Source organism: Primulina tabacum, chromosome 17 (genome assembly GCF_025594145.1).
Source record: "Primulina tabacum isolate GXHZ01 chromosome 17, ASM2559414v2, whole genome shotgun sequence".
Lineage (NCBI taxonomy): Eukaryota > Viridiplantae > Streptophyta > Magnoliopsida > Lamiales > Gesneriaceae > Primulina > Primulina tabacum.
In genome coordinates, this window is record NC_134566.1 from 25,665,307 (window position 1) to 25,737,395 (window position 72,089).

General features: G+C 36.7%; 4 protein-coding genes and 1 pseudogene across 6 annotated transcripts; 2 read left to right on the forward strand and 3 right to left on the reverse strand.

Annotated features, from left to right (window-relative positions):
- The first annotated feature begins 10,597 nt into the window (after window positions 1-10,597).
- Window positions 10,598-11,089, forward strand: LOC142530607 (uncharacterized). Its single transcript, XM_075636431.1, has one exon. It carries the CDS (start codon window positions 10,598-10,600, stop codon window positions 11,087-11,089), a length of 492 nt encoding a protein of 163 aa, XP_075492546.1.
- Window positions 11,090-31,925: 20,836 nt separating this feature from the next.
- Window positions 31,926-33,707, forward strand: LOC142531963 (UDP-glucuronate 4-epimerase 3-like). The gene has a single exon (XM_075638247.1). The coding sequence runs from the start codon at window positions 32,235-32,237 to the stop codon at window positions 33,540-33,542; it is 1,308 nt and encodes a 435-aa protein (XP_075494362.1). The 5' UTR covers window positions 31,926-32,234; the 3' UTR covers window positions 33,543-33,707.
- Window positions 33,708-34,200: 493 nt separating this feature from the next.
- Window positions 34,201-41,572, reverse strand: LOC142530786 (uncharacterized). Of its 3 annotated transcripts, XM_075636617.1 has the most exons (10): window positions 41,436-41,540; window positions 39,619-39,834; window positions 37,321-37,392; window positions 37,078-37,212; window positions 36,296-36,443; window positions 35,803-35,892; window positions 35,155-35,209; window positions 34,932-35,054; window positions 34,652-34,708; window positions 34,201-34,555 (listed from the first exon to the last, which is right to left on the reverse strand). In XM_075636617.1, exons 2-10 carry the CDS (start codon window positions 39,750-39,752, stop codon window positions 34,431-34,433), a joined length of 939 nt encoding a protein of 312 aa, XP_075492732.1. In that variant the 5' UTR covers window positions 39,753-39,834; window positions 41,436-41,540; the 3' UTR covers window positions 34,201-34,430. The 3 variants fall into 3 exon arrangements, with proteins under 3 accessions (XP_075492732.1, XP_075492733.1, XP_075492734.1); XM_075636618.1 differs by lacking the exon at window positions 39,619-39,834 and having other exon boundaries at window positions 41,436-41,572; XM_075636619.1 differs by lacking the exons at window positions 39,619-39,834; window positions 41,436-41,540 and adding an exon at window positions 41,406-41,424.
- A 2,175-nt stretch (window positions 41,573-43,747) lies between these two features.
- Window positions 43,748-48,547, reverse strand: LOC142530608 (pentatricopeptide repeat-containing protein At2g45350, chloroplastic-like; annotated as a pseudogene).
- Window positions 48,548-52,872: 4,325 nt separating this feature from the next.
- Window positions 52,873-56,595, reverse strand: LOC142530609 (uncharacterized). Its single transcript, XM_075636432.1, has 4 exons — window positions 55,461-56,595; window positions 55,185-55,409; window positions 54,552-54,683; window positions 52,873-54,416 (listed from the first exon to the last, which is right to left on the reverse strand). The coding sequence occupies exons 1-4, from the start codon at window positions 56,593-56,595 to the stop codon at window positions 52,873-52,875; spliced, it is 3,036 nt and encodes a 1,011-aa protein (XP_075492547.1).
- Between the last annotated feature and the right edge of the window lie 15,494 nt (window positions 56,596-72,089).

Consider the following 72,089-nt stretch of genomic DNA (forward strand, 5'->3'; position numbering starts at 1 on the left):
ATACAAATTCCATTATCCACTTGATTTTACAAAAAATTACACATCCATATCTTTACCTCATGCATTAAAAGCTGATGGACTTCGCATGGGAAGTGTGTGCATGATAAGTGCAAGAATTCCACTTAATTTATACGAGAATCCATGTGAATTATGTTAGTTTCGAACAAAATTTATGCTTGGTACTTGTTGTTTTTGTGTCGTGCAGGAGATTAACAACTATTGGATGATTGATGAAAATTAGAGATGTTTTTTATCGTGAAATGTTGGTGGACAAGCCTCGTAGCGCTAAGGCTTCAAAGGTGGAAAAGAAGCGTCAAGGCACCACACTGTAGCACTGCAACACCGAGGAAAAGAAGCGCCAAGGCACTGCACTGCAGCGTTGCAACACCTGGATATTCGAACCACAAGCGCCGCAGCGCCAGAATCACCGAACAACAAGCGCCTAGGCACTAACTAACAGGCCTCGCGGAACTAAGCCTCGACCCTACGGGTGCCTAGGCGCTGAACCACAAGATCTGCGGTGCTAACACATTCGAAGACTCGAGAACTGGGCTTATTTTGATGGGCTCGAAGGAAGTATAAAAGGAAGAATAGGGTTTTTGGAAAGGGGCTGCCGTTTTTGGAGGGAAAAACTGTGAAAGACGAAGAGCACACACTATAAGAAGAAGATCTAGAACACAAGGATTGATCGCATGACGAAGAACACCAAATCTGGGGACAGAGACACCACTTCAGATTTGTTATATAGCCTTTCGCTCTTTTTGATTTCGTGTGTTAAGATGTCTAAATCTTCAAACATGCTTTGTTTTGTTTAGATTTAGCTATGAACTAACGTTTCCATTCTATATGATGATGTAGCTTTGTTGACACGATAATTTTGACTCAGTTATTTATATGATTGAATTTATGTTGGTTTAATTGTGTTTCCTAGTTCTTATCGATTTCAATTTATTGACCATCAATTGTTTGTTATCTTATTAATTCTACAACTCGGGAGACAGACTAGAATTATGGATCATAAGAGACACATCGTTAAATTTTTATATTATTCGGAAGACGTATAAATTTAGTGAGGCCTAGGTAAAATCATCGTTTGCATATATCATTTGAACTTAGGTTTTTATTAGGAATGTATTCAAGTTTGAATGATACACTTTATTCGTCACCTGTGAAAGTGAGAATAAATAAATTAAGTGTTCTTGGCTATTACATGACTGGGATTCATGAATATAAAGACATTTGGGAATAGTTATCATGGAAACTAAGTGAAATCACTTCTCTAGATATTTTTTCTCATTGATATTTCTCAATTCGGTGATTCAATTAATATTTATTTGCAGCCAATTCATTTTTAGTACACCAAATCTGTCCATTGATCTTTCTAGATAAAGTCGCGACTATTTTAATTACAAGCACTTATATATTTTTATATATAGAAATAGATTGCCCGTGGGAACAATACTTTACTATCTTGTATTAAAACTTGATAACCGTGCGTTTGCAAGCAGAAAATATGCAACAAATTTTTGGTGCCGTTGACGGGTGGTGTCAAATTTAAAATTTATATCAGTATTGTTACCAATTAGTCTACATTTTAGTTTAGAGTTATTTTTGTTTTATTATAATCACTAATTTGTTCCTTTTCTTTGTTTGACAGTGCATGCGAAGAACTCAAAGTCCTGACTTGTTTATCTTTGATCCTGAGATCGAAAGTGTAGTGCCCAAAAACTAGTACACATAAACTCTATGCATGATCGAATTAATTAATTAATTAATTTAATAATCTAAGTAATGCATTTTATGTGTTAAATTATTTTAAATGTATATATATTTTATTATGCAATTTAAGATGTTTTCACGAGTTTTAGTTTTCAGACGAATATTCGATGTCGAACCGAGAAAAGAGACCGGAGACGATTAAGATGTTAAAAAATTTAAATTATATTTTTATTTTAAGATAGGAAAATAGTATTTTTGAAGGATTTATAAATCTTAGCATTTTTAGTGCTAAATTTAATTTATCGAGTGAAATAGAAATGTTAAATATTTTAATTTGCAAAATTCGAAAATAAGATATTTAAATACGCTGACTCGAAATTAAACATTGTAGTAATTATTTTAATGACTTAATTAATTAAACTAGATAGTATTTAATTAAGGGTAGAATTTTAAAATTTTAAGACCCTTAATTTTAAAGTTGGAAGGCAAAATTATTAATTTAAATTGTAAGGACTTAATTAGCAAATTTAATTACCATTATCCCATTTAAATACAAGAGTCCTACCTTATCCTATACATAAAACCCACACACACAAACCATAACCCCACGCACACACACATTGAGCATGCACACACACACACAACAAAACTCAACTCTCGGCCATCTTCTTCACTAGGGAAAGGCTTGAAATGTTTTTTATTCCTTCCACCATCAGCCTAGCCGAACACTCCTACAATAATCCTTGAATAATTTATCCACTTTCAAGCAAGAAAAACGCAGCACAACGCCATCCGTTCTTCCCCATGTCGATATTCGATAATTCATGTGTTTTAACGCAAAGACATGTCCAAACCCTTCTTTAACACATCGATCTTGTTATATTATGTATTTTGATGTAAATCATGCATGAAAGTTCATCGGTTATATGCAAACTTGGGTTCAAAACAATTCGAAACCGTTTCCAAAAATTTGAAGCATGGAACTCACATTTCTTCCAAAAATTATGGTGTGTACTTCGGCTGGATTCCCTGGGACGGGCTGGGGCTGCTGCTAGGTTCAGGGCTAAGTCCTAGGTGGTTGCTTGTGCGGTTCAGTGCATGGCATGTTTAGGGGCTCGTGGCTATGGTTTGGGACGTGTCTTAGGGTTCTAGGGTGAGCCTAGATGGGCTGGTTCATGGGTTGGTTGGCTGGCTGGAACCAAAAACATGCAGATGTGCACAAATTGAGTCACGCGAGGGAACTGTCACGGTTTTGGTTTGTTTGAGGCTTGGGCTAGAAAGACTGGACCAAGGTCTGATGGGATGCCTAAGGGTTGAGTCTAGGGTCCGGTCGTGATAAGCGTATATGTGTCATACCGCACCTAAAGGAGGCTGCTTCGTGGATAGGCTGTTGTTCACTTTTTCTTGGGTCTTGGTCATGGTTAGGGGCTGTTTTAGGGTCTTGGACAACAGGGTAGGTGTTAGAGATTTTTCTCAAAATCATGTTTTTACGTATACATGAACATGAAAAACAATATGCGGAAGCTTAAATCGAGTGTTACTTCCGGCCATTGAAAATTTTGATTTCTCTGATTTTCTTCTCGGTTGATGCCTTCTAAGCACTCCACTCTCTCAATAGATGGTGTAAATTTTTCTTATGAGGTGTGTGCTTAGGGACCTCAATCGCTATATTTATAGGCGTTTCTCATAGCATCGATGAGTGTATCGGGAGCCGAGATTCAGAAGGAGAATCGTGTACGCATCTAAATTTTTTTGGCTGTAGCCAATATCAATTTGTACACGCTACTTCTTTTAATATGTGTCACGTTTTTCTTACATTCTCCCAGTTGACACATATATCTCATTTATCATAGGAGAAAACAAAATACATGAATCATGGCGATAAGTCATCTTAAAACGAATATTATCTTCCATGTATTACAATGCATTATGTCTCTCAAATCTGTATAACATAATGAATAAACCCAATGTTTATTCGAGGTCCAACTTTATTGATATTTATCAAATCAATGAATGTATACACAACAAATATGAGAGGGTTGTGAATTAATGTGATCTTTCTCAAAAACTATGTCATTTGAATAATCACTCCCACTAATCAAATCATTCTCAAGAAATTTTGCATTTCTTGATTCCACAATTCTAGTGTTGTGATATGGACAATAGAATCTATACCCTTTGGATTTTTCAGCATACCCAATGAAATATCCACTTATAGTTCTTGGGTCCAGTTTCTTTTCATGTAGGTTGTGAACTCTTATTTCAGAAGGACAACCCCAAATGCGTATATGTTGCAAACTCGGTTTTCAACCTTTAAATAACTCAAATGACGTCTTTGGGACAACCTTAGTTGGAACTCGGTTTAATATATACACAGCTGTCTTAAGAGCTTCAGTCCACAAGGATTTAGGAAGTTTGGAGCTACTAAACATGCTCCTCACCATGTCCAATAATTTTCGGTTTCTCCTCTCAGCTACGCCATTCTGGTCAGGAGAACCAGGCATAGTATATTGGGCAACAATCCCATGTTCTTGGAGAAACTTCGCAAACGGACCAGGTGCTTGTCCATTCTCAGTGTATCTACCGTAATATTCTCCATCTCTATCAGTTCTCATGATATTAATATGTTTTCAACATTGCTTCTCCACTTCAGTCTTAAAAACCTTAAAGGCTTCAAGTGCTTCGTTTTTATTATGAAGCATGTAGATATACATGTATCGTGAGTAATCATCAATGAAAGAGATGAAGTATTTCGGACTTTGCATGTCCATATCTAGACAACAAATATCTGAATGTATGATTTCTAATATTTCCCTACTCCTCTTGGCACCCTTTTTAGATTATTGGTCTGCTTTCCCTTAATGCAGTCCACACAAGTCTCAAAATCAGTAAAATCTAAAGTAATAAGTGCTCCATCATTCACTAATCTTTTAATCCTCTCTATGGAGATATGTCCCAATCTCCTGTGCCACAATATAGAGGAATCTTCATTTATAACATATCTTTTAATAACTCCTTGAACATGCATAGTGGTGTTATTATTTTGTAAAGAAATAGAAAAAAGACCATCAACCATTATACCATTTCCAATAAGATTTGATTTATAAAACAAATTTATTGATTTATCCAAAAACTGAAAGGAATAACCAAGAGGTACAAGTTTTGATACTGAAATTAAATTCCTAGAAAAACTAAGAACATAAAATGTCTTTTCCAATTTTAAAATATAACCACTATTCAACACTAGGCAGCAAGTCCCAATAGTCTCCACATGCGAAGACATCTTGTTTCCTGAATAGATGATTCGCTCATTTTCTATTGACTTCCTTAGGTTTTGTATACCCTGCAAGGTATTTGTAACATGGATTGTAGAACCAGAATCAATCCACCATGTGTTATAAATCATATCAACCATATTAGATTCATAACAGACAAATGAAGTAGGAATACCTTTCTTTTCAAGCCAGTCCTTAAATTTATTGCAATCCTTCTTAATGTGTCCCGTCTTTTTACAGAAGAATCACTTGGATTCTTTCTTGATGTCAGGTTGGGGTGGAATTATTCCTTTTCCTTTATCCTTGACTTTGGCTTGCTTTTCATACTTTCCTTGTGTGGTCATAAAGACATTATCATTTGTTTCCATCAACAACCTTCCTTCCTCTTGAACACACATGGTCATTAATTCATTAATCGATCATTTATCCTTATGTGTATTGTAGGAAATTTTGAAGGGTCCATATTGCTGTAGAAGAGTGCATAAAATATAGTGCACAAGAAAAGTCTCAGACATTTCCACTTCAAGTGTCTTGAGCCGAGCCGCTATGTCCCGCATTTTCATGATGTGCTCTCGCAAACCTCTCACACTAGTGAGCCTTAATGAAGAGAATTACATAATTAGGGTGTTAGCAAGTGCTTTGTCCGAAGACTGAAATTGTTCATCAATATCCTTCAGTAACTCTCTGACATTATTATGCTGATCGACAGAACCACGCATACCAGCAGAGATTTTGGTCTTTATGAACATTACGCAAAGTCGATTAGATCGCTCCCATTTTTCATAAAGATCAACATCATCCGGAATGCTGTTTTCAGTAATAGCAGATGGTTCGTCTTTCCGTATAGCATAATCAATATTCATCCATCTCAATTGAAGAAGAATTCTTTCTTTCCATATTTTATAGTTATCGCCCTTTAGTTCGGGAATGTCATATTTCATATCAGAAAAACTTGCAGGTTGCATAACTGCACAAAATATCATATGCTTAAAATTTTGAGACAATATCATGTTTTACCAATATAAATCATGTTTTTTTTTAAATCTAATGACATAAAATTTGCTTGTGGGCTAAAATTTTAATTCAATAAGATTTTCTGTAACTTTATGATAAATCTATCAAAATATATTTTCATTAACTCCTGTGGGTAAATTAAGAAAAATATAATTTGATGTTTTAACCTAATTATTTATATAAATATAATAAAAATTCATGTGGGGTAAAATCTATTATGTTTATATAATTAATTACAATTGATGTCCATTATGTGATCCAAATCCACTTAATGCAAAATTTTTCATAATTAAGGATGTTGTGGCTATTCCTCAATTATTTAAAATTATACGGTTCACCGGACAAAATTTGGCTTTACTTTAATACTTTATATAATAATTATTTAGTAACATAATCAACATTTTCCAAGAGTGCTCCCAGAAAAGATAGGTAGTGCTAAGACACTTTAAATACCTAACTCCTAGTCAGAGAAACAATCCTCAGGGAGACCAGTGGCTAGTCAAAGCAGTTTAAATCGATCTATGAAGAACTCCCTCGGATCATGTTTTCTCATGTCACCTTATAATTATTATTTACTTTAATTATTCACATTTATGTGAATTTTTATAAGCCAAAATTTTTCTTTAAATAACTTTATATTCACATTTTTACTTAATATAAACAAATACGTTCCCCATCAGTTTTTCTCTTCAATCAAAGTAGCTATAAAGTGAGGATCATATTTATGTGAAAATGTGGGCTCCTTATCAGTTTTTCTCTTTTATCAGTAATGTAAAGTGATGATTATTTGTTCATTTGTGAATATCTGAAATATTTTATTTTGTAATATTATATTCACATCTTACTTGATATGTTCATTTCAAATTATAAACAACTTAATATAATTTAATATGAACATAATGTGAATATTGATGTACCAATTATTTTTCAATATTATTTTCATTTTAAATTTCAAAAATAAATGCAAGTATAATATTAAATTTGCATGTACACATCAAACACTTATCCATAATATTTGACATTTTATCTAACATACAAAAATAGTTTCTAAACATGTATTAAAAATTACGTCGAACTTGAAATTATTTTAATGTGTACAAATTATTTAACCAAATGTTATATGTACACCGAATTATACATATAACTTAATAACACATTAATCATTATTTATTTATTTATTATTAATTTTATTTAAATAATAAATAAAAAACGACAATTGATATCAAATTTCAAATTAGTGTGAGTCCCGCGTAATTAATTGTGAGTCCCACATTAATTAATTAATTTTTTAAAAAAAATTAATTAATCAATTACCGACACTTTTGACAAATTGAAATGTGTTGCATGTTCAAATTGACGTATGCAGTCTTTCACATTCAATGCAGTGCATGTGTTATGATTGATTAATATAATCATTTCGTTCATGAATTGCCACAATCCTTCTTCAATCTTTTCTGAATATTTAGCTCCAAATTTTTACTCTCATTTCGTAAAAATTTCAGAAAGCAAATCTAAATTTTATTTTTGAGATTTCAAAGAAGAACTTCAAGGTGCAACCGAGAACAAAATTCTCAGGTAAATTTTTTAATATCATTATGTCCGATCTATAAATTTTAAGTTTCGTACGTAAAACTTAAAATTCTTTTCCCAAAATTTCATGATATGAAAACAAATATTTTCAGGGCAGAGGTATCACGGCTCTGATACCAAATGTTAGAGATTTTTCTCAAAATCATGTTTTTACGTATACATGAACATGAAAAACAATATGCGGAAGCTTAAATCGAGTGTTACTTCCGGCCATTGAAATTTTGATTTCTCTGATTTTCTTCTCGGTTGATGCCTTCTAAGCACTCCACTCTCTCAATAGATGGTGTAAATTTTTCTTATGAGGTGTGTGCTTAGGGACCTCAATCGCTCTATTTATAGGCGTTTCTCATATCATTGATGAGTGTATCGAGAGCCGAGATTCAGAAGGAGAATCGTGTACGCATCTAAATTTTCTTGGCAGTCGCCAATATCAATTTGTACACGCTACTTCTTTTAATATGTGTCACGTTTTTCTTACAGTAGGATGTTGGCTAAGTATGGTTCGAGTCTCAAGTCGTTCGGTAAGTCGTAAGCTATTTTATTTAATCTGGGAATCGTACGCGTCCAAGTGCATCTTTGGGACAATGTTTGTTTGGTTAATTTATGAGGCGGGCATTCCAATGAAGTCCACGATGTTTGTAAATATGTATCACGTGCTAAATAATTATTTTTGAGCTATGCGATTGGTCTTGTGGCCAAATTATGTTACTAGTTTGGAAGCCGGAGAACGTGTCCGGGGACCTCTCCAACCTCTTCGGAGGATTATGTTATGTTAGGGAGCGGACCTCCAGTCCAAGGGCTGTGGTGATTCCTGGTGGCCCAGTATTGCGATTTAGTTTGATCAAACGATTTTTGTGTTTGAATCACTTGTATTGAACAAAACCGTATGCAAAATTATTTATGTTTACGATTATGCATGACAAGTAAGAAAATATGATTTTATGATTTTTATGAAGATGTTTATGCAGGAAAGTTGCGTTATACATATTTATAATTATAATATTTTATGTACAAGCTAAGTTAATATTGCATGGATTTTTATCACGTATTACTTGTTATTTATGGTTTATGCATGTTGAGTCTTTAGGTTTACTAGACTTGATCGATGTAGATGATGTAGTCAAGGAGGCTGGAGGTGGTGACCAATGAGCAGACTCGATCCAGTGGCAGTGTAAACCCGATGACCTTGTCACTTAAATTATATTATTACGCGTGTTTTTAAACTATTTATGCTGACTTTTTATTTATTAGTATTGATGCCTAGTATATTAAATTTATGGTTTTTGTTAGACTATTTTTAAATTAAATTAATATTTTATGTATTTTTAGGATTAATTAAATGTTGGCAATTTATTATTAATTTTGAATGTGTGGTGATTCGTTATTTTAAATTTAAGAGCTATTTTGATAAATAATTATTTAATAAGAAAACTTTAAATTTTTCCGCAAATATTAAAGTATTAGTATTTTAAGATACGGTTCATCACAGAAAGAACTACATGAAGATTAAGAAAAGCGAGAAGAGAAGATATCCAATCAATGGCCGAAAACAGAGAAGATGCCAGACGAAACCCGCCAGAAGCTATACCTATTAGAGATCATTTCAGACTAGTGATCAAGGCACATTATTCTGGCATTGCTCGAGGGACAATAAATGCAAACAATTTCGAGCTGAAGCCTGCACTGATAAATATGGTTCAACAGAACTAGTTTGCGGGAACTGCCACTGCAGATCCTCACGTCCATTTGAAGGCTTTCCTAGAGATTACAGACACGGTAAAGATTAATAATGTATATGCTAATATTATTAGACTGTGTTTGTTTTCGTTTTGTTTCAAGGACCAAGCAAGATGATGGCTCCAATTGCTTCCCTTGGGGAGTATCACGACATGGCATGAGCTGGCGATAAATTTCCTTGCTAAGTATTTTCCCCCTGCGAAGTCTGCACAGTTGAAGATTGAGATCAATACTTTTAGGCAGACTGACTTTGAAAAGTTGTATGAGGCGTGGGAAATGTATGAGGAGTTGCTGAGGAGGTGCAAAAACCATGGTTTTGAAGACTGGGTACAAATTGAATTCTTCTACAATGGTCTGAATGTGCAAACGACGGGAACTGTTGATGCAGCCGCTAGTGGTACAATATTTGCGAAATCTCCTGACCAAGCATACGATTTGCTTGAACAGAGGAATATTAACAGTTATCAGTGGCCGTCTGCAAGGTCTGGAGCAAAAAAGACACCCGGGTTGTACGTAGTGGACCCCATGATCACTTCACTTATTGCGCAAGTTTCTGCACTGACTACCCAACTCACAACAATGAATAAAGTACAATATACATATGAAGTAGCAAATATAGCTACGAAGAAGAGCCAAGCATGGAAACCGCACACTACGTCAATAATCATGGCTATGGAGGATATCGAGATAAGCCTCTCCCTAATACTTATTATCTTGGTTTGAGAAATCATGAGAATTTTTCATATACAAATAATAAGAATGTATTAAACCCCACCCTGGGGTTCAATACCCAAAAGGGGGAAGGAAAGCCTTCGTTGAGGATTTAATTAGGACATTTGTTGCTAAATATGGTAAGAGGATGGCTAGGATAGAGACTAAGCTTGACAACCTAGAGACACACATGGCGAATATTAGTGCTTCCTTGAAAATCCTTGAGTCGCAAGTTGGGCAACTAACGAAGAAACTCACGTCTCAACCGTCGGGTGCAATACCAAAGACTGCAGACCAAAATCTGAGAGAAGTGAACGCCATTTTCATACAGCATGAGGAGATTGGAATGGTAGATGGAGAAGAGGAAAAGATTGATCCCACACCCATCCGAGAAGAAAAGTCAAATCCAAGCAAAGGAGTCTGAGGTAAGAAAGGTAAGAGATACGATTTTGATCAGTGCATTAATATCTCTTTACTTTCCTACCCCCACAAATTTATACAGAGTTTCAAAAGAAAAAAGTGTTGAAGATATCAAGAACTTGCACACTAACATGCAGTCTGCAGATCCAGAGGGAGTGACATTTACCGAAGGAGGCGATGAGGGGATACAAAGAAATCTTCCACAGAAGCTGCAAGACCCTGGGGAATTCGTTGTACCACGTACAATAAGGGGCCAAATAGTGGGAAAAACTATTTGTGATCCAGGGGCGAGCGTTAATGTAATGACAAGTTCTCTTTGCGAGAAATTTGGACTGAGCTGGATGAAGCCCACAAATCTAATCTTGCAGTTGGAAGATAAATATGTCAAGGTACCGTTAGGTCTTGTGGAAGATATTGAAGTTCAGATTGATAAACTGAGGTTTCGAGCATATTTTGTTGTGCTTGACATGGAGAACAATCAGAATTCTCTTGTCATTCTAGGACGAGCATTCTTGGCTACTGCTGGAACCGTCATTGACGTGAAACATGGAAGGTTGACCATGGAGGTCGATGGTCAGAGGATGGTGATCAAGGCATCCAAAAGATTACATGACCCACCTTGAACATGAATGACAATCAGGTTGATGATGTTAAACCAAGCGCTTGTTGAGAGGCAACCCATCAGTATCTTTTAATGCTTTCATTATTTTATTTATTTTCAGTAGTATAATTTTTTTTGCATTTTCATGTTTTTGAATTATTCATTTGAAGATTAGACATTGATTCGTGTTTTATCACGTAGGATAGGTTGAAAACCGGTGTGGAAATGAGCTCAAATGGCGTAACTTCGGAAGGACAAGCTCCTAGGGGCCATATATTTAGCGCTGCAGCACCCATTTATTCGATGGATAAGTGCCTAGGCACCCGTATATCAGCGCCGCAACGCCGATTTGTGAAGGATAAGGGTCGTAGCCACTTATACAGCGTTGCAGCACTAACTTACCCGAGGACAAGCACCTAGTCATTCAGCGCCTATTTATTCGATGGATAAGCGCCTAGATGGCCGTATATCAGCGCCGCAATGCCAATATTTGTGAAGGATAAGGGTGCAACCACTTATACAGCGTCACATCGCTAACTTACCCGAGGACAAGCATCTAGGCGCTAACCTTCCAGCGCCGCGGAGCTGAGAAGCTAGTTAGTGTTATATATATATATATATATATATATATATATATATAAAAGAGGGCACCGAAAACATTCCACCCTAACACATTCAAGTAGCGCCGCGCCTATCCTCCTCCACCATTGAGAAGAATCGCTTCGGCTCCAAATTTTACTCTGAAAACAACACATTACACAACACAAATCACTCTCAAGGCTATTACATCTCTACATCTCACTTGAAAAGTTTCCTTCGGCTTAAGGATTTCAACGAGAGTTTTCAAAACGAGTCGATCTCGGACAAATTGCAAGCAAATCTCGGTTCTCTACAACAAGATGACTATTTTAGGTGTTGTGATTCTCACTTTTCATGCTTTGAATTTGACGGACTTGAGATCTTGAACTTTGCACACAAGGTGTTTGATAAATTATTTGAGTGAATTATGTTCTTGGTATTTGTTGGATTGAGATATTGCATGTTGTAGAGGAACTAGTGCTCGGAAGATTATTTTGATATTGTGAAATATATTGTTGGAACATCGTTATTGTGAGGCATTGTTGTAGGGACAATCGCTATCGAGTGAAGTGTTATTTGAGTTGAATCATACCGCCAAAGAAGAAGAGTAAGTGTGGTCAAGATGGGGATTGTGAGTTGTCTTCGGCTAGTTTTGATAGACGACGGTTCTGGGATGCTATTGCCGCTGAGAACTATACAAAGTTACAAGAAAAATGTATGCAACATGAGAGGGAGATGGATCAGAGTTACCCGAATTGTGATACATTGGTTCGTGCTCGGGGCATACATTGGGATGAGTTTGTGAAGCCGCCTGTGGATGTTGTGATGTCCCTTGTTATGGAATTCTACGCAAATTTAAATGTAAAGCACGAGGACTATCACGTAAATATTAGGAGGCAGGTGGTTGCCTTTGACAGTTAGACGATCAATTCACTGTACTCGATGCCCAACTATGACACCGACGAGTACACGACGTTTATGAGAGAGACCTACCTTTATGAGGAGATCATTACTACACTTTGTGAGTCGGGCACAGTTTGGAAGCTCAATAATCAACGAGCCCCGATCACATTCCTAGCCACGTCTATGAAGATGGAATCATATAACTGGTATCATTTCGTAGCCTCGAGGTTGATGCCATCTGGGCATGTTTCGGATGTGCTGAAGACTAAGGCAACTTTAGTTTAGTGTATCATCACCGGCAAGACAGTAGATGCAGGCGGGTGATTATGAGTTCGATCTTGCAAGCTGCCCGGGGCACTTCCACAATTAGCATGTCCCATTCTTTGACCATCATGGATCTCTATCACATAGCGGGGGTTACATGGGATGAAAGTGAGGGAGTAATGTGGACAAAAGGTGATATCCTACAGGTTGGGGACCTCCCGAGAGACAAGAGACGGAGACAGATTGCTAGTGGTCCAGACAAGGCTTCAGGGAGTGGAGCACAGTTGCAGGCCGCTCCACGGGCACCACAAGTATGACAGGTAGGTACCGGGAGGGAACAGACCACGCAGGAGCGTCTCGATGATCTGGAGCGCATGATGAGGAGACAATGGCGGATCACTCGCGAGCACATGGATTATACACACAATTTTACTCGTGTGCTTGCACAACGCTTTCTTGAGACCAGTGCCTCCGAAGAGCCATTCCCGCCTCCACCAGAATTTTCACACCGACCCATCGAGGATGATGACGAGTATGATGAGGAGGTCGAGCTGTCAAGCGAGGACAGCGAGTCCCTGACACTCGTTGTACGAGGTATGTGATCCCATGTTTTTCTTTGTTTATTACTGTACATTAGGACAATGCATGTACTTAAGTTTTTATTTTGGGGGGGGGGGGGGGGGGGGGGGGGGGGGTGTGAATTTGTTTGCATGATAAACTTGTTTAATTTGTTTTGAGGACTGTATGATTAGTTATTTTCTGCACAGTAGTTATAGTGTTTTAATTTCGCAGGGAATCTAGTCGAGTCGTGTTGGTTTAAGAAAAAAAAGTCATTTTAATTATTGCTTGCTAGATTCGTTAGAAAAGAGTCATGGATAAGTCATTGTGTGGTCGATGATCATAATGAAGTTGTGGTTCTGAAGCATATATGTGTTCTTGATAACTTGGGAGTCACATCTTTTGCACTGTCATGTTTGTTGATGCGATCGATGATTAGAGACAATTTACACACCTGTGATGCTAAATAGACAATGAAGATCGTGATTTTTAGTGATTCTCACATGACATTGATTGAAATTTTTTCAAATACAGAGATGATTTAGGCAATTATTTTTCAATATCTTTGGGTCTATTTTCATTGTTTATTATCGATTGTTAGCACATTGAGCCTCGAGTTAAGTGAGATGATTGAATTTTTTGTGTGTGCCTACCTCAGATATAATTTGGGTTGAACAATGCATATGATTGGTCTGTATGAAATAACTAATGGATTCAGAGTAATCTAGAACTTTCTTGAACACTTTTCGAGGTGAAATACAGATAATATGTGACAAAATAATGATTTAGGCAATCTTAGGAACTGTTTGAGCATTCGAGCCTACCAAATGAAAATGAATTATCCATAGTGTACCATTTTGAGCTTGCTAAAAATCAAGTGGAGTGTGTCAATGATTTACAATTAGCCCCCACTTGTATATATTCTATATTTCACAACAACTACCAAATGAAGCTTATACACTTATTATCGAACATAACTTTGAGAGAAATAAGTTCATTGGTGTTGAAATTATTCAATCACTCCTTGAAAAGAAAAAGAAAAACAAATGTGTATAAATGAGTTAAAAAAAAATAAAAGAAGAAAAAAAACAATGAAAAGAATGAATCAAAGTGGTGAAGATAATAAGTGGATGATGAATGAAATGAGAACGAAAATGAGTAAAAATGATGAAATTCAAATATTTATCTCAAATTTTGATTTTAATGCCCTTTATTGTAGCCATTAGCCGTAGCCTAACGTTATAAACCTACAAGACCTATTAACCTTGTCACATTTATTCAATATACTAGTGGAGCAAAGTTGATCAAATCAAGTTTATGGGTACCTGAGAAACATGGTTAGAAAGTATGAACTTTAATCATTTGCATGTAAACATCTCATTGTTTGATATCATTTTTTGGTGTTGTAATGCTCGAGATTTTGATTCTGTTAATCTGAGTTTATTGATTATGAATTGATGTGATTATAGCCGGGCCATTCCGAGATCAGATTTGGGCAAAGCATATGGAATTATACAAGTTTGGATCGAAGGTGCTGCGCCCGAGCGCCAATGAATAAGGCCAGAAACCCAAACATCTCGCGCCCGGGCGGAAGTTTTTATCCACTCGAGCGCCCTTGTTTAAAATGAGAGGGCCGAGCACGTCGCGCCCGAGCGGAAATTCATGACCGCCCGAGCGCCAATCAAAATTGAAGAAAAACGTGACACGTTGCTATCACATGCAAGATGATATATATATATATATATATATATATATATATATATATATATGTATATGTAATTGCTTCATTTCCTCAGAACAAAAAGAAAAACGAAGGTCAGGGGAAAGCTTTAATTCTTAATACAAAAATTCAAGTTGCGAGAAATCCGTCCGTTAGATTTTGAATCTGACTGCAGTACCGAGTTCCTATCTACGCAGGCTACAACTGGACGTAAGTTTTACTAAGTTTTGATATGATTTGAAATTAGGATACTCCCAGAATCAGATATGATCCATATATGTTGTTCTTGCGATATCAGACATTGTATAATCGAAATCGGATCGAAGAACAGATACCGTATGAAATTATTATGAATTTTCAGAGTTGATTTGATTGTGATTAGACCGAGTTGATATTAGAATTGTGTTGTCACCAATTATGAGATGTTGGGATTGATATCTGATTGATACTGTATTGCTGGGTATATTGATATTATTCAGATTTGGATCAGATGAGTTGTTGATTCGTATATACTGATATTGTATTGCCGGTATTGCGAGATGGTACAGATTTGAGATTATGATCTGTTATTGTTAAGATTATGGGTTGTACTGATATCGATTATGAACCGTGTTATTATATCTGTGATGTTGAAATTGACGGGGTTATTGAGATTGTATTGTTATGCCGTCGAAATATCAGTAGATTGATATTAATCAGATTCGTTATTGATTGAGATTGTATCGTTGTATCGTTGACATTGATCAGATTATGTCTTGATTTGAGTATTGATCAGAACAAGTCTTGAATTGAGTTGTACATTGACATAGTCTATTCGATAGTGTCATTTCAGATTTGATATTGACAGATTTGACTTCGAGACTTCGACTTCGTCAGACCGAGAAGAGAAATGTATAAGTCAATGTGATACCGGGAGAACGACTCGAGTAGGATATACTTGAGTTTTCCTAAATCACATACTTATTGTTATTATTTACATTGATTTGATTTGATATGCTTGTTCTATGGATTTATAGAAAGCATGTATTAGACGAGTATTAGACGAGTAATCTTGTGACATAAGTGCCGGATAGTGATGGAATCGTCACTGGCACATTGTCACAGGATAGTGATTTTGCGAAAGTGCCAAAGTCTGTGACGGATAGGTCAAGACGCCGGATGTTTGGTTATATCGAAGTGGATAGAATTGGAGTTTCTTCTATTACTGATGTTCGATATAGGAATACCAACGTCTAGAAACCGGGATCTCTAGACTAGGATTGAGTCTAGTCATAGACGTGGAATTACGAGTCTGAGTGACGATTTTATATTGATTATGTTTCAGATTTTGATACATGTTACTGATATCTGATACATGCTTTTACATTGTTTATATGATTGCATGTTTCGTTGATTTATACTGGGATGTATTTCTCACCGGAGTTATGAAAGGGATCGATTTTGGTTCCCGAATGCGCAACGGAAGTTCAAAAACTTTGAAAGATAAGAAAACCGAAATTTTATAGAAAAATTTCGAGAAAACCGAGCACCTTAAGCCTATGATGTGTAGCAAATACAAAAACACAAAAATGTCATACATAGGGTGTTAAGAAAAATATACCTATCAATCACAATGGATTGATGACGGCTCCAACCTAGTTGTCAAACAACTAAGCTCTTCAAAGGATGGCAATCTACAAGCTTCACCTTGTTCTTGAATCTTTCCTTCAAAATTAGGCCCACCACCAAACTTAAAAGATCCACCTTACACTTGCACTAGAAAATGTAGGGCATTTTTCTTTTGAGAAGAGTTTTTGTTTTCAACAACTTGAAGAACAAAATGAGAGAAAAATGAGGGAATATCTCACACCAAATTTTCGGCCAAGTGAGGTATGGAATGGGGGAAGTGAGACTAGTCTTGGTAGTGTAAAAAGCTAAAACACTTTTAGCATGCCAAGCCTTGATTATTGAAAAAGTTGTCTCCAACCCTTCACCTCCCAAGCATGCAAAACCTAGTGGGCTTGTAACATTTACAAAGGGCCCATGAACTTTTTAATTTAATTGTCTCAAACATATTTGAGCCCAATTAAACTTTACTTGATTTTACTCAAGCCCACTAGTTAAATAATTATTTCCAATTGGGCTCTACAAGGCCCAATGTTATTTAATTAATTCAACACTTGAATTAATTTAATTATTTGGACTATACTAGGCCCACTAGTGTTTAATTAATTCAACACTTGAATTAATTTAATTTAGTCCATAATAATGTTTATGAAAATCACAATTTTCAAATACATTATTTATTTGGTCAACTTTTAATTTAGGAACACATTCATAAATTAAAAATTACATTTCTCTCATAGAAGTCATACTTCTATTTTTTCTTACGCTTATAAACTCCTTTATAAGCCGTTCAACACATTGAACTATTTTTACTTCTCAACGGGATCTAGAAAGCTAGTACTTGTGTGGCCCTCAATGGTTCATTGATACAACTAGCCGTGAGTTCACATCTCCATGTGATTCGGACTAAACATGTCCTTATACGAGCATACCCCAATTGCTCCATTCTTACTTATCAACTCATTGATAACAAGAACGTCAGAACTCAAGTCTGATAGTACCCAACCAATCATGTTAAACGCCTAGCAGCATCGCTTACATGATTCCCTAGGTATCAAATGATAGTGCCTGCAAGAACCATTCAATTATGGTTAGCGTAAAGTACAGTCCCTTCAACTCATATATCCCGATCGATTCGACAACCATTGGTTTATCGAGAGTTGTCAATGAATCGATACTATGTGTCATGTTGTAGTTGCATCGATGGTGTAATCTATGAAACCCCTTTCATATTTACCACCATACTCTGATCAGAGATTTCAACCTACATACACATGAGAACACATGGGATATCCATACCCGAAGGTAAGCGGTGAATCCCCGACTACAATGCATCGACTCATATATGTTTCGACAGAACACCCAACCTTGCCACCTGATGACCTCATGAGAGTCGGTAAACAAGTCAAAGTGTAATTCTAGCACATAGAGTCTCAATGTTGTCCCGGGTCATAAGGACTAATGGTGTACAACCATAAACTAGGACGTTTCCACTCGATAAGTGAGAACCACTTGGAAAGTCCTTTATGGAGGGTTGTTCAGTGCACTCTACCAGGAGCACCTATCTGCATGCTCGGACATCACAATGTCCCCTACCAATGAAACATGGTACTCACATCGCAGATACTAGTCTCGAACTCGAGCGGCCTATATCTTTCTTAGCGGCGGCTGAATTGACTAGGAACTGTTTAGAATATACAGTATTCCAAATATGAGTTTCATGATACTCATCATATGAGCATCTCATATTCTTTCTAGTATTTGTATATTCAAGGGCTTTATCTATGCAACTAGCATGGGTATACAGATAAAGATGTGCCAAATAATAATTTCAAATATTATTAAAATAAAAAATGTTCATACATAGAGTTTCATTGTGAACACTCGGTCAACACTTGGCTCGACGGGCACCTACTCTAACAAGTTATCCGGCTGTTGTCGTGTTTGTATGTGTGCATGACAACAGGTGGGACATGATCGGGGTCTAGGAGATGAAGAGAGAGATCGTGATTAGAGTGGAGACTACGAACTTGGATTTGAGATAGGGTTTGGACACTTGATATTTAGTTGTTAAACCTTAGTTTAAATGATTGTATATAGTACAAGACTTGTACTTTAATACTGACATGTATATTTAGAATGTATTCCATTACGTTCCGCATTTAATACTGTATTTAAAAAAAAATTTAAATTAGACCATCTTTATTATAATTGATTAAATTGTCCCAATGATGATTAAGAACATGATTAGCGTCCGGGTCCCCACAGGTGTACTTGCGTTGAATATATTATGAGACAAATAAGCACCATTAATGTAATGCCCGAGATTTTATATCGTGTTAAATTACGATTATTGATTTTAATCGAGACAATTATGAAATGGCTAACCGAGACACGAAATGAGATCGCGTGTGAGATTTGTTGTGCGAGGACCGTAGCTCTCGCGCACATGCGCGTCATAATGCGCGCACATGCGCAAGATGGACAGAAGGCCCCGCGCATATGCGCGAAGTGAGTGCGCGCATATGCGCGAGCATATGTTACCAACGTCCAGAGAGCCTCGCGCATATGCGCGGAAGGCGTCGCGCATATGCGCGAGCTGCCGAGAAGTGATGTGCGATGACCAGTAGGTCTCGCGCATATGCGCCGGTTGATGTCGCGCATATGCGCGAGACGTGTTTTATGAAGGATGATCCACTTGGCTTCAGCATGCATCGTTGATGTATATATATATATATACAATGCAATTCCCTTCATTCTTTCGCAAGAAAACCGAGAAAAGGGTCAGGGAAAAGTTATAGAAAATCTTTACGCCTTTTGTGAGAAATTCGTCCGTCCGATTTTGAATCCGACTTCGATACTGTGTTCCTATCGACGCAGGCTACAACTGGACGTAAGTTTTACTACGTTTTGATATGTTTCGAAATTATGCTATTGTCATAATTGAATGGAATTCATATATGATGTTCTTGACATGTTAGACATCATAGAATCGAAGTCAGATTAAGAAACAGACTGATTATGGAATTGTTATGATTTCTGATTATATTGATCTGAAATTGGACAGATTTGGATTATGGATGGATTACAAATTGTATCGGATATGAGTTATGATTTGTAATTGATGTCTGCTGATATGATATCGACGGGGATACTGAGATTGTGCCGTTATGCCGTTGATTTGAATTAAATCCAGATTAATCAGATTCGGTGTTGAATTAAGAATAGAACATTGATATTATGATTCTCGATATGTCGTTTCAGATTTACAGAGACAGTCTTGAGTTCAGAACTGATATTGCTGCAGACCGAGACGACAAACGAAAGGTATAAGTCAATGTGGTCTTGGGAGATCGACTTGAGTCGGTTTAGACTTGAGTTTCCCTAAATCACATACTTTACTTTATTGCATTGATATTTGCATTGATTTGATTGATGTACTTGTTCTCTTGAATTATAGATAGCAGGTATTAGACGAGTAATCTTGTGACAGAAGTGCCTGATAGTGGCGGGATCGCCACGGGCACATTGCACGATGTCACAAGATAGTATAGAAATCTTGGGACAGATGTGCCTGATAGTGGCGGGATCGCCACGGGCACATTGCACGATGTCAAAAGATAGGATATTGGCGATAGGGTCACAGTCCATGACGGTTAGGTCATGACAGTGGATGTTTGGTTATATCGACGTGGATAGAACTGGAGTCTTTTCTATTACTGTTGGTCGATATAGTGTCACGCCCCGAGACCGGGTTATGACACCGGCGTTGTTTAACAACCACACGATCGAAAAACAACTAGCCTCGTAATACATCATAAACCGAAACCAGTTTATTATCATAAATTTCCCAAAAGTTCACTGTCTTTACAACTCAAAAGAAAGAGAAACATGCGGAAGCGTAAATACACGATACTGAAATCATAAGACAGAATAATCGAGGGGTCCCGAATTAGACTTCTTCATCACCATCCCCAAAAGTAGTCTTGCTCCTCATCCTCAATTTGATTCTCATTCTTATCTGGGTGGGAAAGTAAGGGGTGAGTATTTTGGAGAAATACTCAGTAAATGGGGGCCGATCGCACATGACCATTATCGAGGATATACATATGAATAAATTATCAAAATTTCAATATTAAGCATGTTGAATCAAATACTAACACAAATACGAATATAGCACTGAAAATCATCTCATTTTCTACGGTTTTTACTGATCAGTCCCCTATATGTTACTCCTCTAAGGGGCGAGGCCAAAGGAACGGTTATTATAACCCACCGCATCAGGGCCTAAACAAAGTATATCAAAGTTCGGAATTTCTTTTGCCATTTCTAAATCGAGTCATTACAGTGCATTTCAAAAAAAATTCAAACATGCTTTCACATATTTAACTGATATCGAACAAAGAACAATTCAAGGGATTTCAATACCAAATGGAAATGAATATATCACGCCGACCGAATTTTCAAAGTCATGTTTAATTTATTTTCGAAACATATTATGCCCACTTAAAAAGAAATAAGTGTGCCAAATAAAATAGTATCAAGAACCCACTTACAAAGAAAGATATATAGCAAAAGCCCACTTACAGTATTCTGACTGCTCAAGGAAACGTAAAAGTGAACGGTGAGATTGCGGCAGAGCTTTGTTACTAGAGGGCGAAGAGCTTCGAGAATACGGTGCTGCTAGAGAGGATTTCAAGAATTTGGATGTGCAAGTTTCGAATGAGGAGCCTTCCTTTTTATAGGCACGAATAATCTGCTACAAGGTAAGCTCTGAAGTCGCTCCACGAATGACGCTGCGTTGATGGCTCCACGAATGACGCTGATGGCTTAATCAATGGGTGATTGCACTAACCTCTCCCGGATGAATGTGGCCACTTTTTGGTTCAAGGTGCTCACTCGAGATTTATGCTGAAATGGAGTGATTTTGGCTGTATGAGTTCCTCCACAATTGGTGCACTTCCGTAGTGCATGGTCTTCACATTCTCCCCTCCTTAATGTAAGTTTCGTCCTCGAAACTTGGATTATCTTGTCCTTCGAAAAGGTAAGGGTAATGGTTTCTCATTTTCTCTTCGAGTTCCCAAGTGGCTTCTCTTTCGGTGTGATTGGACCATTGTACTTTGACGTATGGAATCGTTCGTCGTCTTAGCACTTGGTCTTTGGCATCCACAATTCTGATCGGGACTTCCTTATAAGTAAGGCCTTCATTCAAGTCTCCCTCGATTAGGAGTGGTTCAGCTTCGAGGATGTGTCTTGGATCCGAAACATATCTTCTTAGTTGTGACACATGGAAAACATTATGGATTCTAGACATACTCGGTGGGAGTGCCAATCTGTATGCAAGTGTACCCACTTTCCCTAGAATTTCAAAAGGTCCAACATATCTAGGGTTCAGTTTCCCGGGTTTGTTGAATCGAACCACACCTTTCATTGGTGATACTTTCAAGTATGCTTTATCTCCCGCTATGAATTCCATTGGTCTTCTTTTCAAATTAGCCCAACTTTTCTGTCGGTCTTGTGCCACTTTAAATCTCTCATTGATTATAGTGATTTTATCCACTGTTTCTTGGATCAATTCGGGTCCAGTGATGGCCTTTTCTCCTACTTCATCCCAATATAGTGGTGACCGACATTTTCGCCCATACAGAGCTTCATACGGCGCCATTCCAATGCTGCTGTGAAAACTGTTATTGTAAGCAAACTCAATCAAAGGCAAATGTTCACTCCAATTACCGCTAAAGTCTAAGGCACACGCTCTCAGCATGTCTTCTAAAGTTTGAATTGTCCTCTCTGTTTGACCATCGGTCTGAGGGTGGTAGGCAGTACTGAGGGTGACCTTAGTTCCCATGGCTTGTTGAAAACTCTTCCAAAAACGAGATACAAACCTCGGGTCTCTGTCTGACAAGATGCTGGCTGGAACCCCATGTAATCGTACGATGTTATTCATGTACAATGTGGCTAGCTTGTCCAAATTATAGTTCATGCGGACTGGTAATAAATGCGCAGATTTTGTGAGTCTATCTACGATTACCCAGATGCCATCATGGCTTTGTCTAGACTTTGGTAACCCAACCACAAAGTCCATGGAGATATGTTCCCATTTCCATTCTGGAATTTCTAGAGGTTGAAGAAGTCCTCCAGGTCTTTGGTGCTCTGCTTTGACCGTTGGCACACAAGACATTTGGAAACAAATATCGCAACATCCTTTTTCATTCCACTCCACCAGAAATTCTTCTTTAAGTCTCTGTACATCTTGGTACTGCCAGGATGGACTGAAAATTTCGATTTATGTTCTTCTGACATTACTTCTTGTCGAAGGTTATCTATGTCTGGTACACACAATCGTCCTTTCATCCAAAGGACTCCTTTGTCGTCGATCTGAGTATCTTGAGACTTTGCTTCCTTAGCTTGTTCCTTAAGTTTTACTAGAACTGGGTCTCGATCCTGGTTCAACTTGACGATTTCTCGCAGACATGGTTGAGCGGAGAGTGCAGCTAAGGTAACCTTACTCATATTCCTCCGACTCAAAGCATCAGCTACTTTGTTTGCCTTACCTGGATGGTAGCTTATGGTCAAGTCATAATCCTTCAACAGCTCAATCCATCGCCTTTGTCTCATATTTAATTCTTTTTGGGTGAACAAGTATCTGAGGCTCTGGTGGTCCGTGAAGATTTCGCACTTGGAGCCATAGAGATAATGTCTCCATATCTTCAAAGCAAAGACGACTGCTGCCAGTTCGAGGTCGTGAGTGGGATAATTTCGTTCATGCGGCTTCAACTGCCTTGATGCATAGGCAATCACTCTTCCTTCTTGCATGAGTACACATCCCAACCCTTCCTTCGATGTGTCACTGTAGATGGTGAAATCCTTATCTTCAGTGGGCAAGACTAACACTGGTGTAGACGCGAGCTTTTCTTTCAATGTCTGAAAACTTTTCTCGCAGTTGTCATCCCAAATGAATTTAGAATTCTTTTGAGTAAGCCTTGTTAATGGTACGGCTATGGAAGAGAATCCTTCAACGAATTTCCTGTAATAGCCTGCCAATCCAAGAAAGCTTCTAATGTCTGTGGCGTTTCTCGGTTTCGACCAATCTAGAATTGACTCCACTTTCTTTGGATCCACTGATACTCCTGCTTCCGATATTACATGCCCTAAAAAGGATACACTGTTTAGCCAGAATTCGCATTTCTTGAACTTGGCATAGAGTTCTTTCTCCCTTAAGGTTTGTAGAGTGAGGCGGAGATGCTCTTCGTGATCTTCTTTGCTAGAAGAGTAGACAAGGATGTCATCAATGAATACCACTATGAACCGATCCAGGAACGGCTTGAATACTCTGTTCATTAGGTCCATAAAGGCTGCTGGTGCGTTTGTCAGACCAAAAGGCATCACCGTGAATTCGTAGTGTCCATACCTTGTCCGAAAGGCCGTCTTTGGGATGTCTTCAGCCCTTACCTTCAATTGGTGGTAGCCCGTTCTCAAATCCAATTTGGAAAATATTGTGGCTCCCTTAAGCTGATCGAACAGGTCATCTATTCTCGGAAGAGGGTACTTGTTCTTGATAGTGATCTTATTCAATTCCCTATAGTCAATGCACAGTCTCATGCTCCCATCTTTCTTCTTGACAAAAAGTACTGGAGCTCCCCATGGAGACGCACTTGGTCGAATATGCTTTTTGTCTAGCAATTCTTGAAGTTGTTCCTTTAGCTCCTTAAGTTCAGCTGGTGCCATTCTGTACGGTGCCTTGGAGATGGGTTCCGCTTCGGGCACTAAATTGATTTCGAACTCAATTTCTCGATCCGGGACTGTCCCTGGTAGTTCCTCTGGAAAGACGTCTGGGAAATCTCGCACGATAGGGATGTCCCCCGGTTTAAGTTCAATTTCTTCCTTTACTGCGTTAATCGTTGCTAGATAGATATCTGCTCCAGATTTCATGGCTTTCCATGCTTGGGATGCGGAAAGAAGTGACTTCCGTTCCTTGGATTTGCCATGATACACGACCTCTTTTTGGTTCGGGGTTCGGAGCCTAACACTCTTTCCCTTGCAGTCTACCATCGCATTGTTTCTTGCTAACCAATCCATTCCTAAGATGATATCGAACTCCACCATGTTCAGTTGTATCAATTCTGCTTGGAATAGGTGCTCATTGATACAGATTTTACACTTTCGGTGCACTCTATGTGTTTCGACTGTCTTACTAGTAGGAGTCGCTACTCTAAATGGTTCAACTAGTAATTCAGACGTAAGCCCTAGTTTCTTAGTGAACCTCTTAGATATAAATGAATGAGTAGCACCACTATCAAATAACACATAAGTTGGCATTTCATTGACAAAAATAGTACCTGGCACGACATCGTTTGCATCATCTGCTTCTTCTTGGGTTATTGCAAACACACGAGCGTTGGGCTTATTCTCCCTTGGCTTGTTGAGGTTAGCATCAGCATTAGGCTTGGTACTTCTCTTCAATGGCTCGGGGCAGTTAGCAATTCGATGCCCTAATTTCCCACAATTGAAACATGCTCCCGTCTGTCGGTGGCATTCTCCAGAATGACGATTATTACATTTGGGGCACATCTTTGGTTCTTGGTAAGTTGGGTGGGACGAAGCACCTTTGAAGGGTCCACTGGACTGATTCGGTCTCTTGAATGGTGGCTTCCCTTGAGATGACTGTCCAGTAAGAGGTCGCTTATTCTTGTTCTCGTTCTCCCGACGCTTGATATCCGTCTCAGCTCTTATCGCTGCTCCCATTAAATCAGCAAAGCTTGTAGGTTGGTAAACTGCTAAGGATGACTGGATACGGCTGATCAAATCCTTCTTGTATCTGTGCATCTTTAGAACTTCATCTGCCATGATTGTCGGGGCATAAGTTCCAAGGTCATTGAATTGGGAGGTGTAATCTACCACTGACATGTCTAGAGTTTGCGAGAAGTTCTCAAACTCGCTCAGTTTCTGAAGTCTGACTTCTGCTGAGAAATACTGTTTGAGAAAGACATCTCTGAATTGTTGCCAAGTGATTGCTCCGGCGGCTGTCAGGGTAGGTGAGACGGTTTCCCACCACTTGCTTGCCTTATCCTCCAGGAATGGCACTATCACCTCTACCTTAAGTGCCTCAGGTATCTCTAGCAGTCGCAGTTGGGTTTCCACGCTTTTCAACCAACTCTGGCTACTCTCAGGGTCGGCGTCTCCCTTGAACACTGGGCAACGGTTCTTACGAAGGGACTCATAATGATACTTGATCCCATTCTGTGCCGGTGGTGGTTGTGGCTGCTGATTACCGTTACCATTGGGGTTTCCCAAACCCTGGATAGTTGTTGCCACTATGGTGGCTATAGCCATTAAATCTACTTGGCTCAGGCCCACTCTAGGAGGTGGATTGCCGTCAGCATTCGGATCTTCCTCATTGTTGTTGCGGTTGTTAACGTTTGCGTATCGCGGGTTGCGATTGTTTCGGGGAGGTCTTCCGGCCATCTCCTACAAGCGTACAAGTTTCTAAGATATTTGTTGCGCAAACTGATAGAATTCATTGAATAATTTGTGCGAGAATAAATTGACGCCAACAAGTAATCGAAATAACAACTTTTATTGATTTCTCAAATAAACATAAACAACTGAATGGGGATTTACTGGAATAGCAACAACGGAAATAAACTAAAAATGGTTCACTAAAATATTCTAATCTGCTATCTCTCCATTCCCTACGGCTACGTTAGGCGGGGCTTCTTCCTCCTCGGAATCCTTCTCCGGCACATCCGGGTCTAAAAACTCTGCCAGCTGCATCTGCAGGTCTTGATTCTCCGATTCTAATTCAGCAATCTGTTCCCTATGAGTCAGAATCTTCCCTATCGCGTTGTCCAACTCATTCTTTGCACGCGCGCAGTTTGCTTGATCCTTCTGGATGAGTGCCTTTTCTCTTGCCTTCCTTTCGTCTATCTCCTTTGATAGCCTTTGGTTATTTTCTGACAATTGCATGACCACCTTCCAGGACTCTTCCATTCTCTCCTCATCTCTTACCCGTGCGTGACGAGCTTCAGCCAATTCTACGGTACGTCGGTCCAATTCATCCATAGCTTGTTTGGTTTGGCCCCTCGTCAGTTGTAATGACTCTCGCAGTTCGCCGTTATCTTCATTAACGAGTTGGAACATCTCATATACCTGATCGATCCTCTTTTCTGCTGCCAATAGCTTGGTAGTCAGATCCTCCACTTGCTTCCTCCTCTCCAGATTGCTAGCTCTCAGCCTCCTAACCGTCCTATCGTGGCGTGCTAGAGCGAAATCATCTAAACGTATAGGAGACTGAGCGCGCGGGCGAGGTCGGGGACTGTCTAGCTGGAACGTCTCTCTATGAGTAATCGAAGCTACACTCTTACAAGCAGTTAAACGTATGCGAGCCATTTCCTGGAAAAAGAGAAATGCTCAGAATATCAAAAATAGGCCAGAATAAAATATCAGAGTCATATAGAGTCAAATAAAGGAAAATAAATAAAACTTTTCGAAAATTTCCAAAAATGGAAAGTTTCGGGATAGACATATGGATTCGAAGCACATGTCGAGAGAATTCCAGAACAGTTGACGGAATCGAATTCGGAGTTTTCTACGAAAAGTTATAGGAGTTACAAAACTTTCCTAAAACGGCAAAATCGAGGTTTCGGAGGCCTAAACGAAGGAATTTCGCGATTTCGCGCTGTAGCTCCTGGATTAGGGTAGGGAGTCTTGATCGTTGGGCCGTTCCGGAGGGGATAGCATTGGCCGATTTATAAAATTCCGCATATTTTTTTTTTTTTTGACAGTTTCCTTCCCCAACCGGATTATGAACCTGGCGGCTCTGATACCACTTAAATGTCACGCCCCGAGACCGGTTTATGACACCGGCGTTGTTTAACAACCACACGATCGAAAAACAACTAGCCTCGTAATACATCATAAACCGAAACCAGTTTATTATCATAAATTTCCCAAAAGTTCACTGTCTTTACAACTCAAAAGAAAGAGAAACATGCGGAAGCGTAAATACACGATACTGAAATCATAAGACAGAATAATCGAGGGGTCCCGAATTAGACTGCTTCATCACCATCCCCAAAAGTAGTCTTGCTCCTCATCCTCAATTTGATTCTCATTCTTATCTGGGTGGGAAAGTAAGGGGTGAGTATTTTGGAGAAATACTCAGTAAATGGGGGCGATCGCGTATGACCATTATCGAGGATATACATATGAATAAATTATCAAAATTTCAATATTAAGCATGTTGAATCAAATACTAACACAAATACGAATATAGCACTGAAAATCATCTCATTTTCTACGGTTTTTACTGATCAGTCCCCTATATGTTACTCCTCTAAGGGGCGAGGCCAAAGGAACGGTTATTATAACCCACCGCATCAGGGCCTAAACAAAGTATATCAAAGTTCGGAATTTCTTTTGCCATTTCTAAATCGAGTCATTACAGTGCATTTCAAAAAAAATTCAAACATGCTTTCACATATTTAACTGATATCGAACAAAGAACAATTCAAGGGATTTCAATACCAAATGGAAATGAATATATCACGCCGACCGAATTTTCAAAGTCATGTTTAATTTATTTTCGAAACATATTATGCCCACTTAAAAAGAAATAAGTGTGCCAAATAAAATAGTATCAAGAACCCACTTACAAAGAAAGATATATAGCAAAAGCCCACTTACAGTATTCTGACTGCTCAAGGAAACATAAACGTGAACGGTGAGATTGCGGCAGAGCTTTGTTACTAAAGGGCGAAGAGCTTCGAGAATACGGTGCTGCTAGAGAGGATTTCGAGAATTTGGATGTGCAAGTTTCGAATGAGGAGCTTTCCTTTTTATAGGCACGAATAATCTGCTACAAGGTAAGCTCTGAAGTCGCTCCACGAATGACGCTGCGTTGATGGCTCCACGAATGACGCTGATGGCTTAATCAATGGGTGATTGCACTAACCTCTCCCGGATGAATGTGGCCACTTTTTGGTTCAAGGTGCTCACTCGAGATTTATGCCGAAATGGAGTGATTTTGGCTGTATGAGTTCCTCCACAATTGGTGCACTTCCGTAGTGCATGGTCTTCACATATAGGAATACCCACATCTGAAAACCGGGATCCCTAGACTAGGATTGAGTCTAGTCTTAGTCGTGGAGTCACGAGCATTGTCGACAGTTTGATATTGATTACGTTTCAGCTTTTGATATATATTGCTGTTATCTATCCATGCTTTTATGTTTATCATATGATTGCATGTTTCGTTGATTTATACTGGAATTATATTCTCACTGGAATTATCCGGCTGTTGTCTTGTTTGTATGTGTACATGACAACAGGTGGGACAGGATCAGAGTCCAGGAGATGAGGAGAGATCGTGATAGAGTGGGGACTTCAGACTTTGATGTATATAGGGTTTTGGCACTTGATAATTAGATGTTGAACCTTAGTCTTTACTGATTTGTAGACGGTACAGGACTTGTACTTTATTTTATATTGAGTTGTATATTAGTTTGATCTCACTACTTTCCGCATTAAAAAGAAAAAAAATTTTATGACCTTAATTACTTGATTAGTAATTGATCCTGATGACGATTAAGAATTGATTAGCGTCCGGGTCCCCACAATTAAAGTCTTTGTGATATGTGTAAGTGAATTTGTATCTTAATGAAGTGTGGGTTGAATTGAACTGAAGATTTCTTGAGTTTATAAGGCGAGTGAGTGTTGTGAATCTATTTGAGCATTCTATTTGTTAAATAAACATTGATATATCACACACGCACGTGACTCTTGAGTAATTTTCAATAACATGAAAATGGATAAGTCAGAGACCAAGGTCAATATTTGCATATCCATGACTTATAGCTGTTAGCATTGATTCTTGATTGAGTTCTTATTTCTATTTGCTCGGGACTAGCAAAAGTTCAAGCTTGGGGGGGGGGGGTTGTTAAGTGCGAGAATTGCACTTAATTTATACGAGAATCCATGTGAATTATGTTAGTTTCAGACAAAATTATCTTGTTATTGGTGTTTTTGTGTCGTGCAGAAGATGAATATCTATTGGATGGTTGATGACAATTAGAGGTGTTTTTTTATCGTGAAATGATGGTGGACAAATGCCTCAGCGCCGAGGAAAAAGCGCCGCAACGCTAAGGCTTCAAGGGAGGAAAAGAAGTGCCTAGGCGCCACACTGCAATGCCTGGATATTCGATCCACAAGCGCCGCAGCACCAGAATCACCGAACAACAAGCGCTTAGGCACTAACCAACAGGCGCCGCGGTGCTAACCCTCGACCCTATGGGCACTAGGCACTGAACCACAAGCGCGGGGGAGCTAACACACACGAAGACTTGAGAACTGGGCTTATTTTGACGGGCTCGAAGGAAATATAAAAGGAAGAATAGGGTTTTTGGAAAAGTGTTGCAGTTTTTGGAGAGAATAACTGTGAGAGACGAAGAGCACACACTATGAGAAGAATATCTGGAACGCAAGGATTGTTCGAACGACGAAGCTGGGGGCAGAGACACCACTTCGGATTTGTTATCTAGCCTTTCGCCCTTTTTGAGTTCTTGTGTTGAGATGTCTAAATCTTCAAACATGCTTTGTTTTTGTGTAGATTTCGCTATGAACTAACGTTTTCATTCTAGAGGATGATGTAGCTTTGTTGACACGATAATTTTAACTCAGTTATTTATATGATTAAATTCATATTGGTTTAATTGTGTTTCCTAGTTCTTATCGATTTCAATTTACTGACCATAAATTGTTTGTTATTTTATTAATTTACAAGTCGGGAAAGGGACTATAATTATGGATTGTTAGGGACACATCGTTAAATGCTTATATTGTTCGGAATGCGTATAACTTTAGCGAGGTCTAGGTAAGATCATCGTTTGCATATAGCATTTGAACTAGGGATGGCAGTGGTCCGGGGTGGGGGCGAGTTTGCTATCCCTATCCTCATCCCCAAATTCCATCCCCACCCCCATACCCGCCCCAATCCCCGTTTTTTCGGGTTCGGAGAATCCCCAAACCCGAAACTTCGGGGATCAACTTCCCATCCCCGCCCACATCCCCGTTTCAAAAATATTAATATGGCAAGACGATGACGAATTCGGAGATTTTCTCAAACCAAAACTTATTATTATTAGAGATAATATTAATATTAATATCAATATCAATATTAATAATAATAATAAGATTAATAATATTTTTAAAAATATTATTATTATTATATTATTAATAGTAATAATACTATTATTTATTATTGATATTATTTTCGGGGCGGGTTCGGATATTTCGGGGATGAGGATAGTAATCCCATACCCGTCCCGAATTACATCGGATATTTAAAAAATCTCCGAACCCAAACCCGAAAAAATCGGGGATCCCCATCCCCGTTTCGGGTTTTCCCCGCGGGGCCCCAAACCCGTGGGGAAAGTTGTCATCCCTAATTTGAACTTAGGTTTTTATTTGCAATATTTGAGTCGAAATGTGAATGATACACTTTATTCGTCACTAAGAAAAATGGGAATAAAATAATTAAGTGTTCTTGGCCATTAAATGACTGGAATTCATGAATATAAAGACATCCGGGAATAGTTATCGCGGAAACTAAGCAAAATCACTCATCTAGATATTTTCTCTCATTGATATTTCTCAATTCGGTGATTCGATTAATATTATTTGCACTTCATTCATTTTCGTGCACCAAATATGTCTATTAATCTTTCTAGATAAAGTTGCGACTATTTTAATTACAAGCACTGATATATTTTTATATATACACTTCTCATGGGAACAATACTTTATCTCTTATTTTAAAACTTGACAACTGCGCGCTTGCGAGCAGAAAATATGCAACAGTGCGAGTCCATTCCCTCAAAAGTAAATGATGTAGCAACCTTAGCCATGATTCATCATGTCCTTCCTATGAAATTCATCTCCCTAATTGTAAGTGTGATCCCTCTCCATTGTGCTATTTTGAGATATTTTGAGATTTTAACGGACACATGTTCATTTCATATGTAAAATCCATCAGCTTTAACGTTCGAGGTAACAACAAAGGTGAAAGGCGCAATATAAAAGTTGGGAGATTCAAATAACACACGTGACTAGATGGACGAAATCGGGGAAAATGACAAAATTTAGAGACTCAATTATGAATTATTGCCTTGTTCACAATCAAACTCAAATCTCATTTGCAACTTTATAAACTAATAGGAAAAGAAAGAAAAAATATCTCTCCAATTTGAAGGGAAGACAAATTACCACCAACCACTGGCTCCAAGAAACGAGAACATTCACTGGTCAAAGAAGCGTAAAAGACTCTCCAACGCCACCTTGTCCAGGCACCCTTTTCTTTCGTAAACCAATTTTCGACGCAACATGCATCAAATTTAGAGGAAAAAATCAATCTTTTCTCGCTTTCGTTTATTTTTTAACACTAGACCCTGGCAGTTACGTAAGAAATCCAAGAAAGTGACCTTTTCAAGCTTTCTTCATAAAAGTGGCAGTTGCCAAATCTTGAAGTTTTTCTGGGAGGATTATGTTCCAGATTAAGCACATTGACAGCGCTCCATCAACCCCGGGGAAGTTCAAAATGGAGAAGTCTGTATACAATAGGCTGAGGTTACATTCTTGCCTAGCCAAGATCACTTTTTGGTCTTTTGTTTTCCTTGGATTGGTAATATTATTCTTCTTTAAATCACCCTCCTCTTCACCTCCCGCACCGGCAGATGTTTCTAGGAGGTCCCTCAGAACCAGCTCTTATGGAGATGCTAACTGGGAGAAAAGGGTAAGAGCCTCTGCTAAAATCAGGTCAAGAAATGGGATTTGTGTTCTGACCACAGGGGCTGCTGGTTTTGTAGGTTCTCATGTCTCCTCCGCCCTTAAACGGCGGGGAGATGGTGTTTTAGGACTTGATAATTTCAATGATTATTATGATCCTTTACTTAAGAGGGCGCGGCAAGAGCTCTTAGAGCGCAATGGGGTGTACATTGTGGAGGGTGATATCAATGATGTTTCCCTGTTGAAGAAGCTTTTCGAACTTGTGGCCTTCACGCATGTTATGCATTTGGCAGCGCAGGCCGGTGTTCGGTATGCAATGGAGAACCCCAGCTCCTATGTGCATAGCAACATCGCCGGCTTTGTTAGCTTGCTTGAGGTTTGCAAGAGTGCCAATCCTCAGCCTGCAATCGTGTGGGCGTCAAGTAGTTCTGTCTATGGATTGAATACTAAAGTGCCCTTCTCGGAGAAGGATAGGACTGATCAGCCTGCTAGTCTCTATGCTGCAACTAAGAAGGCTGGTGAGGAGATTGCACATACTTATAACCATATATATGGGCTATCACTCACTGGATTGAGGTTCTTTACTGTTTATGGACCTTGGGGTAGGCCAGATATGGCATACTTCTTTTTTAGTAGGGATATTCTGAAGGGGAAGTCAATTCCCATCTTTGAGGCTGCTGACCATGGCACAGTGGCAAGGGACTTTACTTACATAGATGATATTGTAAAGGGTTGTCTGGCTTCATTGGATACTTCCGAGAAGAGCACAGGTAGCGGTGGCAAGAAAAAGGGGCCTGCACAATTACGGGTTTTCAATTTGGGAAACACAGCTCCTGTGCCTGTTGCAGATCTTGTGAGCATTTTGGAGACATTGCTCAAGGTGAAGGCAAAGAGGTTGGTGATGAAGTTACCAAGGAATGGGGATGTACAATTTACACATGCCAACATAAGCTTGGCTCAAAGGGAGCTCGGGTATAAGCCTTCGACAGACCTTCAAACAGGGTTGAAGAAATTTACTCGATGGTACCTCGGTTACTATAGTAACGGGAATAAGAGTGCACAGTGATATATTTTTTTCTCAGTTGTGCCATAGGATCACTCTATCCTCGGTTCTTTTTTTATTCTTCTATTGTATGTCAACATATCCATATTAGTCACCCAGCCAATCCATTTTCGACATATCATGATGGTATCAACTTAGGAGGAAGTTCTTGGAACTTTTTGCGTTGGATGGACGTTGTTACGTTGGTATCATGTTCTGCTCTTCATGAAAGGACTAATTGATTCTTGTCTCTCAAGGACAATTTTTGTAGTTTAATCTTTGTAGAATTTGCGAATGATGGTGCAATTTTCCAATGAATGGATAAGTATATATCAGGAGTTTCATTCAAATAAAACAGCACATACAGTTCTCGTATAATGATTGTTATGCAGAAAACTTGAAAGACCATAGAATCCATTATTTGGATGGATTACAACTAGTCTAGATTGTATTTGTTTCTCAATTGATTGGCAATTTCTTTTATCAATTACCGTATTCTCCACATTGACTCTCTTCCACCAGCTTATTTCAAGTGTGTTACTACTACCTGTTCTCGGCTATCGTAGGTGCACCAGTAACTTAAAGTCAATTTTCTGTCATTTAAGTAATTTAAAAAAAAATTATTAAAACTTACATATAACATAGTCAATCTTAATTGATTTAAACTGAAAACGTAACATGATTCACTGTACTGCATGATTTATTTGTGGTATTTATGAATTTTCCTTGCATAACTTTGTACACCAATACAGAAAAGTTACAACGTTGATCCACGTGCAGAGAGAACAAATGTCATAAAGTTCAAGAAATGAGTAATCTTTCTCTAAACAAGTTCGCCTTTCAATTATTTAAAGTGGGGAATAGGGGAGGTCCCATGTGTCATGGACGAGTAAAGACATTGTTCATTCCCGTCTAAAACGGTATAGGCTCTCTCTTCGGCCAAGATTCTATCTTCAAAAAGTACTTCATGGGCACCACTCCACCAAAGCCCTCGGTTAAAATCACTCGATTGTCGGATATGTAAAGCTTCATCCCCTCTAGAAGAAAAGAAGTTGAGAAACGATAATAAATAAAGCTAAAAAGCTAATTATTGGAAATAATCAGTTGCGACTTGCGAGTCATTAAATTAGTACCTTCCATAGCTTTTCTTACGTCAAGAAATATCAACAAGTTAATATCGCGTCTCATACCTGAAATTTGAATGGCAACAACATTTATCAGAGGCAGATGACAGTTTTTCCAAGCAAATAAACATTGAATCCCCGTGATACTTGGATACAGACACATAGAGGTTGATTCATAAACATAGAAGGACCTATCTATGTTATATTGTATTCATATAAGAGAATGTTGTTTCAGAGCAAAAAAAGTATGAAAATTTTCAACATGCTATTCTAGCATAAAATATAGTACCGCTAATAACTTCTCCATCTGTTGGCAAGCCGCAAGAGAAATGTACATGTAATCTCTTCATGCGTTTGAGGCCCTGCTCTAAAATCGACTCCAAATTCCTCCTGTAAGTTCCATGTACACAAACTGCGCTTTATCATAAAGGCAGAAGCACTTAGAAAAAGATGAAAGAAGCACGTCTCATTAAAGAAGTGAAAAAAGGGAAACCAAAGTTGAAATGTATAACCTGGAATTTCCTCAGGGGAAAGTATGAGTTTTAACAAGCTTTCTGTTTCAACAGTCTGTAAGGGTATTAGAACGAGGAAACAATGAATTAAGAAGGCATGACGCCAATTGCAGAAGAGTAAACAAGATACAATTCTAAACCAGCTTCAATGTACGTGTAGGGAATGAAATAAAATTGTGCCTGCATAGAATTTTTTGTTCAACAGTCAGAGAGAAAACTGCAACACATCTTAGCATCATGCAAGTTGGACTCAATCGAAAAGCAGCTATTATATGCACTTTCAGCTCAACATAAATCAAATCAAGAGTATTTCGCAACAACTCCAGTTGTCGTTATCAGTCCACTACCGAGTGTCAGGCATGTATAAGTGTTTAATCAAATCTAAGAAGGTTTGGATGTAAATTGCATGTTTTTCAGATAACTAAAAATAATGGACCATGTACGAATTGCAATTCCAAAATATTTCTAGCAGAATAGGTCCATCCCTGTGAAGTCGCAAATGCCCCAAGGAAACTTCATTCCAACAACTAACAGGAGTTGGAGCAGTAAATAGAATTCAGGTCCCTGGATATACTTTAAAATAATAATGCTCTTCTAGACACACATCAAAATGTAGCCCTGGTTAAAAACTTTGAGGAGATATGTCACCTCTATCGTGTGACCTTGGTTTGCGCGTATTAACAGCTCCCCGCTTTCTTCCAGCAGGCTAAACCGTTGCTTGTTGTCCCTCCTAACCACCTGTAAACATGTTGTAAAAAGTAAAATCAATCTGGCAAAAATGGCTGTACATGACACATTGACATACGATATGCCAATGCACTTAAATGATCGGATACTGTCATAAGCCAAAAGACAATCTTTGGAAGCCATCTCTTATTTAAAAAGTGGTAGCCATTTCACAAAAAAGGACTCTTCAAGAAAGTATGTCATTTGTATTAGATAATTTCCTCATTCCAGGAAAGGAAAAACAAGACATGACACGTTGAGATGAAATACTAAAGAAAGGTAAAAACTTGCTAAAACATTTCCAATGCAATAGCATCAAAGTGTTGGCATAACTACAGGATAAATGCATATAATCCATTTAATCTCAATTAATGGACATCTTAACTTAGTACACAAACAGAATAAAGACTCAAACCTCTCTAACATCGGCAATATCATGTGATTCTAATGGGATATCGGCAAAAGTTTTCAGATTTAGCTTCAGCAAATCTTGGACTTTGACATATCCATCACTCCTCATATCTAATTTCAATTCGGAAGCCATGTGCCGCAGTATACGTGTTCTGAAATGTTAATAACAAATAGTTAATGATAGCAAATAATAAGCTGTATGATATATCCAATCAATGCACATTCATGCATAATCTTTGGCTTTAATTTGTGTACTGTCAGCACCTCAAAATTATTGGCGATTGAGCAAGGCAACAAGCTTTATACCTAATAGACCTAATCAAATCTGGAAAATTAAATGCAAATACTCATCTTCCAAGACATCATTTTTTAGTTGCAAAATATTAGCACATAAAAAGCCAGAGAAAAAAGTGAAAATCAATCGATATAACAAGAATTACACCACTTTACGAACATAAACTGGTCATCAAAACCTTCACACAAATTCTTTTCCGAAATTTCAAAGTTCAATAACACAACATCATGAAAACCAAATTTTAACACTGAATTTCATCAAGCTTGAATTGCCATAGGAAACGGAATTAATCAAAAGTATTACTATGTCCCTCCTGATTCCTTCTCATAAAAAGTCCAGTCTTTCTTTACAACCAATTCCCCTATTCATTTTTATATAGGCCCTCTTTCTTTTCCATAAAAGAAGTCTAGTGTTAAAGCATCAATAATACTAAAGCAGAGTCATGAGCTAATCAAGAAACAAAAGATAAAAGAGTGTAGATAGCTGCGTACAAGAGTCTGCCTAGAGCATCGATTTTATCTTTTCCGGAAGAACCGCTGCCACCTCCGTATCTACCGCCGCGACCCCTCGATCTTTCCTCAGTATCTTTGATCTCCAGTCCTCTTCTTCTTCCTCCACCTACACCTCTGCCATGAATGACGGCACAAATTCGATGAGATACTGATAATTAGTGGCCAAAACAAACAATTTGAATTGCCAGGGGAAAAAAGAGGAAATATAGGACAAAAATATACCTTGATGCAGTGAAATAGGGGTTTCCGGTGGTGGGATTTTGACGATTCTCCATCAAAGTCAAGAGCCGGAATCTGGAACGTAGCAGAGAAGGAGAGGCGATGAGGAGGATTGGATTTGTAAGAGGGCGGTAGAGCGGAATCCGCGTGCCACAGCATGTTAGTGAAACCCACATCTAGTTTTTGCACCTGATTTCTATTCTACGTATCAAAATTGGTCCTCAGGCCTTGCATTTTATTTTATTTTTTTGGTTTTTTCTAATACAAGTATTTGTTTTTAATAATCATTTAATTATAAATAATTAAGGAATGATTTATAAATAATATAATAGGCTAATACAAATACAAATACAAATAATTAATATAACAATATAATTTATAACTAAATTGAAATACATAATTCAAATACAAATACAAAAACAACAATGGAAAGGAAAACACATAATCAATAATCTAGTAAATTATATCCAGATCCTCCAAAATCACTCAAATATTTTCCAAAACATATCATCTTGTTATCCATCTCTTTCTCTTTTTTGCATAATTTTTGCTTGTTCAATTCGAACTATTTCACGCATTTTTGGATCGTAAATTATGCTAAATGAAATCATGTATCATAAACATTTATGATATAAAAATAACAAAATATAAATCACGAAAAAATTGTTTAGTGCTTTTTGCTCTATCCAATTTGTTATTTTTATATTATTTTTAAATATTATTATTGATATAAAAATAATAAATATAAATCACGAAAAAATTGTTTTGAAAAATTTTAGAAATAGTAAAGAGTAAATATAAACACTTAAAAAAATTATTATCATATATTTTGGAATATTAATTTTGCATCCTTGACTTAAGGAATTTATACATATTGAATTTAAAATTCTACTTTCTTATATTTTTTTTGAACTAAAAAATTATACTTTCTTATCGATTACTCAAAAAAAAAAAAAAGTTTTCAGGGACTAAGTATCCCACTATAAATCTTTTCTTCTCAACTATTTGTGATATTAAGTTGACAATTGATGATTGGCTTCTTCCGGATGATAATGTTGTGAATACAATGGCAACAAATATAAAATTAAAGTTTGAAAAGTATTGGGAAGTGATAAATTGTTTATTGGCAATTGAGAACATTTTAGATCAGAGGTACAAGATGAAGACAATTCAATTTTATTATCCTTTTGTTTATGGTGATATGTCTTCATTTGAGATTTAAAAATAAAGAAAAAGTTGTATGACGTTGGAGAGCACAAAAAGAAATCCAAACAATCTCAGGAAGTGAAAGATTCACAATCTTCATATTTAAGGACATCACTTCCTAAGCGTGGTAGTTATGCTGATAAATTTGAGATGTTCATGGATTCTAATACTAATACTGAACTTGAGAAGTCGGAGTTGGATTATTATTTAGAAGAATTTCCTTGCCAAGAAATACAACTGAATTTCATATCCTATGTTGGTGGAAGACGGATGAGATCAAATATCTCATTTAGCATGATATTGCAAAGGATGTGTTGGCCATTCTTCTGACGCCTGTTGCTTCTGAATCAACATTCAGTATTAGTGGGAAAGTTTTAAGTGCTCACTGTAATTGACTTCATCCTAAAAATGTGGAGGCTTTGATATGTGCTCGAGATTGGTTATGCAATGAAACTCAAGATATTAAATAGTTTCAAAACAAATTGTTTATGATACTTTATTTATTTTTTTAATTTATAATATTTTTTATTTATTTTGTCTTATTAGATTCTATAGCTTCAAAGATCAAAAGTTTTGACAATGATTCTAACATAGAGGTATGCAATAAGTTGTTGTTGTTATTGTATTAAAGTGTTTTAAATTTATATATTTTTTCTCTCTGTCTTATTATTTTGTAGTAGCCGGAGTCCTGCACTAACAGTAATACTGATTACTGCATGGAGTGATGTAATCGAGAAGAAAGTAATCGATGATGCTAACGAGTTTGATCTTTTTTACTCATTGAACTATGGATTTTTTTTTTGAGGAGATAGAACTATGGATTGTTAATGTCATGATATGTGTATTGTTTAAATAATATTAGCTTTATGTAAGTCATTGAATTTTTGTATCAATATTCTTTTAAGTCAAATTAAAAAGTTTTTGTGTCAATTCAATGAAAACTTGAAGTTTCGTAAAAAAAAAAAGTTTTTCAAGTGGGGTCGGGGATGGGGATTCCCCGATTAGGTAGAATCGGGGATGGGATCGGGGGTGGGGATGACAAACCCACCCCCACCCTCGCTCATTGCCATCCCTAACTTGGAAGCAAGGTCTAACCTGCCATCACAAGTTTTGGCTATGTCAATGAGACGCTCCAGCGCTTCATTTAAAGTAGTAGTGTCAGATGCAACTAATAATGGCTGAAGTATATTGTCCGGCACAGGAAGGTCTAGTGATATGTTGTCATTCATTATTTGCAATTGATTTGGAGGGTGACAAATGAATCAACACCGAGCTCTTTGACTTAATTTTCAGTAATCTACAAGTAGTATCCTGTACAATATATTGTCCGTCAATGCCAATAAACAAGTTTTACAAGACCATTGCAGCATCAACTAGCCAAAAACACATTAATGCACATCGCTGTTATTTTCTATTGTTATCTGCATTAAATTAATCCTTAATCCTGGATAGAATACACAAACTATTTCAAAATAAAATGCATAACGCAATTGAATTAACACAAATACGTGATTTTGTATAACAGATTTAGAATAAATGAATTGCACGATGCAACATATATTACGATGATTACTCTTCATGATAACACCAAAGGCATTATAACATAATAGCAAATTTCATGAAAAAATAATCAAAATTTACCAGTTATGAATAAATATCACACTTATCATATTTCATTACGATTGGGACTTCAGCGTGATATAGTAGGAACATCTGATAAATTTATTTTGCTTCATATATTCCTTTCCCCACCCTCAACCGCCCTCACACACACACAGTGCACTCAGACAAACACACATCTATGCAGAGATAACATTTCAAACCCAAAATTTTACGACTAAAGCTGCTTTGTGGCAGTGGAAGCTGGAAAGTATAGGTCAGCAGAAGATACAAACACTCCCTGGAGTTTGTGCAACTTGATCTTACAAACTTGCAGCACTTTAAAGCTATGATAGAAATAAACACATTTATAGAAGAAATATCCGAGATGTTTATTTGAAATCGTAAAACATATAAGTTATATAAGTTTAACCTGTTACAGAAACATATACGTAAATGATAGTATCTTTTACATATTAATTAATTCAGTTTCTAACCAAAAAAGTTAAATATGTGCATGCTTGTATAAAATATTTGATTCCCTTATCAACTTGTACTTGTCAGTATAACGTAAACATGAAAAACACCACGTCTCAAATAGGAAGTTTTACTTGGAGCTATATTTTCTGCTGCGCCAACATTGCTCTCCCCTTGTGCTTTACATTAGGGCTAATAAGTTGAATGCACAACATTAACTAAAAGACCAGAATGGATACAAATATTATACATTAAGAGTACTTTTCTCAGGTTTTCACAAGTGTTCTATTTCAAAAAACCTCGAGCATTTTTTTTAGCACTTTTTAAAAAGTTCTCCATATACATCAATTGTCTTAAAAAAGTCTTTTAAGTGGAATAGCTTCTCCATGTAAATGCTCTATAAATTTCATGACATATCTCGGTTGTAAATCATGTTTGAGCGGTGGCTAGAGCTCGATTCAAATTTGTGCAAGTTGAAAATTTCAGACTCCAGCGGTTAATGAGCGTACGAAGATCGAAAATCAAATGAAGATGAAACAAAACTTTGACAACTGGAAATGAAATTACAATTGGATAAATAAGGGGGGATAAACAGAAATATCCGACCTTTACCATTACAATTAGGGAATAAAGCATAAAAACATTACAAGGAAATTAATCTTCGAAAATTCGAAACTTAAGAAAGAATCACAAACACAGTTTGAATCGAAGTGGTGAAATTGATTATCGTATTTTTGAAGTTCAGTCATCACCATTAATGTATCGATACTGCACCACCGATAACAAAATAATATGAAGATACTCACAGCTAAATAAGAGATTCAACAAACCCTGACCTCTGATTTATGAAACTTGAGCAACAGCCGAGGCGGAGGAACGGCCGGCGTCGGAGGAGGCGGAGCTGAAGATGGAGGAAGGCCTTTAATCCGGAGGGTTAAATGGGTAAATGGAACGGGGCCGTGGATATATATATAGGATAAACCACAAAGTTGGGTGAGCCATTTTTGTTTTAAATATTTAATTTTTTTATGTGAAATTTATATGATTATTTTAATTTTTATACGTATACATGAATTAATTTGATATGATTATTATTATTTATATATTAATTTATTTTTACAAAAAAGAATTTTAAAACATAATAAAAATTTGTGAAAGTGGCCGTGAATTTTTCTCGTGGAAAAACCCAAGTGGCTGAAAATTGTATGTGGGAGGAGAGGGAGAAAAATTTTGGTTAACAAATTCTATGTGCAAAAATAGTATTATTTCATATAACACTAAATGAAATATTTATGGAGTTTGACTCTTTGTCATATTAGGAGTCATTCTTCTACTAGCATTCATAATCCTACTCTCACAAGGATTACTTATTTTTATTAAATAAAATTTTCATGTTTATTATATTATGTATTAATCAACTATGATAACATATAATATATTTATATACACATCTTTATATCTTCATATATATATATTTTTTAATCCATCTATAAGTGCACATATACTATATGCATAGAAATATTTAAAAGTAAATAACTATTATTTAATTTCCTTAATTAAATTATTACTTAATTAATTCTATACCACTTTAGAATATTTTACGAGAATTTTGTACATATTAGTAGTCACTACTACTAATACTATTATTTAATTAGTAAATTCTAAATTTACTAAATAAATAATTGTGAACTCAGTATAATCCAGATCGACGATCTGACAGCGCCGATGTATCAATGATACAAATTTTGTTCATATAATGAAATTGAAAATTTCAAATATCAAATTTCTATCGATTCATTTTTTACAGTTGTCAGTTTTGTAAACTCCTTCACCAAACCAGACAGTTCCACCCTCCCCACTTACCAGTTAAACTAACTTCGACAATTTTCAATGTATAAAATCCACTTATAAACTCATTTATAAGCAATTTGTTTGTTCTCCATCAAATTACAGTTTCCAAATTCAATTTCTTCAACTTGACTATCTTAATGAGAACACAGAATTCAATACTTGTGTGATCCTCAATGGTTCAGGGACATAACTAGTTATGAGTTCACAACTTCATGTGATTCAAAATAACATTTATTTTTAGTTGAACTTATCCTAATTAGTCCTTTTTTTTTATCAACACCTTGATCAAACTAAAGTCTGATTGCACACATCGAATCATGATAAGATCCTCTAGTAGCATCGCTCAATGATCTATCACTGATAGTGTCTGCAAGAACTTTTAATTATGGTTAACGTAAATTACGGTACTTTCAACTCATATATCCCGATCTAATCCGCAACCATTGGAATATCGAGAGTTGCAAATGAATTCGATAACGATATTATATATATTTGAGTAATAATAGTGACTTCGTATGTGCAACTAAGAAATCAGCTTTCTCTAAAACACATGTCATATTCTGGCCAGAGATTCCTTGCACTATTAACTAATGAGATTACATAAGATATCTTCAGTCATAGACGAACGATGAATACCCGACTACAACGCATTTGCTCCAACATATTTCGGAACTACACCCAGCCTCGCCACTTGATGACCATCAATGGAGTCGATTAACGGATCAAAGTGCATGCTAGTACGTAGAGCCCTACGTTGTCTCGGGTCAAAGGGCTAATGGTATATAACTCATAATTGTCAAAAGCCAGGCACAAAAAGACGCTAATTTTAAAGCGCAACATACGTTTTACGAAAAAAGCGCAATAAACAAAATGTTATCGAAAAAATAAAAATAAGACAAAAAATCTTTGAAAATATGATAGATGAAATATCAATGTCATAATAATCGTCATTAGCCTCGTCACTTGATTTGTATCCATCGATATCTTCTTTTTCTTCTTTAGTTTCATCATCAATGTTGATATCCACTTGGACAATCAGAAGGAGGGTTGTTTAGTGCTTCATCAAATAATCACTAATCTATATGAATGAACATCTTCATGTCCTTACCAATGAAACATGAAGTTTACGTCACAGATACTAGCCTCAAGTTCGAATGACCTTTATCTTTATTTTAGGTGGCTGATTCGACTAGAAACTTGTTTTGAATATACAGTACACTTCTAAATGAGTTTGTTGATGTTGCATTGAGAGACAGACCTTATGGTATCTATAGTATGCAATGACTTTATCTATGAAGCTTGCATGACTATACAGATAAAATAAATGTCATGTTGGATAAAACTGTAAAATATTATTAAAATAAAGATTGTTTTGACATAAGAGTCAATAAAACCCAAGACATAAACTGGCTCGTTGGACACCTACTCTAATAGCTTCATCCTTACTCTCGAATGATTTATGAGAAGTATCACAAAATTTGTTGACTTGACTGTGTGCTTCTTCCCACGTCTCATATACACCAGGTTTACGTCCGAGAAGACAACATAATTTTTCCACTACAATACACAAAAAAATGAAAAGCAATTTTTCATTATTTTATATAAACAAGTATGATTATAATAAAAGATAACTTGAAATGCAAGGGTTCACCACCATTCTAAGAAATAGAGCTATATCGAAATCCAGTTTTACTGCAACAAAAAAACCGAATGTTATTAATGTGACCAATATGTGCCATCAGTCTAAAAAGTTTGAATGTGCAAGATAAATTTTCACATAATTTTGGCGCCGAAATATGCTCTGATGTGAAGTAAAGGAAGTCGATGTACACGCTCTTTTATTTTGATTAGAAGTATGCATTATAATTTAATTTGGTTCGCGAGGGGCTGTATCTTTTGCTTTCACAGATGAATAAACATTGATCTAATCAAGGAATATGTTCTTGGAATTAAAGCAGTTTCGTGCTTTCACTCGTACCATCTGTTCTGAGATATTGTGTTTCAACCTTTCAAAAGAATAACTTAACTCATAAGTTACGTACAATAGGAGACACCCATAATTCTCCCTCATGTAATGCCTAAAGATTCAAATTTCTACTTTAAATCGATTGTGTTGCGGGTTATCTATGTACACCTAGCTAACTCATTGGCCCTTGCATCTTGATGAAACTGAAATTGGACTAAAAAAAAAGAGATATTTGACCATCAAATGCAACCAAACTTGCAATTTCACCCAAAATTTGTCCAACTTTTCGGTGAACTCATATCATAAAAGTTGTGATATTTTCGTCTATCTGCCTATTCAATGAAAACGCCCAAATAATTGTCATGAAACTATTAGACTATTGCTACAATAATTTTTCGCTTATTAATTTCATGCAGAGTGCACATAACCTTTGGATAAAAAAAAAGAAATAATGATGACAACTGGGTTACACATAGCTGTTGACATCTTCTGTGTCCTATGTGGTTCGCCTGTTGGACAGAACTACGTAATATTAACATTGAACGACCGAACACTTTACATGTCTTAAACATATCGATAATTTGTTCGATTTTCTCCATGAAACTGCAGAAGAATACAGTAAAAAAAGAAGAAGGCAAATCTGTTCTTGAATGGTATGCCCATCTATGTTACAACAGTATTCGGGCATTGTATAGTTTAGCGTAGACTAGAAAATCGAATTGAAAACAAATGAGTATCGAATGAAAAATCTCATGTTTACCTTGAGCGTGCAGAGGTGCGTGGAGGAGGATTGCTGAATTTAGCAATCGTCCAGCTTCGAAGAGGACAAATAGATTAGGACTAGTGCATTTGTTTTGGGCTTTCTTCGATCAAGGCAGAAGCTTACGCACTTATTCCGTTAGTTTGAGCTTCAATTTGACGAAAAGACCAAGTGAGTAAAAATTTGTGAAGATTTGGGACTAAATTGGGTCAAAAAATTAATTTGGGACTACACCAGAAACTTTCCCTTTTTCGGCCGACATGGATCTGGTCGGACCGATTTTTTCGGTCCAACTGATTTTGAATACCTATTGCCATTTACTAAAAAAAAGAAACATTGAAAAATTAAAACCCGTGGAAGTATGCTGGCAGCATGCTAGTGGAGATGGTACTAATTTTATAAAGATCTACAGGTAAAATACGTACATTTCAACTATAATAATTACAGATGCTACACCTTTTGTAGTCATGACTGAACGATTGATGTTCAACGGTTCACCTCTTCTGTACAGAGACAGAACGAGGTCGCACGTTCCATGATTTCAAAGGTTTCTTGGATCATGTTTGATGCTCTCATTGCCAGCACATATAATTTGTGGCAAGCCACCAAATGACGAGAAGATTTCCTTTACTTGATGAATATCAGTACTCCCTGCAAAGAAATCGTGCACTGTTCCATCAAACTCAAGCCAGCTGCGACATGGAATCTTATTTACATTCCTTTCTTTCATAATGTTCCTAACTCTTCTAACATATTCCCATAAACCAGACTGGGCATACATTTTCCATACAAGTATGTATGAACTTGAATTGTAGGAATCAATTCCAATTAAATGCTTGGCAATTGGCACTCCAAGCTCTTTGTTTTCTTGATTATTGCATGCACTTAGCAGCGTTCGCCAAATTACGTCATTTGGATCGACTGGCCTATGCTCGACGATTCTTACAGCTTCTTTTATATGCCTTGCTATTCTAACAATATCAACCAAGCACCCATAATGCTGGAGGTTAGGTACTATGTTGTGGAATTTTCTCATTGTCTCAAAACAAATGATACCTTCCTTGACCATTCCAGAATGTCCGCATGCATTCAAGATTGTGATAAACATGATCTCATCTGGTTTTACGGAAAGTTTTTGCATTTCAATGAAAAAATCAAAAGCTAAATCACCCATTCCATGAATAGCCAATCCACCAATCATGGCATTCCAGTGATCGATGTTTTTCTCTTGGATAACACCCTCAAAGACGTCCAGCGCTTGATCTATGCTGCCACACTTGGCACACATATTAATTAGAGCAACACTGAGTCTTTCACTGACGACAAACCCATGTTCCTCCATGTATTGATGGATTCCAATCCCTTCATCCACATCGCTTAACTGTGTAGTTGCTAATAAAGCAGTCAAAAAAGTCACACTATCAGGAGTCAAATCACAACTCACACTTAACATATCATGAAACACTTTCATTGCCTTCATGCAACATCCATTGTTAACATACCCAACCATTATTTAATTGCAAGAAATCACATCCTTTCGAGGCATAGCATCAAAAAAATTCCTAGCCTCTTCAATTTTTCCCATTCTTGCATACCCATTGACCATGCTAGCCCAAGTGACCTCATCCCTTTTCGGCATTCTATGAAACAAGGTGCCTGCCGTTGCAATCCTCCCATTCTTTGCACAACAATCAATCATCAGATTCCAAGAAACCAAGTCCTTTGCAGGCATTGTAACAAACAATTCCCAAGCAAATTTGTACCCATCTTCCGATTTCACAAACCCATTAATCATTGTGTTCCAAGTGATCAAATTCTTCATTTCCATTGGCATTAAATCAAAACAAATCGCGAGCTAAGGTCACCATCCCGTGTTTGACATAACCATCAATCATCAAATATATGTAAAAGAGTCTCTAATAAGCATTTCATCAAACATCTTCTTGCCAAAGTGAATGCACCCACATTTTACATACATACAAATCGAACAATTCTGCAAAAGCACATCCGAACTAAAATCAAATTTTGACATCAACCCATGAATTTGCATTCCTTTATTTGATAATCGCAACCCTGCACATGACTTTAAAACAAAAGAAAAGGAATACTCATCCACCAGAACCCCACTGACAAGCATTAAAGCAAACACATTGTATGAGTACTCAGGTTCGTTCCCATGCGAGAATGACTTGATAATGTATTCCAGATAAATGAATCCTTGTAATCCTTCTCAAAAAATAGGTGCCTTGAAAACTTAACGACGGGCTTTTGTTGTGAGAACGCGGAACCGAGAACTAAATTTGATATCAATGATTGGTTGTATATATTCCCAGTGACAATTAAACTTGCATGGATTTGGTTTATTTCTGTTAGGATTATTTTGTCCGACAGATGCTACAAATAATAAGACTTTCAGTATAGGATTAAAAACAGTAAATTTGTGTTTTATCAGAATTAAATGTTGTGCCAGATGTTACAACATCTCGGACAACATCTATATGCAGCGGAAAATTAACTTTTATAACACAAATTGATTTGAAATAATAGATGGACAAGATTAAATATGCACAAGTATTAATACTTGTGCGGTGCCTTATGACAAAAATTAATCACTAGAAAAACCAAATCGTTTACAAAAACCTAACACTAGTGATTATGACAAAAATCAATTTCCTCAACAAGTTGAGAAAACAAATGCTTTCTAAAAAACAAACAACCAGAATAAAACTAAAACAAGAAAGCAAAAACTTGATCCCGGAAACCACTATCAACTAGATGCAATCTTCAGTCAACATCGTTACGGATGTTGTCTATAGATGTTGGCACCATTCAACTTAACACGGGAATCACCACTCCAAACAGCAACGGCTTCGAGAATAATTTTTCTCTGTAAATCTCTGCAACGTGTGTGTATGTATGGTCGATATTGAAGCGGCGGCTATCAATGAGCTTTTCTTCTTATTTATAGGTGAAGAATCATATCTCCTCAAGGAAACCTAAAATACAAAGAAAGTGAGAGTTTTATTAGGAATAAACTCTTTTTAAACACTAATACCATATCTCTTGAATTAAGATCTCATTATCTAAGGAATGCAAAATCATATCAAATATTTGCTCAATCAAATTAACAAGGAAAACTCTATTAGGGAAATAAATAAAATATATCATTTAAAATCGAAATCTTATTTCTCTTTATTCTCCCCCTTTTTGCCTTTCTTGGACAAAATGAGATCAAACTCATTTATCCGTGTTAAGATCAAATCAACTCCCCCTGAGTTTTAGATTTTCTCCCCCTGAAAAAAAATACTGTTAGTACGGGGTGTTGTTAGAATTGTTGGCAACACTTAACACAACACCTGCACCAGTTCCATTGACAGTTAGAGATATTAGCCAAGACAAGAATACAAACACAAATATTAACAGACAATTAAGAGCAGAGATAGAAACATTTAAGCCAACAAAATCTAAACACCAACAAAATCTAAACATCATCATCTTCATCCTCCTCATCCTCAGTTTCTTCATCCTCACTGTCCTCTTCTTCTTCATCATCCTTGGTCCCTGACGGACCAGCACCAGTTTGATCATCTCCCCCTTTTTGTCCATGAACGGCCATATCTAACATGACACTGATGGCAGCAGCCAAACTCTCATAGTAGGCCAAGTCGGCCTTAGCCTGGGCAATTTTCTTAAGAGCATGATCGAGATGGGTCTGGGCACCCGCTACGGTAATCTTCACATAACCAGGTTTAGGTGGTCGAGAGGTAGACGCAGGAGATGGTCCAGTAGCATTCGGTGCGTTGGATGAGTCTTTCCATGGAAGGTCAACTTTGCGGTTTCCTTTGAACAGGGCCTTGGCAATTTTGATTGTTTCTCGGAAATCAGATAGACCCTCATCAACATTGCGAACAAACCCTTGAGACACCAGTATCCCATAGATCAGACTGGGAAATGGGAGTTTGGATGACTTTAATCCCCCATCAGCATACTGCATCACAGTGTAAAATACCATACGCCCAAAATTAAGAGTGCCATTGCCAATGGCAAACAGAGTCAGTGCTTGAGATTTGGTAACCACCGTGGTGTTTGTGGACGGCGTCCAATTCCGGGTGGCAACCTTGTGCAGGACAGAGTATAGGGTCGTGAGTTTAGCAGCTGAGACCTTGTGTGGATGGGCAGGGAATTTGCCAATCAATCCACCAGTTAGTACAGAGACTACCTCATCAAGATCTGGTGGAGGGCCTTCAGGAACAGATGGTGTGCTGTAGTAATCATTAATGATTTGCGGGTCAAAGTTATATATCTTGTTCCGTACAAAAACCTTGCCAAATTTGGCCGATCTTGGATCACTGACCCCCGATGAGAGATTGCCATAGAATTCAGCCACAGCTTTATGGCAATAGGGCAATACAGATGAGACGGTAGAGAGCAGACCACGAGTTTTAAGAAACTCGATCAAATTGTTTCGGGAGAAGGCTGCCATATCAGCGTTGCGTTCTTCAACAAACTCCCTGTTGGTATAGAGATCCCAGTTGGAGAGTGACTTCTCAGTATAAAACTTGGAGTTGTAGCTACCGTCTAGATCATACTCGCTAAGATCAGTGTTGTCAGAGGTGTCGGCAACATCATTGATAGTATCCTCGTCCACTGCCTCGTTTGTTTCAGGGGCTTCATTGACTGCAGCAGGAGTATCAGCAAAATTGCTGGAATCAGTGGACTTTTCAGTTTCTTGGGGAGCAACAGGAGCGACAGGGGCGTCACTTTTCTGATTTTTCAGGTTGGCCATAAATTGGGCCAACGTGATTTCTTCTGCAGTGGAGGGCGAGATCTCTTGTGGAGGAACATGGGTTGTTTGCTCAGTGGTGTTAGTGGTATTGATGGAGGTAGACTTGCCTTCCGTAGGCGGAGGGGCACTCTTCTTGCGGGCCACAAACTCATAATTCGCATCATCAGAGTCATCACCGGAGGTGTCTGCTGGATCAATCAGCGAGGGGCGAGTAGATGGCTGACCCTTGTATCGGAAACGTTTGCCCGACGTGAGGTCTGGTTATACCCAGCTTGTCGTTTTGAGCGTCTTTTTGGAGGAGAGGGAGGATCGAAAACCCTAATGATAGGTGGGTTATCAATATCCTGTGGATTACCAGGCTCACCTGGCTGAATAATCTCCAGGGGCACTGCGTCTTCAACAGCAAGTATCAAAGGTAGCGGCGATTCCACAGTGGGTGTTGTAACAGATGTTGTCGTGCTGGGGGCAACATCATCTGTGTTTCCCATTTCACTTCGAATATCATGGGGGTCAAATCCCTTTCCTGCCATTGATAGTAGATCAAAAATTAATTTACGAACAGGGAGGAAAGTAAAAAATTTTGAAACAATGAAATATTCCTTCAGAGAAAAATTTCGAGATGCCGCTGTGAAATTTAGAGAACCGATTAAGTAAACAGAGATGAATTAGGCGGTGTAACTCACAGAGTTAATAATGAGCACACAATACAACAGTAAGAAAATTAGTAACAGATTATTCAAAAAGAACAACAGGTAGAAAAATAACCGTTACTGCCTTCAGAGTTTATCGCAATAATTTTGTGCAATATCAGTTCAAAAATTAACTCCAGTCATAAAACCCACATCGAATTATAGCTCCACTTACCATCAAGGTGCACATTAGTTCGATTTCCTGCGAAGATTGGATTTGTCACAAAACGTCTTTGTTGTAATACAAATAACCTCATTACCCAATTCACACTGTTATGTTTATGCATGACTTATGGATGCCTAAAAACAGAATGGAACATAGATAAAAACATGAGAGCAAATATGAGATATGTTTACAGATGAAGTGTTGTCACAAATGTTGGCAACATCTCCAGTCAACACCCACAGTTCCTGAAAACAAAATTTGATAATCTTCACACTCAGTGACTTAATAATCTTTTTAACCTAGAAGTGGTAGCTCCCACACTAGAGGAACAATCTTCATTGGACTCCTCTAGGTAGCTTTTTTCATTTTCTTCTATTTCTGTGTTAATTTTAGAAGGTGTAGCTCCAACACTAAAAACACAGCCTTCATTGGGCTCTTTTATGTAGCTTTTTCCATCTTTCCTTCTAATCACAGACCCATCACTTGATTTTTCAATTTTACTTCGTTTACTTGTCACATTGGTTAGAGTCAAGTGACCACACTTCAAATCTTTCTGTGACTAAGTTCACAAGTAAAGGTGTGAAGTTTGATAACAAGGAATTGTAGGTGCAACAGAGAATTATGCTACACATGTTCAACACATCATATCACAGTATGAATGCAATGCAGAATGTCTAAGTCCTATAAATGTATATGCAAATGAGATGTTGTCCGAGATGTTGTAACATATGAGACAACATCCAAGAATGATTAGGCAGAACACATGCTGAGAGATTTCCGAAGGTTGGAAAATCTCTCAAAATCCAATGCTTTGGTGAATATATCGGCCAGTTGGTTATTTGTATCAACAAACTCCATTTGGATCAATCCTTTCTCTACAAGATCTCGAATAAAATGATGTCTTATGTCAATGTGCTTTGTTCGAGAGTGTTGTACTGGATTTTTTGAAATGTTAATTGCACTAGAATTATCACAATACACGACTAAGGATTCACTTTTAAGCCCATAATCTTCTATCATTTGATTCATCCATAAAAGTTGGGTGCACGCATTTCCAGCTGCCACATATTCTGATTCAGCAGTGGAAAGTGAAACACAGTTCTGTTTTCGACTATGCCAAGAAATCAGATTATTGCCAAGATAGAAACACCCCCCAGAAGTGCTTTTTCTATCATCTAAATCCCCAGCCCAATCAGCATCAGAAAATCCTACCAGGTTTGAGTTGGTTTCGTGTGTATACCATAATCCTAATTCAATTGTTCCTGCTATGTAACGTAAAATACGTTTAACAGCTTTCAAATGAGAAATTTTAGGATTGGATTGATATCTAGCACATAAGCAAACACTAAACATGATGTCAGGGCGACTGACAGTCAAATACAGGAGGCTACCTATGATGCTACGATATAAGGTGTTGTCAACATTTTCGGCAACATCATCTTTGCACAATTTCTCACTCGATCCGATAAGAGTTTTCATGTGTTTTGGATTTTTATTTGCAAATTTCTTAATCAAATTCTTAGCATACTTGCTTTGACACAAAAAGATGCCATCATGCATTTGTTTAATTTGCAAACCAAGAAAGAAATTTAGCTCACCAACCATGCTCATTTCAAATGTAGATGACATGCACTCAACGAAATCATCAGCATGCTTTTGAGAGGAAGAACCAAAGATTATATCATCAACATATACTTGACAAATAAGAATCTCACCTTTGGACTTTTGAATAAAAAGAGTTTTGTCTACCTCACCTCGTTTGAAGCCAATTTCGAGTAGATATTCAGTCAATCTCCCATACCATGCACGTGGTGCTTGCTTCAAGCCATAAAGTGCCTTCTTCAACTTGTATACATGATCCAAATGGTGTGGATCCTCAAAACCCTTAGGTTGTCTAACATACACTTCCTCACTCAAAATACCATTTAAAAATGCACTTTTAACATCCATTTGAAAAATTTTGATTTTCATGTAGCATGCAACGGCTAGTAGTAGTCTGACTGACTCAATACGGGCTACAGGAGCAAAGGTCTCATCAAAATCAACCCCCTCAACCTATGTGTACCCTTGAGCAACCAATCTTGCTTTGTTTCTAATGATGTTTCCAGACTCATCGGTTTTATTTTTGAAAATCCATTTTGTACCAATTATGTTACCATGGTCAGGAGGTGGAACCAAGTCCCACACATCATTTCGAACAAATTGCTCAAGTTCATCATGCATAGCATTAATCCAAAACTCATATTTCAAAGCTTCGTCAACATTTTTAGGCTCAATAATTGATATAAAACATGAAAATCTAACCTGTGAGTATGTAGAACTCATGCAAATCAGTCCAGCCATTTTTCGGTAATCAATCTTTTCTTTCTTCCGAGTTTGAACATCTCCACGCATGTTTCCAATTATTTGAGATGATGGATGGTTTTTCTGAATTTTGCTTGGAATACACGATCCATCATCTACTGTATCATCATTGCAATGCGGTTCTTCAGATTCAGTGTCTTCAGTGTCACATGTTGTGCCAGATGTTGCAACATCTGGGGCAACATCTGCATTTTCCAGTGAGATTGGATTGTCCAGAAGGTCTTCAACGTCATCTTCAGCAGTTTTTCTCTTGAGATCTGCACAATCATCAAACACCACATTAATGGATTCCATAATAGTCCTAGTTCTTAGATTAAACATGCGATAAGCTCGACTATTTGTGGCATAGCCCAAAAACAAACACTTGTCGCTCTTTGAATCAAACTTTGCAAGTTGATCCCTGTCATTCAAAGTGTAGCAAACACAACCAAAAACATGAAAATATTTAAGGTTAGGCTTCTTTCCCATAATGATTTCATAAGAAGTCATGGTTGAACCACTTCTTAAATAGACTCTATTCGATATATGGCATGCTGTATTAAGGGCTTCAGCCCAAAAACGCTTTGAAATATTCTTTGAGGCTAGCATCACCCTTGCCATTTCTTGCAGAGTCCTGTTCTTGCGTTCGGCAATGCCATTTTGCTGTGGGGTTTTTGGTGCTGAAAATTCGTGTGAAATACCTTTCCTGTCACAGTAGGATGAGAAGGATATGTTTTCAAATTCTTTACCGTGATCAGTTCTGATCCTTCTCACTTTTAAATTGTGGAAGTTTGAGATTCTTGTGAGCAATTGTTTAAACACATCATAAGTGTCCGATTTCTCCCTAATGAAGCTCACCCATGAAAACCGCGAGAAATCATCAACACACACAAAAGAATACTTCTTACCTCCAATGCTTTCTACTTCCATGGGACCCATAAGATCCATGTGCAGTAATTCCAGACAGCATGTTGTCCCAGATGTTGGCAACACTGGGTGCGACACACGCGTCTGTTTTCCCTTTTGACAATCTCCGCACACATATGATATTCCAGATGAAAGATTAGGCATACCTCTAACTGCATGGTACTTACTCAAGTTCTTCAAGGTTTTGAAATTTGCATGTCCGAGTTTTTGATGCCAAAGGTCAAGTTCGGTGATTTGCACATGTTTGCACGAAAGTTCCTCACTTATTTGATAGCAATTATCCGAAGACCATGTACCTGTCATTATGCACTTGTCAGATTCATCAAAAACTTCACAAGTATGTTTATAAAACTTAACAAGCAAATTATCATCACACAGCTGGCTTATGCTTATCAAATTTGAATTTAATCCTTCAACATGAAGCACATTGTGGAGCTTTGGTAGTCCTTCAACTTTCAAAGTACCCTTTCCAACAATTTTTCCCTTAGCTCCCCCTCCATATGTAACTTTGCCACCTTTTTGCTCAACATAATTGGTGAGACATTCTCGTGATCCAGTCATGTGACGGGAGCTTCCACTATCAAAGTACCAATGACCTGCAGTGTTAGTTTTTAACGAGGTATAAACAACTTTACAATGAGTTTTTACCTTTGGGACCCAAATTTGTCTTACTGTAGGTCGATGGTGGGAGGTGTTGTGGAAAGTGTTGGACAACATTCGGGGCAACATCCGACTCGACTTTTGATTCTTGCGATCATCCCTGAGTTTAAAACAGTAGGGTCTGATATGACCATGCTTAAAGCAGTAATGACATACATACCTGCGTTTTCTTTTCTTAGTGATTGGTGCAGCATGTTGTTTTTTTGATGAAGAGATTTTGATTGGTGAATTGGATTGTGGTTTTGGAGATGTATCAGCTTTTCCCTTCACAAAAACCGTAGACTTGGAAGATTCACCTATTTCAAACACACTGTCTTTGAACCCTAAGCCTTTCTTGTCATCTCTTCCCATCAAAAGTATGGATTCAAGCTTGGATGTGCTTGAATTAAACTTGGACAAGGTTTCAGTTGCCTTTTGAAGTTCTTCTTTAGTCTTACCAAGTTCCAAGTCCTTTTTGCTCAAAATTACTTCAAGTTTGGCAACTACGGCTTTTAGTTCAACGTTCTCCTTCATGAGACTTGAGTTCAACTTGTTTCTTTTGGTCCAATCTTCAAACAGCTCTTCATAAAGCTTTTGCACACTCTCAAGAGTGAGTTCTTCATAATCAGCTTCTGATTGATCATCTCCACTCAAATTTCCAGAAGTTGTGGATTTCAAACATACTGAATTTTTGCAGATGTTGCGGCCAGGTGTGGCAACACCTAGGGCAACACCTAAAGGATTCACCTGCAGCCAGCAATTTTCTGTAAATAGTGCAGTCAAGGAGGTTTGACTTTCTTCATCAGTGGATTTCTCCTCAGCATCGGATTCTTCATCGCTTAGAGACACATTGTATCCTTTGTTTTTTCGCAGTCGGTTAGCACATTCATTGGCATAGTGTCCAAAGCCCTTGCATTCTCTACACTGCACCGAATCGTACCTTTTTGAATTGTATTGTCCCTTGCCTTCATTCCGTGGCTGAAATTGTTGCTTGGCAGGGTACTGTTGTGACTTTTTAGGTGCATGCAGGCTAGGAAATTTAGATGGTTGTGCATTCTTCTTTTTATCTCGGATTCTTTTCAAGTAATCACCAAATTTTTTTGTGATAAAAGAGATAGAATCCTCGCAGAGATCAGAATCATTGACTTCTTGAGATATTTGAAGTAGTTCATTGTAGGAGTCATTTGAAGCTTGGAGTGCAATTGTTTTCCCTTTATCCTTCTTTTGCATGTCCAAGTTCATCTCGAAAGTACGTAATGAACTGATAAGGTCTTCCAATGCCATCTTAGAAGTGTCCTTAGCCTCATCTATTGCGCAAATTTTTATGTTGAATCTTTCGGGCAGAGAACGGAGGACTTTGCTAACTAGGCGCTCATTTGAGATAGCTTCTCCAACACTGAATGCCTCGTTAGCAATTTCCCGTAGGCGACGATCATACTCAAGTATGTTCTCAGATTCTTCCATCCTCATCATCTCGAATTTGGAAGTAAGCATCCTTAATCTGGTTCGTCGCACACTCTCAGACCCTTCATAGTGACTTTGGAGAATATCCCATGCACTTTTAGCCGAAGTACAGTTTGTGATTAAACTGAACATGTTCATGTCAACCGATGTAAATATAGCATTCAAAGCCTTTGAGTTGTGGTTCGAATTTTGCACTTCATCAGCAGTCCAGTCAGTTTCAGGCTTTGGCCGTTTGTCACCCTCTTGATCTATCATGACTGGTGGAGTCCATCCATTGATGACACGCTGCCATGCCCGTTCATCTAGAGATTTTATATAGTATCTTATTTTGACCTTCCATAGGCTGTAATTGGTACCATCTAGAACTGGTGGTCGAAGTGCTGCGCTTGCAAATGAATTGTCCATCGGATTAGTTCTGTCAAACAAAAACAAAAACCAGAATCAGCACTTAGTATATCAAGAACCTGCTCTGATACCACTTGTTAGGATTATTTTGTCCGACAGATGCTACAAATAATAAGACTTTCAGTATAGGATGTAAAACAGTAAATTTGTGTTTTATCAGAATTAAATGTTGTGCCAGATGTTACAACATCTCGGACAACATCTATATGCAGCGGAAAATTAACTTTTATAACAAAAATTGATTTGAAATAAATAGATGGACAAGATTAAATATGCACAAGTATAAATACTTGTACGGTGCCTTATAGCAAAAATTAATCACTAGAAAAACCAAATCGTTTACAAAAACCTAACACTAGTGATTATGACAAAAATCAATTTCCTCAACAAGTTGAGAAAACAAATGCTTTCTAAAAAACAAACAACCAGAATAAAACTAAAACTAAAACAAGAAAGCAAAAACTTGATCCCGGAAACCACTATAAACTAGATGCAATCTTCAGTCAACATCGTTACGGATGTTGTCTATAGATGTTGGCACCATTCAACTTAACACGGGAATCACCACTCCAAACAGCAACGGCTTCGAGAATAATTTTTCTCTGTAAATCTCTGCAACGTGTGTGTATGTATGGTCGATATTGAAGCGGCGGCTATCAATGAGCTTTTCTTCTTATTTATAGGTGAAGAATCATATCTCCTCAAGGAAATCTAAAATACAAGGAAAGTGAGAGTTTTATTAGGAATAAACTCTTTTTAAACACTAATACCATATCTCTTGAATTAAGATCTCATTATCTAAGGAAGGCAAAATCATATCAAATATTTGCTCAATCAAATTAACAAGGAAAACTCTATTAGGGAAATAAATAAAATGTATCATTTAAAATCGAAATCTTATTTCCCTTCAATTTCCATCTGGGTTTTGCATTTTGAAGAAAAATCAAGGACTGGACCGTGGAGTTCCATGGCTGGATCGAGATCACATGACATGAGCATTAGAAATCAGTGGTCCACTCGCAGGAATTGCTTGCTCGTACAGAATCCATGAAAATTCGTTATTTAACGGCCAATATAACTGTTACATTATTTAACGGCCAATCTAACGGTTACAAACAAATGGAATCCCGTTGGGCCCAGTAGCTTAGCAACATTATGATGCAAAAATATAATTTCCTCGCATAATTTCATATTACATACATACGAATAATTTATAACACAAAACTCTGTCGACATTTTTTCACAGTTCCATTTTTTAAAATGGATATTCAATCCTATCCAACTCATAAAAAATATAATTTTTATGCTAAACTATTGTTTTTCATGGTCAGGTCAACTCGTCCCATATATTATAGAATAGTGTATTTGGATGCTTAAAAAATAGAATTTGGATTTAGAGTAGAATTGATTTGGAATTAAATTTGAAAATCATGAATTTAGAATTCCATTTGATTTTGGTTTGTTAGAAATTCATGTCTTGTTTGGAGACAAAATGATTTAAATTTGAAAATTTAAAATTTTACTAAAGTAACAATTGATTTTTTACATAAATTTCAAATAATATTATTCACACTATAAAAAAACCAAAAGTTTAAAATTAATCTTATCATATATTTTCATATACAATTTCAGCTATATATTTGTTTTATACAAACTACATAAACTGTTGGAATATTTCATGTTCACAATCTTGATTTTGATGTTAACAAAACTTATAATTTTGTTTCTAATATATTTAAATTAGAGTGCAGGTAGCTGGAACTGATCAGGCTTCAAACTGATCAGTTATCGAGCAAAAACTGGAGCTGAGATCAGTTACGAGCTGTCAAAATCACAAACTGAAGACGTCCAACTGATCGCACAAACTGAACCAGTCGAACTGTTTGTTCAACAGAAGATCTTCAGAAGCCCGGCCAGCTGATAAAGTGTTCAACTGATGCTGACCAGTTCAACTGAAAGAGTGAAATCAGTTCAACTGACAAGTTAACTGATTTCACCAGCCCAACTGAATATCAGTTCAAATGATCAGTTCAGAGCATCAATCAGAACCCATCAATTGCAGATCAAGACAAGCTTCGTATTCTAGTGGACTCCAGCTACGCACAAATGTACAAAGCTATTGTACGATCAAAATACAATAAGAGACATTGCATCAGAGCTTAAAGCCAAAAGTTTCGGAACGGATTTCGAGGAACATATTCAAAATGAAACGGTCACAATAATTGAGTCTCACTGTACGTTCAGCCAAACCCCTATAAATAGAAGCCGAAGCTCAGTGAAGATGATGATGAGAATTGACTAGTGAAAGAAGAAGGACGCAAATATTGAAACGTCTCCCCTTTTTATTGCTTTAAAAGTACTATAATTTTTTTTTAAACACTCAATTTTCGGCCATGTACATTTACAACATTAAAATATCACTACAACACTAAATGGCTATTGTGACACTTTTTTGTAGACATTTTTAATTAAATGTTGTTATAAATACTTAATAATGACACTTGTAAAAAATTAATAATGTGTAAAATAAAAAAACATATTAGATTAGTTATCATGATATTTTTAATTGATGTCATCTTTTATATGGAGGGAAACAATTACTTTTCCCACATCGTAAAAAATCGTTAAAAAACTAAAAAATTTCACTATAAATAAGTGTGAGAATATTATGGTTAGATAAATATTGGAGGAGGGAAAATAATTGTCTCCCTCCATATAAAAAATGACATCAATTAAAAATGTCAGGATAACTAATCTAATATGTTTTTTTATTCTCACATTTATTTTATCTAATTTTCCCTCCTCCTATATTTATCCAACCCAAATATTCCCACATTTGTTATTGTCACTATAAATAACATACACGACACTTTTAGTTGTCATTATAAATGATTTTAACTGACATATAAGTTTGTCATTATTACTATAATAACAAGACATCTATAAATGTATTTAAACATGAGTTTTCCTGACATTTAAAATTGTCATTATATGAATAATTAGTAACACGTATGAAGTTGTCATTAACATCTTATAATGACATTAAAAAATGTCAGTAAGTTTAAGACGACATTGGAATAGATCACATTTGCTGGAGGTGTCACTAAAACTTAAATTTCACTAAATATTGAATATGATGACATTTTTGAATGTCACCATAAGCATTTATTCTTGTAGTGTATTTTTATAAAATATTTTACCTTTTTAAAATAAAATATCATCCATCTAGCATTTTAAAAATCAAATACAATAGTCATAAAATGAAATCGTCAACTGTTTTACCAAACCTAAAAAACAATAAATTTGAAAAGTATAGCCCATACTAAACCTCTCAAAAATCTCTCCAAAGCATAAATAAATAGTCTTAAAATCTTTAACGTAAATCATGAATCATAAATCGTAAATGCGAAAAAAGTAGAAGCGTTGGTCTTCGGGTTGTGTGTGCCTTCAGCCCAGTCAAATCATCCGTCAAGACCTCACTCAACCTCACCTGCATCCATCATACATAATGAGTCTAAAGACTCAACACACCATGATTTTTATAACAAATATTACGTATAAAACCACATGCAACAATGAAAATATTTTTACGTAAAAATAACTTTTTCATGACATGCAAACATAATCTTTAACCTTTTCCTTTTCCTCAACATGACATAACATAAAACATTTTTCATGATCATAAACATTTTCCTTTTCCTTTACCTTTGTTGAATTCAGATCGTTAATTGTGACTTTCCTCAAACCTCAAAAGTCGATGGATCCATCTACATGAAACCGCAGTACTGGGCGGCGGGAGACACCAGCAACACTCTCACCGGTCAACTGAGCCCTGGCCTATCCTCTTTCGAATAGAAATACGATCGTCGGGGTTCCCTCTGGGGCCTTTTCCCATAAATGAGCTCCCTCTGGGCCTTTTTCCCTCACGATATTCCATTCTTACCGTTACCACATACCGTTACCTCATACAGTTACCTCAATAGTCACAATTACTTCACTTCCTTCAACGTTTAACATTCTCATCACTTTATAAAATCATGCATAACATAACATTTTTGTTTTTGAAACCAAGCATGCAACATGTCTTTTAAATGTCTTCCTTAAATCATAAAAATCCCTTAGACATTTAAAAATCATATTTTAATCATGAACATTTCATAAACATTTAAAAATAATCATAATTTCATAAAAACAGCATTTAGGGCACTGCCAAGACTTTTACTAATTTTTAGGTGTAAAAAGACTGTTTTACCCTTAGACGTAAAATTTCCCGTTTTTGCCCTTTTCATGAATTCATTGACTCTAACATGTCCCAAATAATTATTTAAGTCTACATTAATTTTCTCATATTTTTATTTAGCTTAAATCGAGGACTTTTAAATTAACCTTTATATAAGACGTATTAACACGTTTTAATCTCGAATTAAACCAAACTTTAATATAAAATTCTCAAATTAAAAACTTGGACTTTAATAATTATTTAAGCTTAACCCTAATTTTTCATAATTTTTTTTATACAGCTTAAAACTAAGTGTTTCAATTAACTCGTTAATTAGCGTTACGTGAGGCGATTAAATCCCGATTAAACCCAAAACTCGTTATTTTGATACCAAATTTTAAACATAGCATTTTTATTATTTATTCTACCCTTAGGAGCCATGAACCACACCCGTGGACTCATGATTCTAATTTTTGTTCTTAAAATCTCGAAATTGACACACATACCAACATACCGAGCCATGTCCCAATTTACTCGAGCCACGCCCGAGCCACCTTGAGCCAAGACCTAGCCAACCCATCTATGAACCCTACTGACCAGCCCTAAGCCCAGGAACTAGAACCTAAGTTGCTCAAAATCTTCTGGAACTTGTCCCAAAAACCTGCATGTGTGCATGTGTGACTCATACCCATCACCAAGACTCCTAGCCAACTAGGGCACCTCCAGCTAGTTAACACTCGACCCAACCTGACCCTAACCTTCCCTAGACCACGCCCAGGCCAGTCCACGCCCCTAAACCCGAGCAGCGAACCCCTGAAGATTGACAGCAACCTCACGCACACCCTTGCTGCCATGCACATTTCTCACGTTTTCTGATGCTAGGCTTCTAACCATCGAGCCACCCCTTGAAACAGCCCCTCAAGCACCCTCCTAGGACCCTAAGGACCTAACCTAGCCCAGCCCAGACCCCCTGGCCGAGCCCCTCTCTTCCCTGCACCAGCAGCAAACCTGCGCTGCTACCCATGCAACTATGGGTTGAAGTCCTAGCTTGCTAGGACTCCTTCCCAGCCTCTTGTCTCGAGTCCTAGCATGGCTAGAACTCTTCCCTTGACCTCTCACGGACCCTAGCCAAGCCCTGGTCCAACCAAAGCCTAGCCAAGTCTTCCATCCCAACAAAACCGAAACACCCCAAGTGCAACAGAATTTTTTTTCCTCTTTCCCCAGCTTGCTTCGTTTGTGCTTACAGCGTGTACGGTGGTGTTCTAGGACCCTAAAGCGTGTAAAAACCTTACTTGATATTTCCCTAATCATGACAGCCCCTTCAACATATATTAAACATGAATTTGGGATATAAAACCATAAGTTTACCACATGTATGTGAAATATTTCGAAAATATACATAAGTACATCATGCATTTCATACAAACGTGATGCAAAACAATATTACGATGTGATAGATGAGAAAATGAGATGTATGGCGTGTTTTTACGTATTAAACGCACGAATAAACGACGGCGATGAGAGGAACTTTGACGTAGGAGCCTAGGTTGAATTTTTTCTTCAAAACCTCACAACTTTCCTTCACTTATTCGTGTGGTGTGTGCCGTGAATGGGTGAGGAGGAATTCTGAAAGTGGCGTGCCTTTTCTAAGGGTTTGAGGTGAGTTTTCATATTAAATAGTAATTAAATCTTTAATTAAGCTTAGGTCTAATAAGCATACCAATTGAGCCCATTAGTGCTTAAGTAGAATTTAATAAAATATTATCAAAGTTTTTGTTTAAATAAATTTGTGAATTTATTAGTCGGGTTGCCAAAAAGCTCGCATTTTTATTGAAAAGCCAACACCGATAAAATTTACGTCCCGGCGTATAAAATCACCTCAAAACCCCTTATTTTTAAAAATAAGAAAAAGCATCACCTATATTTTAAATAATTTTAAACAATTATTTAATAAAAACATTTTCTATTTTTCAGCCCCCGGTCTCCGTTCATCGATCGCAACTCGAATAACTTTTAAAAATACATTTTAATGTAACCATGTAGAAAAATATATTTTAAACATGCAATTATGCACAATATAATTAATTAATGCAATTAAAACATTTAACTAAAATACAAGATAATTTAATAATTGCATGCATGTGGTTTGCGTGGAGCTTTAAATTTTCGAGGCGTTACAATCCCCCCTAAATTGAATTTCGTCCTCGAAATTCGCTTATCCTTAATAACCCAAAGTTTAGTCTTAGTTCTAGTATCCCAAAAATCCACGCTTACGCTGCGCTACTCTGATAAAATTTAAAATTCTAGAATGTCCTTACGTCTCCTCGATCCCAATTAAATTTTTCCTTCTAAATCTTTATTTTCAAATCGCAACTTAAAAAGACCCAAATGACTTAGTGCTATTATTATTATAACCTCGAATTTCAATTTTTCTTACGATTCCCAATATTAAAGATGGATGACCATACTTAGCGTATATTATTTTCCTTATTTTATACTCAAAATATTCATCAACTTATCATATTTCAATCTTGAATCCTAAACGCATCCGCTAACGCTTAGATTTTCAAGCTTAATATTGATTCATCTTTAAAAATCCTTTATTAATATTCTTTATAACATTATAACCAAGATATCCCAAGGTTCCAAATATTATTAAAAGTCTAAATCATCGAAAATTCTTATCATTTAACACATTCAATTTTCACTTATTGCTAAATTAGTCCCCAAATTTCGTAATAATTGCAAAACTAATTCTTAATTTCCTCAAAAATTAACCTAATTGTTCCTTACTTTCGAAAATCTTACGATTAACCCATAAGTTCTTGGCATTATTAATTCTCTTCTACAAGTTTCCCATAACATAAATTTCAAAAATTTAAACTTATTTATCAGAAATCAATTCCCATAACAAATTCTACCTTTCCATTGAAACCTAACATCCCAAATTATACATTTTCTTACTCCCAAGTCATTGCAAATCCTCGAATCATTATTTCTAACGAATATTTCCCAAAAATTAATTCGACTAGTAACCACAAATCATAAATATTTATTAGAAAATCTACGTGTCCCAAAACATTCATAATCTTCACGTTTAGCTTATGACCCAAACAGTAGAACGTCAATACTAAAACCTAAAAATCAACATATTCCAATTCCACCACAAAGCCAACATGCGTTGAAATCAAATAATTTCTTATTTCATATCGTATCACGTATAAAAATTCTAAAACATATAAAACATATATTACCATAAAGCTATTAAACATGAGACATAAACATATAATTCATGTACTTATGCATGTAACATCATAAAATCATATAAAGCATTTAAAAACTTACAAGTTGAGGCTTGAAGACTGATCTTTCCAGCGCTGATGGTGGCACAACCCTTTACGGGACCTTTGCTCTGATACCAACTGAAACGTCTCCCCTTTCTATTGCTTTAAAAGTACTAGAATTTTTTTTTCGAACACTCAATTTTCGGTCATGTACATTTACCACGTTAAAATATTTTTATAAAATATTTTACATGTAGTGCCCGAATTCTGTACACGTATAATCCATGCATTTATTTAATTATTAAGTCATTTATTTAAGTTTAAATGAGCATTAGCCATGCACGACTTATTTAAATGCATTATTTTAAAATTATTTATGTTTATACGATGCACGTTAAAATGCTTTTCGAGTTCCATGTTTCAGGCGATTATTCGAGGCGAGATCGAGGAAAGGAGACCGGTGGCGATTTTGGCACTTTTAAATGTGGTATTTTATTTTAAGTTGAGGTTGGGGCATTTTAAATAATTTATTTAGGTTAGCATTTTAAAAGCCTTATTTATTTATGTATTTAGTGATTTAAGAGTTTAAAACTTTTAAAGTTAGCATTTTTGTATTTTATTGTGCTAAATAGAGAATTTTATAAAATTAGTGTGTAGTTATTTTAATTGAGGAGCTGGATTAAATTAGGGTGTGTTAACCTTTAATTAGTATTTTAATTAGTTAATTTAGCTATAATTTCTCCTAATTAAACACACACACACACACGTTTTATGCACTCACACACACTTACATGTTTTTACACACACTAAAAATCGATTAACACACACACATTCAGATTTTTATTTCAAAGAAAAAGCCTAGGGTTCTCCTTCCCAAGTGCACCCGCCCATCCTTCGGAAATTTTTTCCAGCAAGTTTTGTTGATTTTATTGCAAGAAAAACGTGCCATGTTCGTTCCGGATCAACCTCGCATCTCTCATCGTTTCGGTATCGTCGTTCGGTAATTCTAATTATCAAAAGGCACGTATATTCTATTTTTCCTGCGTCGATCATGTCATAGTATGTGTTGCGTTGTTTTTATGCATAAAAATACATGTGTGAAGTGTAAAGTTTGAGCGGTAATTGTTTAGATCGCATTTTGAACGTTTCTGGATCTGAAAATCTCGTTTTTTACTATTATTTTAAAAACTGAGATTTTTCGGTCGCGATTTTGAGAAAACTTTCAACATGAAAATCGTAAAACTTTTTTATACCTTCGATTTGATATAAAATTCGAAGTATTTGGATAAAAATTTAGTGAGTTATGGTGATTTTCGTGGGACTGCTCAAACTGTGTTTTCTGAAAATATGTTATTGATGTGTTCTTGAAGTTTTTGAGTTGCAGGCTTCGTTGGGAACCGTTCGTGGATCGCTGCTGCGTTTGGGTATTGTGAGTATGACTTTGAGATAAATTTTGGTGCTTAGTCTTGTGTCGGTAGGCACTTGGTTGCATTAGAAGTCGTAGGAAGTATTTTGGTGTCAAAATTCATGTTAGGGATTATGTTGCGTAGTTGTTGTGCGTCGTCGTTTTGGGGACTTTTGTTTGAGTTGAATCTCTGTCATAGCGTCCTAGGATGAGTCTCGATAGATTGGTTCAGGATTCATATAATTTAGTAGGAGTTTTAAGCTTCGTGTCGCGGAGTCCAGAAGACTGGGCGTCCGAACGGTAATATTTTACCGCTCGAGCGCCGCTCTTTCTGTCCGAGTATTTTCCCCAAAAGGCTAGGCGCTCGAGCGGTAATTTATTACCGCCCGAGCGCGGACCTTGGCGCGCGAACGGTAAGGTTTTACCGCCCGAGCGCGGCCCCATCTGTAAAAATATTTTGTTCTTCTTCTTTTCAAGTTCTATAGTGAGTTCATGTCTTTCATTTTTTGAGAAATGTTCACACATCATTTTAGAGATTGTTCGGGGTTTGATGTCATGGGTTAGTATGACGATTTAACGAGGTCAAGTCCCGAGTGATCTAGAATGTCATAAACTATCTATTTAATTCGGTGGTGAGCAAGAATACCTATGTCTAAGTATGCAAGTTAAGTGTTGAAATTCATGTTAGTATGTGCAGCAGTGGCCCCAAGCGAGATCCAACGAATTCCTCAACGCGAAATAAGTATGTTTGACGTGCAGAAAAAATATTTTAAGTTTTGAGGTATGCTAAATGTCTTGTGACCAAATTATGTTTAGGATTGGAAAGCGTTAAATTATGAACAGAGACCAATCCGCCCGTTAAATTATGAACGGGTTTAGATCGAGATTGGAAAGCGTTAAATTATTAACGGGGACCAATCAGCTCGTTAAATTATGAACGGGGATCTCATGTATGTGACAGTGGATTCGTCCATGTCAGCCCAGTACTGTGGTTTAGTCTGATCAGGCGATTATGTTATGGGTCACTTGCATTGAAACATATCTCTACGCAAAATGATGAAGCTATGTTTGTTCAAGTATGTTCAAGTATGCAGGCATGTTTAAGAAAAGTTTATGTTGATGGCACATCTAAGTATGTATGCACATATGTTCAGGTTTTGATATGCAAGTCAAGTTTTAAGTATGTATGTTCTATTTTAAAGTTGCATGTAATCTTATTATGTAGTACTTGTTACTTCCAGTTTATACGTGCTGAGTCTTTAGACTCACTAGACTTAATCGATGCAGGTGAGGATGTTTATGAAGAGGTTGGAGGTGGGGACCAAGGAACAGGCTTGGATTGAGCGGGAGGCTAAACCCGAGAATCGTCATGTTTTAAGTCTTATGAAAACATTTAATACTTTTGTCAAACTTTAAACTTCAAACCAATGTTGCAACAACTTGTGACACGTACAGTTTATTTCTTTTATCGAACTTTGAATGTTCACGTTTATTTAAGAAAATTTTTAATTTTTCCGCAAATTTTAAGTAGTAAAAAGTACGGTACGTTACATTACCCTTTTAAAATAAAACATCATCCATCTAGCATTTTAAAAATAAAATACAATAGTCATAAAATGAAATCGTCAACTGTTTTACTAAACCTAAAAAGCAATAAATTTGAAAAGTATAGTCCATACTAAACCTCTCAAAAATCTCTCCAAAGCATAAATAAATAGTCTTAAAATCTTTAACGTAAATCATGAATCATAAATCGTAAATGCGGAAAAAGTAGAAGCGTTGGTCCTCGATTTGTGTGCGCCTTCAGCCCAGTCAAATCATCCGTCAAGACCTCCCTCAACCTCACCTGCATCCATCACACCTAATGAGTCTAAAGACTCAACACACCATAATCTTTATAACAAATAATACGTATAAACCACATGCAACAGTGAAAATACTTTTACGTAAAAATAACTTTTTCATGACATGCAAACATAATCTTTAACCTTATCCTTTTCCTCAACATGACATAACATAAAACATTTTTCATGATCATAAACATTTTCCTTTTCCTTTGTTGAATTCATATCGTTAATTGTGACTTTTCTCAAACCTCAAAATTCGATGGATCCATCTACACGAAATCGAAGTACTGGACAGCGAGGGACACCGGTAACACTCTCACCGGTCAACTGGGCCCTGATCTATCCTATTTCGAATAGAAATACGATCGTCGGGGTTCCCTCTGAGGCTTTTTCCCATAAATGGGCTCCTTCCGTTACCACATACCGTTACCTCAATTGTCACAATTACTTCACTTCCTTCAATGTTTAACATTCTCATCACTTTATAAAATCATGCATAACATAACATTTTTGTTTTTGAAATCAAGCATGCAACATGTCTTTTAAATGTCTTCCTTAAATCATAAAAATCTCTTAGACATTTAAAAATCATATTTTAATCATGACATTTCATAAACATTTAAAAATAATCATAATATCATAAAAACAGCATTTAGGGCACTGCCATGACTTTTACTAATTTTTAGGTTTAAAAAGACCGTTTTACCCTTAGACGTAAAATTTCCCGTTTTTGACCTTTTCTTGAAATCATTGACTCTAACATGTCCCAATAATTATTTAAGCCTACATGAATTTTCTCATATTTTTATTTAGCTTAAATCGAGGATTTTAAATTAATATTTAAATAAGGCGTATTAACACGTTTTAATCTCGAATTAAACCAAATCTTAATATAAAATTCCCAAATTAAAAAAATTGGATTTTAATAATTATTTAAGCTTGACCCTAATTTTTTATAATTTTATACAGCTTAAAACTAGGCGTTTCAATTAACTCGTTAATTAGCGTTTCGTGATGCGATTAAATCTCGATTAAACCCAAAACTCGTTATTTTGATCCCAAATTTTAAACATAGCAATTTTATTATTTATTCTACCCTTAGGAGCCATGAACCACACCCGTGGGCCCATGGTTCTAATTTTTGTTCTTAAAATCTCGAAATTGACACACATACGAACATACCGAGCCATCTCCCAATTTACTCGAGCCACGCCCGAGCCACCTTGAGCCAAGACCTAGCCAACCCATCTATGAACCCTACTGACCAGCCCCAAGCCCAAGAACCAGACCCTAAGTCTCTCAAAAACCTTCTGGAACTTGTCCCAAAAACCTGCATGTGTGCCTGTGTGACTCATACCCATCACCAAGACTCCTAGCCAACTAGGGCACCTCCAGCTAGTTAACACTCGACCCAACCTGACCCTAACCTTCCCTAGACCACGCCCAGGCCAAGCCCAGACCAGCCCACGCCCCTAAACCCGAGCAGCGAACCCCTGAAGATTGACAGCAACCTCACGCACACCCTTGCTGCCATGCACCTTTCTCACGTTTTCTGATGCTAGGCTTCTAACCATCGAGCCACCCCTTGAACCATCCCCTCAAGCACCCTCGTAGGACCCTAAGGACCTAACCTAGCCCAGCCCAGACCCCCTGGACGAGCCCCTCTCTTCCCTGCACCAGCAGCAAACCTGCGCTGCTACCCTTGCAACTTATGGGTTGGAGTCCTAGCTTGCTAGGACTCCTTCCCAGCCTCTTGTCTCGAGTCCTAGCATGGCTAGGACTCTTCCCTTGACCCCTCACGGACCCTAGCCAAGCCCTGGTCCAACCAAAGCCTAGCCAAGTCTTCCATCCCAACAAAACCGAAACACCCCAAGTGCATCAAAATTTATTTTTCCTCTTTCCCCAGCTTGCTTCGTTTGTGCTTACAGCGTGTACGGTGGTGTTCTAGGACCCTAAAGCGTGTAAAAACCTTACTTGATATTTCCCTAATCATGACAGCCCCTTCAACATATATTAAACATGAATTTGGGATATAAAACCATAAGTTTACCACATGTACGTGAAATATTTCGAAAATATACATAAGTACATCATGCATTTCATACAAACGTGATGCAAAACAATATTACGATGTGATAGATGAGAAAAAAAGATGTATGGCGTGCCTTTGCGTATTAAACGCATGAATAAACGACGGCGATGCGAGGAACTTTGACGTAGGAGCCTAGGTTGAATTTTTTCTTCAAAACCTCACAACTTTCCTTCACTTATTCGTGTGGTGTGTGCCGTGAATGGGTGAGGAGGAATTCTGAAAGTGGCGTGCCTTTTCTAAGGGTTTGAGGTGAGTTTTCATATTAAATAGTAATTAAATCCTTAATTAAGCTTAGGTCTAATAAGCATACCAATTGAGCCTAGTGCTTAAGTAGAATTTAATAAAATATTATCAAAGTTTTTGTTTAAATAAATTTGTGAATTTATTAGTTGGGTTGCCAAAAAGCTCGCATTTTATTGAAAAACCAACACCGATAAAATTTACGTCCCGTCGTATAAAATCACCTCGAAATCTCTTATTTTTAAAAATAAGAAAAAGCATCACCTATATTTTAAATAATTTTAAAACAATTATTTAATAAAAACATTTTCTATTTTTCAGCCCCCGGTCTCCGTTCATCGATCGCAACTCGAATAACTTTTAAAAATACATTTTAATGTAACCATGTAGAAAAATATATTTTAAACATGCAATTATGCACAATATAATTAATTAATGCAATTAAAACATTTAACTAAAATACAAGATAATTTAATAATTGCATGCATGTGGTTTGCGTGGAGCTTTAAATTTTCGAGGCGTTACAATCCCCCCTAAATTGAATTTCGTCCTCGAAATTCGCTTATCCTTAATAACCCAAAGTTTAGTCTTAGTTCTAGTATCCCAAAAATCCACGCTTACGCTGCGCTACTCTGATAAAATTTAAAAGTCTAGAATGTCCTTACGTCTCCTCGATCCCAATTAAATTTTTCATTCTAAATCTTTATTTTCAAATCGCAACTTAAAAAGACCCAAATGACTTAGTGCTATTATTATTATAACATCAAATTTCAATTTTTCTTACGATTCCCAATATTAAAGATGGATGACCATACTTAGCGTATATTATTTTCCTTATTTTATACTCAAAATATTCATCAACTTATCATATTTCAATCTTGAATCCCAAACGCATCCGCTAACGCTTAGATTTTCAAGCTTAATATTGATTCATCTTTAAAAATCCTTTATTAATATTCTTTATAACATTATAACCAAGATATCCCAAGGTTCCAAATATTATTAAAAGTCTAAATCATCGAAAATTCTTATCATTTAACACATTCAATTTTCACTTATTGCTAAATTAGTCCCAAAATTTCGTAATAATTGCAAAACTAATTCTTAATTTCCTCAAAAATTAACCTAATTGGTCCTTACTTTCGAAAATCTTACGATTAACCCATAAGTTCTTGGCATTATTAATTCTCTTCTACAAGTTTCCCATAACATAAATTTCAAAAATTTAAACTTATTTATCAGAAATCAATTCCCATAACAAATTCTACCTTTCCATTGAAACCTAACATCCCAAATTATACATTTTCTTACTCCCAAGCCATTGCAAATCCTCGAATCATTATTTCTTACGAATATTTCCCAAAAATTAATTCGACTAGTAACCACAAATCATAAATATTTCTTAGAAAATCTACGTGTCCCAAAACATTCATAATCTTCACGTTTAGCTTATGACCCAAACAGTAGAACGTCAATACTAAAACCCAAAAATTAACATATTCCAATTCCACCACAAAGCCAACATGCGTTGAAATCAAATAATTTCTTATTTCATTTCGTATCACGTATAAAAATTCTAAAACATATAAAACTTATATTACCATAAAGCTATTAAACATGATACGTAAACATATAATTCATGTACTTATGCATGTAACATCATAAAATCATATAAAGCATTTAAAAACTTACAAGTTGAGGCTTGAAGACTGATCTTTCCAGCGCTGATGGTGGCACAACCCTTTACGGGACCTTTGCTCTGATACCAACTGAAACGTCTCCCCTTTCTATTGCTTTAAAAGTACTAGAATTTTTTTTTCGAACACTCAATTTTCGGTCATGTACATTTACCACGTTAAAATATTTTTATAAAATATTTTACATGTAGTGCCCGAATTCTGTACACGTATAACCCATGCATTTATTTAATTATTAAGTCATTTATTTAAGTTTAAATGAGCATTAGCCATGCACGACTTATTTAAATGCATTATTTTAAAATTATTTATGTTTATACGATGCACGTTAAAATGCTTTTCGAGTTCCATGTTTCAGGCGATTATTCGAGGCGAGATCGAGGAAAGGAGACCGGTGGCGATTTTGGCACTTTTAAATGTGGTATTTTATTTTAAGTTGAGGTTGGGGCATTTTAAATAATTTATTTAGGTTAGCATTTTAAAAGCCTTATTTATTTATGTATTTAGTGATTTAAGAGTTTAAAACTTTTAAAGTTAGCATTTTTGTATTTTATTGTGCTAAATAGAGAATTTTATAAAATTAGTGTGTAGTTATTTTAATTGAGGAGCTGGATTAAATTAGGGTGTGTTAACCTTTAATTAGTATTTTAATTAGTTAATTTAGCTATAATTTCTCCTAATTAAACACACACACACACACGTTTTATACA

Excerpts from the sequence above, each read along its gene's own strand:
- LOC142530609 (XM_075636432.1), bottom strand. The coding sequence starts at position 56,595 with ATGGACAATTCATTTGCAAGCGCAGCACTTCGACCACCAGTTCTAGAT. Across the intron at positions 55,410-55,460 it reads GCTGCAGGTGAATCCTTTAG|TATGTTTGAAATCCACAACT; the intron begins GTGTTGCCCTAG and ends GCAAAAATTCAG. Across the intron at positions 54,684-55,184 it reads CAAAAAGGACTTGGAACTTG|GTCATTGGTACTTTGATAGT; the intron begins GTAAGACTAAAG and ends CTAACACTGCAG.
- LOC142530607 (XM_075636431.1), top strand. The coding sequence starts at position 10,598 with ATGCAGTCTGCAGATCCAGAGGGAGTGACATTTACCGAAGGAGGCGAT.
- LOC142530786 (XM_075636617.1), bottom strand. The coding sequence starts at position 39,752 with ATGAATGACAACATATCACTAGACCTTCCTGTGCCGGACAATATACTT. Across the intron at positions 36,444-37,077 it reads GATGCTCTAGGCAGACTCTT|AACACGTATACTGCGGCACA; the intron begins GTACGCAGCTAT and ends TTAACATTTCAG. Across the intron at positions 35,055-35,154 it reads TTCCCCTGAGGAAATTCCAG|TTTGTGTACATGGAACTTAC; the intron begins GTTATACATTTC and ends GATAAAGCGCAG.
- LOC142531963 (XM_075638247.1), top strand. The coding sequence starts at position 32,235 with ATGTTCCAGATTAAGCACATTGACAGCGCTCCATCAACCCCGGGGAAG.